Raw genomic sequence first — 60948 nt, 5'->3', positions numbered from 1 at the left:
AAGTTCCATTTGCACAAAAACCTTATTTCTCACAAATGTTTTTTACAAATATTTGTTTACATCCCTGTTAGTGAGCATTTCTTATTTGCCAAGATAATCCATCCACCTGATAGATGTAGCATATCAAGAAGCTGACAGCATAATAATTACGGGACAGCAGGTAGCCTAGTATTTAGAGCGTTGGGCCAGTAACCAAAAGGTTGCTAGATCGAATCCCCAAGCAAAAAAACACTGTTCCCCGGTAGGCATTGTAAATAAGAATTTGTACTTAACTGACTTGCCAAGTTAAATCAAATAAAACAATTACACAGGCACACCTTGTGTTAGGGAGAATACAAGTTATGGGTAGGCATAAGCTGTTTACAGTTAACCCGATGGCAATTTGAATGCATACCAAATCCTGGAGGCCCATTGTCGTGCCATTCATCTGTCGCAATAAGCATGATAATACACAGCCTCATGTTGCAAGGATCTGTATACAATTCCTGGAAGCTGAAAATGTCCCAGTTTGTCCATGGGCATGTTTGTCCATTGAGCATGTTTGGGATCGACCTGCAAGACAGCGTGTTCCAGTATCCAGCAACTTCGCACAACCCTTGAAGAGTAGTGGGACAACATTCCACAGGCCACAATCAACAGCCTGATCAACTCTATGCGAAGGAGATGTGTCGCGCTGCATGAGGCAAATGGTGGTCACACCAGGTACTAACTGGTACTGGTACTAAAGGTATGTATAACCAACAAATGCATATTTGTATTCCCAATCATGTGAAATCCATAGATTAGGGCTTAATGAATTCATTTCAAGTGTCGGAATTCTTTATATGAACTGTAACTCAGTAAAATCTGAAATTATTGCATGTTGAGTTTATATTTGTTCAGTATATTACCACTGATCTTTACCAAGTTTTAGCGAAAGGGGCCATGAATCCACACATTAATATGTTGCCAAAAGAAGATTTGTCAATTAACCATTTAGGACTTTGACAGTTTGTGATATTGGCAAACTTACATAGAAATGTTACGACATACGTCATCAGCACAATACCCAAGGGTTAAAAAGCCTATGGCTAAAAGGTGCAGAATGGTGATCCCTGAATGTCACCTCATCGAGAGGGGGAAAACGGTTCGACCTAAGACGTTAAGCAAGTGATTTTGTGATTGTTGTCTTAAGCTCTTTCTTTCCCAAATAGGGTTGCACAATTCCGGAACCTTTCCCCAATTTCCTAGGTTTTTCAGAAAATCCGCTTGAAAGAAGTCTAGTAAAACTTGAGGGAATAATTTAGGATGGAATTCTCCATCCGGGTTTACTGAAAAACCTGGGAACGTTTTGCAAGCCTAGTTTCAAACCACTATAGACTTGAATAGCTGCTGTTGTTGATTTCTGTGGAAATCTGGGTGTCTTGAAGTAGTCTGGCCAAAACAGCCATGGGGGAAAGGGAGGATTAAACTTGTGAAGCTGAGACATGGCCCAAGTTAAAAAGAGCAACCATTTTCCTTTGAGCCCCACACAGTGCAGGTATCAACCAAACTCCCCCCCGCGTCAGGTTAAAAAACAAAGGGATCACAAAACAGCACTATGGGCTCAAGGTGCTATCCCAGATAGCTGGGTTAAGTAGCATGCTAAAATTACTCAGACATGTTACAAGCTAGGTTTTCAATTTCCCAAAACAAAACTCCCATTGACCCTGCTCCATTCTACGGAGGCTCATAGGGGCTCGACATCACTTTCCTTCATTAGGAAAAAACAAAACACTGTCTGAGACATATTAAAACGCGGTTGTTCTCAGCCAGTATCGGTGAAGCCTTCCTGTTAACACACATGTATAAGTGTGAGAGCAATTATCCACGAGAAGGTTATCACAATGCGCAGTATCACGATACTCACAATTATCGCATTACCGTGATGGGTATTGTAGTATCACGATTTTACAATACCTCTGAGTATTGTGGTACTGGTATAGTAACTGAAATAAAGCTTATCAGTGTAGAGGTAGGTGATATTCCTGTGGTAGTTAAAATAAGCCTCTATCAAAAGTACAATATCTTGTGACCTCAGAGCACGCACTACTGTAGTGACAGCCCTGGATTCAATGCAATGCTTACAACATATCTAAATGCCTAAGCAAACTGAAATGTTGATTTGTTTCTAAACATGATCAAGCAACCAACTATCAAACTATTGCTTAGAGAAGTGTCTCCCAGTCCTGGACGTGAGGGGACCCATATTTTTTTTCTAGCCCAGCAGTTACTCAACTCATTAATTTGTTAAATGTGTTAGTGCTTGGCTGGGATAAAAGCCCCCCGGGAGAAACACTGGCTTTGAGGCTGTGTAGATCATAGAGAAAGTAAGCAAGGCGTGCCTGGAACAGCTGTGGCAATTTAACAGACTCAGCAACGACCGTCATATGTGATAAACTCTGGCACTGAATAAGAAACAACATTTTCTCATTCCTGGAACGTGATCAAATCAACTACAGACGAGCAGCTCTGAACAAGAGTGATGTCGCCATCTTCGTGACCTCTGAGGAAAAGGTTACAAACAACAAAAAGTGAATATGGCAAGTTTTAGAGGAAAAGTAATTAAGATCAAATATTTGACAAACCCCCAAAAAAGAACATGGTTAGTAACAAGACAAAAATGGTTACCACGGGTCCATTTTATATGGAAATGGTCAGAGGCAAGGTGTTGGGAGTAGATTGAAGTTGTCTCTAACCACTGACACAGGGTCAGATATTTTTCTCCATACCCTTAATAGTAAAGATTAGGCTTGGGGTTGGGGTCTTCTGATCCCAGATCTGTTGTTAACTGCAACTTCTACCTCAGGCTCAAGAGTGCAAGGGCGGGGTTGGGTGGGTTACACGTTGGTGGAGATCTTGTACTTGGGCGACATGTTGTTGTGGAACCAGATGAAGCTGAAGATGACACCCATGGTCTTGGGGATGCTCTCGTCATAGGCAAAGGTCATGGCCTCATGGAGGGGCACTTTGACCACTTCGATCAGCTCCCCCTCCTGAGGCACGCCTCCGCCCTCGCCCACGCGGTTCTCGTCCGACACCTCGGCGTAGAACATGGTCTGCTTGGCTCCTGTCACACCTACGCCGGAGCTGCGGAGAGAGGTGACACACACAAGGTCAAAATGTTATCCAGCTAAATTTGGAGGGGTTTAGCAGTCAGTTCAAAATCAAAGATTTTCCCAAACCAATGCCAAAGATTGAGAGATCGCCATGACAATCCCAGGTGAAACACCACCAGCATGGAGTTGGTGGAGAGGAGGTGGGGAGTGTAGTGTAGTGTGTCTATAGGGCGATGATGATGATCCTCTTTGGGGCTAGAGGATCCCCATGACAGGCTTCCCCTCTACACTTAGATTCCTCAATTCTCCCCACATGACAGCCATATCAAAACACCATCCACAGGCAGCTAAAATTAACCCACAGCTAGAGGCCAAGTAAGGTCCCTTAATCCTGATTAAGGAATCCAGGAAATCATCCTGTAAAAGGTTTGGTGGGAGGTGTAGGGTGATGTTGCCCCTAGACGCTGATCTGAATTGGGGAGGGAAAGCTGATCCTAGACCTGCACCTATGGGAACACTCACACCAGACACTGGCTGGGATCCAAGTGTTCCAACAGCCATTGCTTCTTCTACCGAAGACAGCACATCAATTGAACACCATCCACAGGCAGCTAAAACAAACAAGAGATCAAGTCCTTTTGTTCACCTGATTTATAATTCCTCACTCTCCTCAGTTATCGTCACAGAGGTGTATATCCCCCCGCAAGCAGATACCAATGGCCATCAAGGAACTTCACTGGAGTTTTACAAAAACTGGAAACCATATATCCTGAGGATGCATTTATTGTAGCTGGGGATTTTAACAAAGCTAATCTGAGAACAAGGCTACCTAAATTCTAATCTGCATATCAATTGCAGTACACGAGCGAGAAACAAAAAACTTTCCCCCTTCTGATGACTAGGTGGTGAATCGCATCTCTGCATGTCTGGCAGACATATCAGTGTGGATGACTGATCACCACCTCAAGCTGAACTTCGGCAAGACGGAGCTGCTCTTCTTCCCGGGGAAGGACTGCCCGTTCCATGATCTCGCCATCACGGTTGACAACTCCATTGTGTCCTCCTCCCAGAGCGCTAAGAACCTTGGCGTGATCCTGGACAACACCCTGTCGTTCTCAACTAACATCAAGGCGGTGGCCCGTTCCTGTAGGTTCATGCTCTACAACATCCGCAGAGTACGACCCTGCCTCACACAGGAAACGGCGCAGGTCCTAATCCAGGCACTTGTCATCTCCCGTCTGGATTACTGCAACTCGCTGTTGGCTGGGATTACTGCAACTCGCTGTTGGCTGGGCTCCCTGCCTGTGCCATTAAACCCCTACAACTCATCCAGAACGCCGCAGCCCGTCTAGTGTTCAACCTTCCCAAGTTCTCTCACGTCACCCCGCTCCTCCGCTCTCTCCACTGGCTTCCAGTTGAAGCTCGCATCCACTACAAGACCATGGTGCTTGCCTACGGAGCTGTGAGGGGAACGGCACCTCAGTACCTCCAGGCTCTGATCAGGCCCTACACCCAAATAAGGGCACTGCGTTCATCCACCTCTGGCCTGCTCGCCTCCCTACCACTGAGGAAGTACAGTTCCCGCTCAGCCCAGTCAAAACTGTTCGCTGCTCTGGCTCCCCAATGGTGGAACAAACTCCCTCACGACGCCAGGACAGCGGAGTCAATCACCACCTTCCGGAGACACCACCTTTCCACTCTGTCAATTAGGTTAGTATTGTGGGGTAACTATAATGTTGATCCATCCTCAATTTTCTCCCATCACAGCCTTCAAAAACTCTTACTGTTACTGACCAGTTTCATTCCTCTACGGCAACTGAGTTAGGAAGGACGCCTGAATCTTTGTAGTGACCAGGTGTATTGATACACCATCCAAAGTATAATTAACATCACCACGCTCAAACGGATATTCAATGTCTGCTTTAAAATCACACACCTATCCACCCACCCACAAATTAGTAGATTTGGTTATTTCAGCCACAACCATTGCCAACAGGTGTATAAAATTGAGCACACAGCCATGCAATCTCTTTAGAAAAACACTGGCAGTAGAATGGCCTAGCTGAACAGCTAAGTGACTTTCAATGTGACACCGTTATAGGACGACACCTTTCCAGCAAGTAAGTTCATCAAATTTATGCCCTGCTGGAGCTGTCCCGGTCAACTGTGAGTGCCGTTATTGTGAAGTGGAAACGTCTAGGAGCAACAACGGCTCAGTCGCAAAGTGGTAGGCCACACAAGCTCACAGAACAGGACTGGCGAGTGCTGAAGGGCGTAGCGCAGAAAAAACATCTGTCCTTGGTTGCAACACTCATTGCAGAGTTCCAAACGGTCTCTGGAAGCAATGTCAATACAAGAACTGTTGGCCGGGAGCGTCATGAATTGAGTTTCCATAGCCGAGCAGTCGCATACAAGCCTAAGATCACAATGTGCAATGACAAGCATCGGCCGGATTGCTGTAAATGCTGGCCGGCATTGGACTCTGGAGCAATGGAAACATGTTCTCTGGAGTGATGAATCACGCTTTCACCATCTGGCAGTCCGACGGGCAAATCTGGGTTTGGAGAATACCAGGAGAACGCTACCTGCCCGAATGAATACTGCCAACTGTAAAGTTTGGTGGAGGAGGAATAATGGTCTAGGGGTGTTTTTCATGGTTCGGGCTAGGCCCCTTAGATCCAGTGAAGTGAAATCTTAATGAAACAGCATAAAAAATACATTAGACAATTCTGTGATCCAACTTTGTGGCAACAGTTTGGGGAAGGCCCTTTTCTTTTTCAGCATGACAATGCCCCCGTGCACAAAGTGAGGTCCATACATAACTGGCTTATTGAGGTAGATGTGGAAGAACTTAACTAGCCTGCACAGAGCACTGACCTCAACCCCATCTAACACGTTTGGAATTAATTGGAACGCCGACTGCGAGCCAGGCCTAATCGCCCAACATCAGTGCCTGACCTCACTAATGCTTGTGGTTGTATGGAATAAAGTCCCTGCAACAATGTTTCAACATCTAGTGGAAAGCCTTCCCAGAAGAGTGGAGGCTGTTGCAGCAGTAAATTAATGCCCATGATTTTGGAATGAGATGCTCAACAAGCAGGTGTCCACATTCTTTTGGTCATGTAGTGTGATTGTATGTTTGGGCTAGTCATTAAAAAATATGTTAAACACCATTGTTGCACACAGAGGGAGTCCATTCAACTTATGTGACTTGTTAAGCACATTAACTTATTTAGGCTTGCCATAACAAAGGAGTTTAATACTTGACAAGACATTTCAGCTTTTCATTCTTATTTCATGTCAAAATTACATAATAAAAACAATTCCCCTTTGACATTATGGTGTTGTGTGTAGGCCAGTGACAAACAAATCTGAATTTAATCCATTTTAAATTATGTCTGTAAAACAACCAAATGTGGAAAGTCAAGGGGTGTGAACACTTTCTAAAAGGAACTTTATAAGTGAGTAGAAAATATGTTTCTGAACACTTCTAAAATAACCCTGATAATGCGATAAAAAAACAAAAACATGAATGAATCATGAATAATGAGTGAGAAAAAAACTAACTTGATATCCCGGCCATTACCTGTAATCCAGCCATGGTTACTCACAAGCAATTGAGATGTTCAAATGTATAACCTACTTTTGACTTAAATGGTCTCAGCTCTGATTTAATGTTCAACCAGGGTACCGGAACACTTGGAGAACGAACAGATAAGCAAGAGTATTTTATGCCTGCCTGCCCTGGAGGTTGGCAGATAAGACACATTCCTCTGAGAGGTTCATAGCAATCTCCCCATATACATATGGGTCTATTGTTCGTCTATTAAACCTTTAAATATAAAAATCATTCGCCTCATCTTTGGGTTCAGCATTTTACACACCTTGAGCAAATCAATTATACACGACAGTGTGTGTGCGCGCATGTGTGTGTGCCTGTGTGAAGTTATGGGTGGGTGTGTGTTTGTGAAGCTAGACGCTAATCTTGGGTCAGTTTTGCATTTTCCCAGCTAATGAATACGGTTAGGATTGCAGGAGGGGAAGCTACTCCTAGATTTGTACCTAGGGGAAACTTCAGCCCGGAGTCATACGTGCACACACACACACACCTGTACGAGGTGATCCTCCGCAGCTTGGCGACTGGCACGTCGTAGCCACACTCCTCCAGCACCTCCTGCCTGGCAATCTCCTCCAGCGACAGGTCGGCCTTGTCCACCAGGCCTGCACACAGCTCGTAGGTCATACCCGCCGAGCCCGGGGGCTGGTGGGTCTTGACGTCCCCAGCATTTGCAACAGCCTCCTCCTGGGGAGTCTCGCCGATGGGAGTCTCCGGGATAGCAGTGGCTGCAGCCCCTTCCTCCTCCCCCGCCGCTGCCTGCACAGCTGGCTCCTTGGTCCTCTCCCACTCACACATGTACACGGCTGCAGGATGCGACAGGGTGGAGGGAGAGTGAATGGGGAAGAGCGAGATCGCAACATGTGTTACACTATAGTGACCTGGGGACCCAGATAGCTTTTTCTCGTTGATGTATCATTCCTTTCAATTCTCAACAAAAGGGATTGCGCAGTTCAAAACAAAGTCTGTTTTTATTCTTCAAATATGCCACAATTGAAATTATATAATAAGTGTCTGACAAACTTTGTATAGTAAAGTCGTACCCCTATAAAAAAAATCATTACACGTATACCTCTACACACCCCTGAACTTGTAAAAACATTGCTGGTGGAAGTCAACACCGTAATAAGAGACTGGTTTAAAAAAAAAAATGAAATTATTATTTTATTGAAAAAAATAAAATACATACAATTGAGGACACAGATACATTCATGTATCATGTTTTACTGCTCTGAAATTAAAGCACTTTATATATCTAGTCCCAAATTTGAAAACGTCACTATTTGGACAAAAATCACTTAGTGTATTAAAGTAGTCCAGAGTTTAGTATTTGGTCCCATATTCCTAACACGCAATGACTACATTAAGCTTGTGACTATACGCACTTGCTGGATGTATTTGCAGCTTGTTTTGGTTGGGTTTCAGGTTACGCCCAATAATAACTGAATGGTGAAAAATGACTCGAGTAACTTTCTGTATAAGTTAGTAGAGAAGATGTTTCTGAACACCAGTCTAAAATAACCCTGAATGCGATAAAAATCATGAATAATGAGTGAGACAGTTGAGGCTACAACAAAACATAATAAACCTCTGACATATTATCAACAGCAGAGATGAGCATTTTATTTTAGGGGGGGATATGATCTTGGTCCCTCTAACTTTCTCAGTTATCATTCACAATTCATTCATGATTATCCATAATCACTGTTGCATCCACATTAATGTAGACATGTTCAGAAACATCATCTATTCTTACTTACAATAAAAGTGACTCCAAAATTACAATACATCGTTCACCGTTCCCTTCCTATTGGGCTAAACATAATACAAAACACAACCAAAAAAAACCGAAATACATCCAACAAGTTTGTTAAGTCACAAGCTTGATGTAGCCATGGAATATAGTAGCTAAGATGGTGTGCACGGCTGGCCCTTAAAAGTACATGGAGAGCTAACATTAATGATATGCAAGTCAATCTCTCATGGCTCAAAGTGGAAGAGAGACTGACGTCAAGTGTTGACAAGCTGAATGTACCGAGCTGTCTGTTTAAACTACTAGCACACAGCTTGGACACCCATGCACACCCAACATCACTTCACAATCCCCAAATCCTGAACAGACTACGGGAGGCACACAGTACTACATAGAGCCATGACTAAATGGAACTCTACTATATTAAGTAACTGATGCAAGCAGTAGAATCAGATTTTAAAAGCAGGTAAAAATACACCTTTTGGACCAGCGGGACTGTGAAGCAAGACACATGCATACACACACACACAATAACATAAACACTATACACTAGATTGTGTTGTAGATTTGTGGTAGTAGAGTAAGGGCCTGAGGGTACACACTTAAAGGATTGTGAAATCTGTTGTCAATGTATAGTAATGTTTTTAAATTTGTATAGCTGCCTTAATTTTGCTGGACCCCAGGAAGAATAGCTGCTGCTTTGGCAGATACAAAATTGACCCGAACCCTAGTGAACACCACAGGGGTAAAGGTGGCTGGAGGCCGGGAGGAGAGAGCATGTGCCAGACAGATCCCAGGCCACGAGTTAAGGGTGATATTGTTCCACTTTACAGGCTCAAGTGGCAGTTCAGCAAAATCCGATTTAATACACAGGTGCTGGCTAAGAAACTTTCAATGTGACAGGGATGAAGAAAGGTTGTGGTGGGTTCGATTCTGACCCACGCCCTTCTAACACACTTTCTCCGCCTTACTTTAATTTCCTGTCCCTCTTCATTGTCTAATAACTATGAAAAATATGAAAAGGAATGTGAATTCCCAGTCCTTAGAAAAAAGGTTGTTCTTACGGAGGAAACCTGATTTGATTGGTCGAGGAGAAATGGGGAGTAGGGAGTTTTACCTGGGCGGAACTGCTTGACCAAGATGAAGCAGTGTGAGGTGGTGTTGAAGATCAGCACCGAAACACTGGAAATAAAAGGGGGAGTAGAGAAAAATAATTAATTCAGTTTGTTTCATTCAGAATTTTTCAGTGGACAAGCAACAGTGAAGTAATAATACTGTTAATAAACTAAATTAACTACATTACATGACATCACGCAGTGCACCAATTTCCTGCTTACAGAAATCCACTACAAAATACATACCTGCCCAGACTGCCATCATTCCTTCTTCCTAATGTAGCTACAGAATGTCACAAACTTGAAAATATGCTAAATTGAATTACATTGTTCAAGTTTAAGCAGGAAGTCGCCCTGTTGTGTTGATGAGAGTTGAGCGTTTACCCCACAAAATGAGAAAGTGATTTCATACCAAAATCAAAATACAAAATCAAAATACAAACACAAGCCATACATTTTGGCAGTGTAATATGTCCATGGATAGTCCTCAAATCTAAACAAAAATATAAAACACATCAGGTAAAGTATTGGTCCCATTTTCTTAAATAAAAAAATAATTTAAAAAAAGTATATTTCTCATATTTTGTGCTCAAATTTGTTACCATCCCTGTTAGTGAGCATTTCTCCTTTGCCAAGATAACCCATCCACCCGACAGGTGTGAAATATCAAGAAGCTGATTTTAACAGCGTTACAGGTGAACTTTGTTATTGGGAAAATAAAAAGGCCACTAAAATATGCAGTTGTCACAACACATTGACACAGATGTCTCAAGTTAAGGGATCGTACAATTGGCATGCGGACTGCAGAAATGTCCAGAGCTGTTGCATGTTCATTTCTCTACCATAGCCGCATCCAACGTTGTTTTATAGAATTTGGCAGTACGTCCAACCGGCCTTTCAACCCCAGACCACATGTAATCCAGGATCTCTGGCTTCTTCACCTGCGGGGTGACTGAGACCAGCCACCTGATGTAACAGGGGAGTATTTCTGTCTGTAATACTAATTTATGGAGATAAACTCATTCTAATTGGTTGGACCTGGCTACCCAGTGGGATACCCAGGCCCAACCAGGACTGTGTCTCTCTGCCCAGTCATGTGAAATCCATAGACTAGAGCATAATTTCTTTCAATAGACTGATTTTCTTATATGAACTGTAACAGAGTAAAATCCCTGAAAATGTTGCGTTTATATTTTTGTTCAGTATAGTTACAACAACAACTTTCCTATCTACAAGGGGTACCAGTACCGAGTTGATGTTCAGGGGTACGAGGTAATTGAGGAAGATGTGTACAGTTGAAGTCGGAAGTTAACATACACCTTAGTCCAATACATTTAAACTCAGTTTAACAATTCCTGACATTTAATCCTAGTAAAAATTCCCTGCCTTAGGTCAGTTAGAATCACCACTTTATTTTAAGAATGTGAAACGTCAGAATAATAGTAGGGAGAATTATTTATTTCAGCTTTTATTTATTTCATCACATTCCCAGTGGGTCAGAAGTTTATACACTCAATTAGTATTTGGTAGCATTGCCTTTTAAATTGTTTAACTTGGGTCAAATGGTTTGGGTAGCCTTCCACAAGCTTCCCACAATAGGTTAGGTGAATTTTGTCCCATTCTTCCTGACAGAGCTGGTGTAACTGAGTCAGGTTTGTAGGCCTCCTTGCTCGCACACGCTTTTTCCGTTCTGCCCACAAGTTTTCTATAGGATTGAGGTCAGGGCTTTGTGATGGCCACTCCAATACCTTGACTTTGTTGTCCTTAAGCCATTTTTACACAACTTTGGAAGTATGCTTGGGGTCATTGTCCATTTGGAAAACCCATTTGTGACCAAACTTTAACTTCCTGACTGATGTCTTGGTGTTGCTTCAATATATCCACATAATTGTCATTCCTCATGATGCCATCTATTTTGTGAAGTGCACCAGTCCCTCCTGCAGCAAAGCACCCCCACAACATGATGCTGCCACCCCCGTGCTTCACGGTTGGGATGGTGTTCTTTGGCTTGCAAGCCTCCCCCTTTAACCTCCAAACTAAACGATGGTCATTATGGCCAAACAGTTCCATTATGTTTCATCAGACCAGAGGACATTTCTCCAAAAAGAATGATCTTTGTCCCCATGTGCAATTGCAAACCGCAGTCTGGCTTTTTTATGGTGGTTTTTGCGCAGTGGCTTCTTCCTTGCCGAGTGGCCTTTCAGGTTATGTCGATATAGGACTAGTTTGACTGTGGATATAGATACTTTTGTCCCCGTTTCCTCCAGCATCTTCACAAGGTCCTTTGCTGTGGTTCTGGGATTGAATTGCACTTTTCGCACCAAAGTACGTTCATCTCTAGGAGACAGAAGGCGTCTCCTTCCTGAGCAGTATGATGGCTGCGTGGGCACATGGTGTTTATACTTGCGTACTATTGTTTGTACAGATGAATGTGGTACATTCGGGCGTTTGGAAATTGCTCCCAAGGATGAACCAAACTTGTGGAGGTCTACAATGTTTTTTCTGAGGTCTTGGCTGATTTCGTCTGATATTCCCATGATGTCAGCAAAGAGGCACTGAGTTTGAAGGTAGGCCTTGAAATACATCCACAGGTACACCTCCAACTGACTTAAATGATGTCAGTTAGCCTATCAGAAGCTTTTAAAGTCATGACAAACTTAAAACGGAGTTTAAATGTATTTGGCTAAGGTGTATGTCAACTTCCAAATTCAACTGTAACTAGGAAAAAAGTGACAGATAGTAATTAAACAGTAGCAGCAGAGTATGTGATGAGTCAAAAAAGTAAATAGTTAACCAAATGGCTACCCAGACTAACTATTTAGCAGTCTTATGTCTTGGGGGGTAGAAGCTGTTTTAGGGTTTGGTACCGTTTTCTGTGCAGTAGCAGACAGAACAGTCTGACTTGGGTGGCTGGAGTCTCACAATTTTTAGGGTCTTCCTCTGACACTGCATGGTACAGAGCTCATTGATGGCAGGTAGCTCAGCCCCAGTGATGCAGTGGGCCGTCTGGACTACCTTCTGTAGCACCTTGCGGTCGGATGCCAAGCAGTTGCCATACCAAGCGGTGATGCAGCCAGTCAAGATGCTCTCAATGGTGCAGGTGCAGAATTTTTAGGACCTGAGGGCCAATAGCAAATAATTTCAGCCTTCTGGAGGAGGAAGAGGCGTTGTCGTGCCTGCTAGTGTTTGGACCATCATAGATCCTTAGTGATGTGGACAACGAGGAACTTAACCCACTTCACTACAGCCCTGTAGAATGGTGGCGTGCTTGGCCCTCAGTTTCCTGTAGTCCATAATTAGCTAGTCTTGCCTACTTTTTTTTTTTTCACTACACTGCCAGGTCACTGACCTCCTCCCTATAGGCTGTCTCATCTTCGACCGGTGATCAGTGGAGGTCGACCGATTATGATTTTTCAAAGCCGATACCGATTATTGGAGGACCCAAAAAAGCCGATACCGATTAAATCTGCAGATTTTATTTACATGTATTTATTTATAATAATTACAACATTGAATGAACACTTATTTTAACTTAATATAATACATCAAATCAATTTAGCCTCAAATAATGAAACACGTTCAATTTGGTTTAAATAATGCAAAAACAAAGTGTTGGAGAAGAAAGTAAAAGTGCAGTATGTGCCATGTAAAAAAGCAGAAGTTTTAGGTTGAGGTTATTATAGGACTATTTCTCTATACCATTTGTATTTCATATACCTTTGACTATTGGATGTTCTTATAGGCACTTTAGTATTGCCAGTGTAACAGTATAGCTTACATCCCTCTCCTCACCCCTCGAACCAGGAACACATCGACGACATCCACCCTCGAAGCATCGTTACCCATCGCTCCACAAAAGCCGCGGCCCTTGCAGAGCAAGGGGAACAACTATTAGCGCGCAACCCGCAGGCTTGAAGTCATAAACAGCTCAATGCTTTAAGCATTGCGAAGAGCTTCTGGCAAAACGCACAAAAGTGCTGTTTGAATGAATGCGTACGAGCCTGCTGCTGCCTACCGTCGCTCAGTCAGACGGCTCTATCATAGACTTAATAACACAGAAATAAGAGCCTTTGGTTATTAATATGGTCAAATCCAGAAACTATCATTTCAAAAACAAAACTTTTATTCTTTCAGTGAAATACAGAACCTTTCCATATTTTATCAAACGGATGGCATCCAAGTCTAAATACTGCTGTTACATTGTACTACCTTCAATGTTATGTCATAATTATGTACAATTCTGGCAAATGAATTAGTCTTCGTTAGGAATAAATGGCCCAAACTGCTGCATATACCCTGACTGCTTGTACGGAACGCAAGTGACACAATTTCCCTACTTATAAGGAATTCATGTTAGTAGGCAATATTAACTAAATATGCAGGATTAAAAATATATACTTGTGTATTGATTTTAAAGAAAGGCATGGATGTTTAGGTACACATTGGTGCAACGACAGTGCCTTTTTCGCGAATGCGCTTGTTAAATCATCACCCGTTAGGCGAAGTAGGCTGTGATTCAATGAGAAATGAACAGGCACCGCATCGATTATACGCAACGCAGGACACGCTAGATAAACTAGTAATATCAACCATGAGTAGTTAACTAGTGATTATGTTAAGACTGATTGTTTCCTTTATAAGATATGTTTAATGCAAGCTAGCAACTTACATTGGCTTCTTGCTGCCCTCGCATAACAGGTAGTCAAGCCTGCCACGCAGGTTCCTCGTGGAGTGCAATGTAAGGCAGGTGGTTAGAGCGTTGGACTAGTAACCGGAAGGTTGCAGAAACAAATCCCAGAGCTGACCAGGTAAAAATCTGTCGCTCTGCCCCTGAACAAGGAAGTTAACATTTACATTTACATCTAAGTCATTTAGCAGACGCTCTTATCCAGAGCGACTTAACCCACCATGAAAATAAGAATGTGTTCTTAACTGACTTGCCTAGTTAGATAAAAGGTGGAGAAAAAAAAAATAATCATCCACAATCGATGTCCAAAAATACAGAGTATTATGAAAAGTTGAAATCGGCCAATTAAAATCGCCCATTCTGATAAATAATTGGTCGACCTCTAGTGATCAGGCCTACCACTGTGGTGTCTTCTGCAAACGTAATGGTGTTGGAGACATGCACGGTCATGGGTGAACAGGGAGTACAGGAGGGGACTAAGCACGCACCACCGGGGCCCCGTGTTGATGGTCAGCGTAGCAGATGTGTTGTTGCATGCCCTCCCCACCTGTGGGTGGCCCGTCAGGAAGTCCATTATCCAGTTGCAGAGGGAGGTGTTCAGTGCTAGGATATTTAGCTTAGTGATGAGCTTGGAGGGCACTATGGTATTGAACACTGAGTCAACAGCATTCTCACGTAGGTGTTCCTTTTGCAAAAGTGGGAAAGGGCAGTGTGGAGTGCAATAGAGATTGTCTCATCTGTGGACCTGTTGGGGCAGTAAGCAAATTAGTGGGTCCAGGGATCTGTGGACCTGTTGGGGCAGTAAGCAAATTAGTGGGTCCAGGGTGTCTGGGATAATGTTGATGTGAGCCATGACCAGCCATTCAAAGGATTTCCTGGCTACAGATGTGAGTACTACGGGGCGATAAAAATTCCCTTAACACATGTCTAAATGACTATCTATAATGACTAAATATGTATACATTTCAATCAGGATGTACTAATCAGAATACTATGTTACTGTATATGTACTAATCAGAATACTAAATGTTACTGTATATGTATGAATTTTCTTATCAGATCCCAGTACTGAAAATAATGTGTGTGAATGTGGTCAAGAGTTTAGTAACAATGACTGTCTGTTCCTTGGTACAAATGAATCAGACTGGCTAAAATGCTTATCTACACAAGAAAACCTTGACTGGTAAATTATATTAAATTGGTAGGGAGACAGATGTGGGAAGGCTTGAGACACAGCCTTGGTACTGGAACGGAGATGGCACGGGTAGTGTTAGAACTAATGATGTCATTTTCAGTTTATAACCTGTGGTTACCTGTATTGTGGCAGTACTCGCTTGAATAAAGGCTGTTACTTGACTTTTAAGACCGGGCTCTGTCCATTCCTATAAAATAAGGGTCTTACAAATTCTTATGAATTAACAGAGTGTTTAATTTTAATTGGGAATTAAAACAGAGGAATTAAATTCCTTCAACAACAGGTTACATTGGTGTTCTTGGGCACAGGAACTATGGTGGTCTGCTTACAACGATGAAAATGTGTTATTAGCAGTTCTGAGGAGGACATTTTAGCACCGTAAAGTGACTTTTTCAAATCTTCCTACAGTCACATGCAGGTAAGGAATTTTGATTTCTATACAGTATCAGAAAGAACAGATTGAGGTTTCCAAAACACTTACCTTCGGGCTTATTTTTTTACAGGGACAGTGCAAATTAAATCAACATTTCAGTAAAAGTTCCTGTTTTAGCCAACTGGCTAATTTTCAACCACAGTCCCTGGGCAGGTTATTAAAAACTATTACAATACAGACAATCAATGAGCAGTGAGCACATGCAAAGCAACATAGGACAAAAAAGCAACAAGACAAAATAAATAAAAATCACCAAAGTGTTTCCACAAGCTACAGACAACATGGAAAGTGGCCATACACAACTAGGGATTATGTTGGCCTTTAGCCTTTAGCCATGTCTTCATGTTTTTGTGAAATTGTGATAGGTGGTGCAAGATGTGTCGGATGTTCCAAACATGGGAAGCACTCAGAGAAAACAGATTGACTAAAGTTGCTTATATATACAGTCACCTCTCATGGCAGACCTTGTGGATCTGCTGCCATATGTTTGGGATTTCTGTTTAACAAAAATACTGAGTGGGGGGGGAAGCCAGGCCATTTAGGATCTTGAATACAAGACACGCGTTGGTGTATTGCACATGATTATTCCAACTCAGGAGCTCATGCTTTCTGAGGATGTAACAGTGATGGCTATTGGGCTTTCTATTAAGCACTTTGAGAGCCTGTTTGCAGACTGACTGAATGGGTTTTATTGTTGTACAACAATCTTGGTCCCAACTAGTCAAGTAATATGTTAAGTGGGGGAGTGTCATAGATTTTAAGTACAGTTTAGCTACTTCTGTAGTCAAACAATTTCGTGTACATCGGAAATTAGCTAAGTTGAATTTGGTTAGAGTTAACTTTTCCACCTGCTTTTACAGAGAGAGGTTGGAATCAAGTATGATATCAGATACCACCTGGAGTTTCTCCCCTGACACAGACATCTGGCTCAGTAGCATCAGTTGCCCGCTTTGTGAACAACATGCAGACAGTTTTTTTCACATTGAGATGCTAACATGAGTCACTGAGCCACCTTGTAACCTGGACCATTACATTAGTGAGTTAGTGTGCAGCTTGTTGTTTGTATGCACATATATCACCGCATCATCTGCATACATTTGAACTTCAGACCAAGTACAGACAGAAGGCAGGTCATTAACGTACAAGCTGAACAGGAGGGGCCCCAGTATTGACCCTTGGGGCACGCCCACATCATAGCTAAGAGTGGGCGACAGCTTATTGCTCACTCTGACACACAGTTCTGCCTTCAAGGTATGATTTCATCCATCTCAAGGCATCAGGGGAAAAGTTGAACTTGGACAATTTTGTGATGAGATTCTCATGGTTAACAGTATCAAAAGCCTTCCTTAGGTCCAGAAACACAGCCCCAACAACGCCCCCTTTGTCCATCTTGGACTTGTTTTTCAGAAGAAAGCAGTTGGGCTGTTTCTGTGGAGTGTTTCGCTCTGAAGCCAAACTGCATGGAGTGTAATGTGAAGGGGCTGTTGTTGAGGTGGGCAATCAGTTACTCTGCTACACACTAACAACCTTCAACACCAGAGGTAGAATATTAACTGGCCTGAAGTTACTATTATCTTTGCAAAAGAGATTAGTGTGACGCACACTAAATGTACAGTTAGTTGTGTTTCTGTTCATTGGGGAAGAATGCTTTTACCGAAATGTCAGTCCAAGTTCTCGCCATTGCAATGAATTTATACTACCGTTGGCCAGTAGGAGGCAGTGAGACGTGTTTGCTTGGCACTATATGCGATCTGGGACTACGGTTCTCTCATTTCATAAATTCCTGTAACACAGGATAAATTATCTGCTGCAGCAGTCCCAAATCTGGGAGGTCAGTAAAGTGCAAAAAGACATAGAATATTAACTTTTTATTTTTACATTTAACCTTTAACTAGCCAAGTCAGTTAAGAAAAATTCTTATTTATTTATTTTGAACATATACAATTACTAACTTCTTACAGGACAGAAAACACACGTTGAGCGTAAAATGAAATTGAGATGCAGTCCTTCCATTTAGAAAAAAATTAACTTCTAAACATCTTTATTTTTGAAAAAGACACACCTAACAATATCCTAAGGGTTTAGAGAATTTAATGTTGTAACGGCGATGTTTAAGAACATTCTAATTGTTATACTGTAAATGTTAGAAAAGCTGCTAGCTGTTGGCTAGCTCCAGTCAGCTGTTGGCTAGCTCCGGTTAGTGCTACGCTAGCTTGTTCAGTCATTTTCCAATAATTAACATTAATGTCAGTTGCAATAGTCTTGTCTTTCTATTAGCTCTTCTTACACTGGCGAATGTATTTTGAGCATGGGTATGAAGTAACGTAAACTCACCCCATTCCGTACAAATGTGCGCAACATTCAAACGAGGTTACAAAGAAAATTAATGGGACTCTAGCGACTGTGTTGACTTCAAAATCGGGGGTGTGAACTAGGTTTCTATTCAAGTGTTGATCAACATGGTAATGGCTCTATAATATTGGAGAAAAGCTGAAAAAAAACAGACCCTCCGTTACATCGTGACGTGTCATGTCGTAACGTAGAGCATGCATAAAGCAACTATTTCTGTCTTACAATCTCTCACCTGGTGGAGATCTTTTTAAAACAAGAAATGGACAGTGACGGGGGTAAGGGGGGGATACCTAGTAATTTTTTGCATCATCATTGCATGCGATCATCATTCTCAAAGCCGCCGTTTACTTCTAAGATCACTTTAGCACAACCCTAAAAACCCGATTCAAATTCGACACAAACCTTCAAATAGGTATGTAATTACACATTATATAAACTCATTAGTGTTTTATTTACATTTGAGGCGATAAGGTGATAAGTTGGACAGATCGAGTGGGAAAAATGCTTTTTTTCACAACATCTCTCCTTCTCACTATCACGCATTAGTTTCGCTTCCCCACGTGCCATTTTTAAAAAGACCCGACAGGGCTCTGCTTGAATTATGCAGAAATGGGCAGCGTTTAGGTCATGTAATTGATTTTGTTGGAAAGGGGAGACATTGTGCTTTACAATGGTATTGACATTGCAGTTGATCTGGAAGTATTACGTTTTTGGGGCGCTAAAATAAGGTCAATTGTACAAAAGTGAGTTATTTGAAGTTAACGTAAACTGAGTTATTCCAGTCTTTAAAGGCTTTCATGTTTTACAGTCTCCTATGGGGCTATAGTGGGCAACAATCAACTTCATAATTATAGCCTAAACAGGCAAATTCAGATTAAGTGTTTGGGGTACAAATGTAAAGAATTAGAGGATGTGAATTGGATTTTAATATTTTTTTATGTGTAAATTGATGCATGTTTGATATGTGTATGAAGTAATGTCAGGTATGTGAGATTCAAGACAAAAAAACATTGAAATACAATGAAAAGACAGAAAGACAGTTTGCACTAGAGAATGTTGAATAAAATAATTGAGAACCTTTGAAAGAGAAGCCCGTTTCATCATCTATCCTGTTACAGGAACTATTATCTGCCACACCAGTCCCAAAACTGGGACCTATAACATTGTTATATTTCAAAATATACCTTTTTCCCAGAATAACTGCTGTTCCATGCACACAGTAGCAGATTGTTACTGTAGACTAACTCAGGATAATGCTAGTGTTCATTGAAAAACATTAAAAATAAATCAGTTACCCAATACCTTTAGAAACATAACCAAATAAATTGTTCCGAAAGTATATACAGTGCCTTCAGAAAGTGTTTACACCACATTTTGTTACAGCCAACTCAAAATGTAATAAATGCAATATTTTTCTCCCCTCAACCATCTACACCCCCCCCAATGTATTGAAAATGAAATACAGAAATCTAATTTACTTAAGTATTCACACCCCTGAGTCTTTCCGGGTAAGTCTAAGAGCTTTGCACAACTGGATTGTACAAATATTTGCACATTATTCTTTAAAAAAAACAATATTTAACAGTTTCACGTTGGTTGTTGATCATTGCTAGAGTCATTTAAGTCTTGCCATCGATTTTTCAAGCCAATTTAAGTAAAAACTGTAAATATGCCACTCAGGAACATTGTGGTAAGCAACTCAGTGCATATTTGGCCTTATATTTCAGGTTATTGGCATACTGAAAGGTAACTTTCTCTCAGTGTCTGTTAGAAAATAACCTGGTTCAGTCTGCTTTCCAAGAGTTTCTGTGCTTAGCTCTAAATCGGTTTCTTTTTGCAAAAATAAAAAACTCCCTAGTCCTCGTCAATGACAAGCATACCCATAGCATGATGCAACCACCACCATGCTTGAAAATATGAAGAATGGTACTCGGTGATGTTTGGGGAAAGCGCTACACAACACTTTGTATTCATGGTATTGTGTCACTTTTGTTGCAGTTTTACTGTAGGGACTTACGGCAAAAACAGGATGCATGTTTTGGAATATGTTTTATTTTGTACAGGCTTCATTTTCACTGTCAATTAGGATAGTATTGTGGAGTAACTACAATGTTGATGATCCATCCTCAATTGTTTCCTATCACAGCCATTAAACTCTGTTTTAAAGGAGTCTGCCTAGTTTGAGAAACACTAATGTACTGGTTAGAGCCAGTTTGCACTGTTCTGTGAAGGGAGTAGTATGCAGCGTTGGACGAGATCTTCAGTTTCTTGGCAATTTCTCACATGGAATAGCCTTCATTTTTCAGAACAATAGACTGACGACTTTCAGAATAGAGTTCTTGGTTTCTGGCCATTTTGAGCCTGTAATCAAACCCATAAATGCTGATGCTCCAGATACTCAACTAGTCTAAAAGAAGGCCAGTTTTATTGCTTCTTTAAATCAGGACAACAGTTTTCAGCTGTGCTAACAAAATTATAAACTTTGATAAGCTATTTGAATGGTAGTGTGTGTGTGATATATATATGCCAATGTATTAAAAATAACAGAAATACATTTACATAAGTATTTAGACCCTTTGATGTGAGCTCAACTGTATCCCGTTTCCACTGATCATCCTTGAGAGGTTTCTACAACTTGATTGTAGTCCACCTGTGGTAGATTTAATTCATTGGACATGATTTGGAAAGGCACACAAACCGGTCTATATATGGTCCCACAGTTGACAGTTAGATCAAAAACCAAGCCATGAGGTCAAAGGAATTGTCAGAAGAGCTCCAAGACAGGATTGTATCGAGGCACAGATCTGGGGAAGGGTACCAACATTTGTTTGACAGCATTGAAGGTCCAAGAACACAGTGGCCTCCATTAATTCTTAAAAAGGAAAAAGTTGGGAACCACCAAGACTTCACAGAGCTGTCAAACTGAGCAATCGGGGGGAGAAGGGTCTTGGTCAGGGAGGTGACCAAGAACCCAATGGTCACTCTGACAGAGCTCTAGAGTTACTCTGTGGAGATGGGAGAACCTTCCAGAAGGAAAACCATCTCTGCAGCACTCCACCAATCAGGCCTTTATTGTAGTGTGGCTAGATGGAAGCCACTCCTCAGTAAAAAAAAATGATACAAAATACATTTTAAGAAAGGTACAAGACAGCCCCCTTGGAATTGGCAAAAAATGCACCTAAAGGACTGAACATAAGAAACAGGATTCTCTGGTCTGATGAAAACAAAATTGAACTATTTGGCCTGAATGCCAAGTATCACACCTGGAGGAAATCGGGTACCCTCCCTACAGTGAAGGATGATGGTGGCAGCATCATGCTGTGGGGATGTTCTCCAGTGGCAGGGACTGTGGGAGACTAGCCAGGATCGTGGCAAAGATAAATTAAGCAAAGTACAGGACTCTGAATGTTAAAGTACGGTTTATGGTAGTGACTAATAACATGATGAAATCTTTAAGTTACCAGTTACCGCCATCACCTCCATAACATCAGGAAGATCAAAAGGAAGCAGACAAGGGATTTCCAGAAGTATTCTCAATTTTCTTTAACAGAGGAACCCACATTCACCAAAAAAGTTACAGAAAAGTCACATGAAATAACATCAGGAACACGATAGGTCTTATTTCCAACAATTGAGATGAATAAGATCTACAACTATAACAGTTGATTAATGATTTTCCAAGTTGACTTCATATTATTTAATAATTCTTGGAATTTTGCTTTTTTGGATATCCAAACTATGTGAGAAAATTTGTTCTTAAACTTTTTGTAATTTGCAATGAATTTTAGTGAGACAACTCAAAACGCGAAATTCATTAACGCCAAGATAATGGAATTCATTGCCCTTGACAATCAACCGCTCTCTGTCATGGATGTTGGCTTTTGCCGACTTGTCGAGCACCTCGGGCCCCGGTACACACTACCAAGTAGGCGCTATTGTTCAGATGTAGCCATACCGGAGTTACACGGAGTTGAGCCCTCTCCTGTACTCCCTGTTCACCCATGAGTTACTTGAGCTACTTGCTATGGGTGTCACTGCTATTAGCTTCACGAAATGCCTGCTCAACAAACTGCCGAATGTACTCTAATAGAGGCTGTGAACAAGCGAGTCGGTGGCATTCTCTCTGAGCCGCTTTACTGTGTCGCCACCATGCTCGATGCTAGGTACAAAGACCACTACTTCGATGCAGACAAGAAACAGGGTTTACATGAAATGTTACAGATACAGCTGGACAAGATGGAAACGGACACAGTGACAGTGCGCACCGAAGAGGAGAGTCCACGGACAGACAGAGCTGGACAAGATGGACACAGTGAGTGGAGAGTCCACGGACAGACAGAGCTGGACAAGATGGAAACGGACACAGTGACAGTGCGCACCGAGGAAGAGGCCACGGACAGACAGAGCTGGACAAGATGGAAACGGACACAGTGACAGTGCGCACCGAGGAAGAGGCCACGGACAGAGAGCTGAAACCTCACTGCTTGAAATGTATGATGAAATCTTGGTTGAGAATGAAACGACTTAAATGAACAACGAAACAGCACAGCAAATGAAAGAAATAGGTTTTATGTTTTACTGGTAATGGGGATATACGTAAATGCCAACAAACTAACTTTGTCAGTTTGTGCGTTTCAACTATACTAGAATGCTTAAAAGGCCGCTAAATGTTAAACGCTAAAGGTTTTTTGGCAAGGAAAATATCAGCCAAAAATGTCCCCTCATACCTCAGATTTTAAAATCTCCACAAGAAATGCCAAGAGCTTATACTGACTGAAGAGAGAAATTGTCTGGGCTTTCCCAAGTTCAAGGAAATGGCCTCAATATTATATTTTGTTAGTTTATTAGGTAGCAAGTCAAAGTGAAGGGTATAGGAATGTGTTGGGAAGAGGCGGGGGGGTGGGCATGTGGGGTTTTCACATCTGAAGACTCTTCTCAGCTGACAGCGAGGTAGTTGAAAGAGTGTTTGAGTGTGTTCATGTGAATACACCCCATCTAGAGCACAGAGTTTCTCTTATCAACAACGAAACGGGTCAATGGCAGATAAAAGCTCACCTGTCATGAGTTCGCATGAAGTCCCACGATTTCTTTGTCCCATTCTGTGAACACAAAAACAATACATGAATGACATTCACATTCTGAAAGAACTGTGCTAGGATCTAGTTAATTGTCCTACATGTTGGTGGGCTCGGATGGATATCAAATCATCCATTAACTAGGACGGTATCCAGATTCATATGGTCATGCCGGCCTTTCATCGCGGGATTTACAGTATTGCCGTCTTAGTACACAAGGGGCAAAAAAATAAGCTAATTGGGCATCAGTTACCAGATTGCTAACAACATTTGCACAAACTAATAGCAGATTTCAATATGAAGACCGCTAGCGAGTGCAAATGAAAAACAAATTACAAAGAAATTATAAAAAGTTATACAAGTAGTAGCTACTTAAAGTAATTTTTGGTGAGTTTGGACATTTGCAAGCAAAACGTACTGGAGAAAAGTAGCTATACATCAGTAAGAGCGCCGTCTACTGATGGAATGCCTGTTGGTGAATTCTCATCCGAGTTTAGAAGTGCAACTGAAGCACAAAATTTGCCTGATGCCGAGCAAAACTACAATAAGAAGCATTTATATACAGTACCTGTCAAAAAAAAGTTTGGACACCTACTCATTCAATTTTTTATTTTGACTATTTTCTACATTGTAGAATAATAGTGAAGACAAACTATGATATAACACATACGGAATCATGTGTTAACTAAAAAGTGTTCAATCAAAATATATTTTATATTTGAGGTTCTTCAAAGTAGCCACCCTTTGCCTTGCCTTGATGACAGCTGTGCACACTCTTGGCATTCTCTCAACCAGCTGTATCTGGAATACTTTTTCAACAATCTTGAGGGAGTTCCCACTGAGTTCCCTCTGCTTTTCCTTCACTCCGCAGTCCAACTCATCCCAAAAGATCTCAATTGTTCCTGTTCCCAAGAAAGCTACGGTAACTGAGCTAAACGACTACCGCCCCGTGGCACTCACTTCCGTCATCATGAAGTGCTTTGAGAGACTAGTCAAGGACCATATCACCTCCACCCTACCTGACCACCCTCAGAGTGTGGTGTCAGGTAAATAACCTCACACTCAACGTCAACAAAACAAAGGAGATGATCGTGGACTTCAGGAAACAGCAGAGGGAGCAACCCCCTATCCACATCGACGGGACAGTAGTGGAGAGGGTAGAAAGTTAAGTTCCTCGGTGTACACATCACGGACAAACCGAATTGGTCCACCCACACAGACAGTGTGGTGAAGAAGGCACAGCAGCGCCTATTCAACCTCAGGAGGCTGAAGAAATTCGGCTGGTCACCAAAAGCTGTATGACCGCCTGGTACGGCAACTGCTCCGCCCACATTCCGTAAGGCTCTCCAGAGGGTAGTGAGGTCCGCAGAACGCATCACCTGGGGCAAACTACCTGCCCTCCAGGACACCTACACCACCCGATATCACAGGAAGGCCATAAAGATCATCAAGGACAACAACCACCCGAGCCAGTGCCTGTTCACCCCGCTATCATCCAGAAGATGAGGTCAGTACAGGTGCACCAAAGCAGGGACAGAGACTGAAAAACAGCTTCCATCTCAAGGCCATCAGACTGTTAAACAGCCATCACTAACATTGAGTGGCTGCTGCAATACATGTAAAAAATGTATCACTAGCCACTTTAAACAATGCCACTTAATATAATGTTTACATACTCTACATTACTCATCTCATATGTATATACTGTACTCAATACCATCTACTGCATCTTGCCTATGCCATTCTGCACCATCACTCATTCATATATCTTTATGAACATTTTCTTCATCCCTTTACACTTGTGTGTATAAGGTAGCTGTTGTGAAATTGTTAGGTTAGACTACTCGTTGGTTATTACTGCATTGTCGGAACTAGACACACAAGCATTTCGCTACACTCGCATTAAACATCTGCTAACCAAGTGTATGTGACAAATAACATTTGATTTGAATTGGGTTGAGGTCAGATGATTGTGGAGGCCAGGTCATCTGATGCAGCACTCCAGCTCTCCTTCTTGGTCAAATAGCCCTTACACAGCCTGGAGGTCTGTTCAAATCAAATCCCCATCCAAAAAGGGGTGCTAATAAACACATATTACGCACCTTCAAAGTGCTACAAATGTTGGGTAAATCAAATGGGGGAAGAAAAAAAAACAATTAAAATGTCTAAAAATATATTTTCACATTGTCATTATTGGGTATTATGTGCAGACGAGTGAGATTTACATTTGATTTAATCAGGCTGTAACACCACAAAATGTGGAATAAGTCAAGAGGTATGAATATGTTCTGAGCTTTTGAGATTTCAGTAGGGGTGCATGTCAATTCTAGCTAGGTGGCTGTCAGATACTGTTTGCCGCTAGATATCGTGTATGTGTGTGGTGTACTGATTCAAAGAACCCATCAGATGAAATTTCAAAATAAAATTCATTATAGGGCTAGTAGATTGAAGTTAATAGGCGATCAGCAATTGATACTTTGGGAGCAGGTAGCATTTTCTGTCTAGCTTAGTGTGACAAAGTGAAAATGTAGAGTTTCCATCAACCTCGCACGCAATGTAGATATCAAAGAATGCCGCAACTCGCGAGTAGAGTAGTGGGTGAAACCATTCACTTCAGGAAAAGGGGTGATATAAATAAAGTTACCTTTCATTATGTGTTGCTGAATTCATAAGAATATTTGCTGCCATTGTATTAAGGTTGGTAATAGAAGAGGTCTTCAGACTTACCATTTTTGTATTATTTTCTTTGAAAGAACAACTAGTGGGTTTTGAGTGCTTCTCCCCTATTTGGGAAGTTGGGTCTGCCTGCTCCTCAGTCAGAGAGATATTCTGAGAGCAGGATCATGTCTCCTTCCTCTGTATATAAAAACTGCATAAAAAGTGTTGTTGGAAAACAGGTTCATATATCCTAAATTAAATAGCGAATGTGACTATGTACAGTTGTAGTCAAATTTCTTGTTAAACTATAGTTTTGGCAAGTCTGTTAGGCCATCTACTTTGTGCATGACAAGTTATTTTTCAAACAATTGTTTACAGAAAGATTTGACTTATAATTCACAGTATCATAATTCCAGTGGGTCAGAAATTAAAATACACTAAGTTGACTGTACCTTTAAACAGCTTGGGAAATTCCCAAAAAATATGTCAGGGCTTCAGAATCTTCTGACAGACTAATTGACATAATTTGAGTCAATTGGAGGTGTACCTCTAGATGCATTTCAAGGCCCATCTTCAAACTCAGTGCCTCCTTGCTTGACCTCATGGGAAAATCAAAAGAAATCAGCAAAGACCTCAGAAAAAAAAATTGTGGACCTCCACAAGTCTGGTTCATCCTTGGGAGAAGTTTCCAAACACCTGAAGGTACCACGTTCATCTGTACAAACAATCGTACGCAAGTATAAACACCATGGGACCAAGCAGCTGTCATAACGCTCAGGAGGGAGACGCGTTGTGTTTCCTAGAGATGAACGTACTTTGGTGCAAAAAGTTCAAATCAATCCTAGAACAACAGCAAAGGACCTTGTGAAGATGTTGGGGGAAACCAGTACAAAAGTATCTATATGCACAGTAAAACGAGTCCTATATCGACATAACCTGAAAGGCCACTGAGCAAGGAAGAAGCTACGGTTCGCAACTCCAAATGGAGACAAGATAGTACTTTTTGGAGAAATGTCCTCTGGTCTGATGAAACAAAAACAGAACTGTTTGGCCATAATGACCATCGTTATGTTTGGTGGAAAAAGGGGAGGCCTGCAAGCCAAAGAACACCATCCCAACCGTGAAGCAAGGGGGTGGTAGCATGTTGTGGGGGTGCTTTGCTGCAGGAGGGACTGGTGCACTTCACAAAATAAGTGGCATCATGAGGAATGACTATTTGGAGATATTGAAGCAACATCTCAAGACATCATTCAGGAAGTTAAAGCTTGGTTACAAATGGGTTTTCCAAAATGGACAATGACCCCAAGCATACTTCCAAATTTGTGGCAAAAATGGCTTAAGGACAACAAAGTCAAGGTATTGGAGTGGCCATCACAAAGCCCTGACCTCAATCCTATAGAAAATGTGTGGGCAGAACTGATGAAGCGTGTGCAAGCCTGACTCAGTTACATCAGCCCTGTCAGGAGTAATGGGCCAAAATGCAACCAAGTTATTGTGGGAAGCTTGTGGAAGGCTACCTGAAACATCTGACCCAAGTTAGACAATGCTACTAATTGAGTATATGTAAACTTCTGGCCCACTGGGAATTTGATGAAAGAAATAAGACATTCTTAAAATAAAGTGGTGATGCTATCTGACCTAAGACAGGGAATTATTACTAGTATAAAATGTCAGAAATGGTGAAAAACTGAGTTTAAATGTATTTGGCAACATGCATGTAAACTTCCATCTTCAACTGTATATATTTATTTTGCCGTTAATGTATTTAACACCTAATTCGGCAAGTTAACCAAGTTTTTACTGGCTTAGCTAGCCATGTTAATGACGAGCTAACTTGGCCACTGCACTACAATGTCACGATAGCTATTGCTAGCAGGTGATTTATTGAAATATTAAGTGAATGTTTATTTTCATATAAACATTCACTTAAATATAAGAAGGGTTGTAGTTGTGCTCTGTATTTATAGATTAATATCACTTCACGTTGAGGGCATGTATCATTAATGTCGCTCCTATCTAAAAGATGTCGTGTCCTACCTAACCAGTGAACGTGTGAATGTGACCGTCCTGTCAATGCCTGTCATCACGGTTTGATATATTTTACTGCAGATGAAAACCCGAGTCAACCTGAAGTGTGGGTGTCTGTGTGCCTTTCTTCTGGGGGGGGGGCTGTGTGAAGTTGGTTACAAAATTGGTGCCATGACCCGGATCTACAAGATCACCGGGAATACAGCAGTGCTCCAGAGAAGAGAACTACACCTGCCGTCAACTTTAAGGAGACAGTCAATTTGAATATTCGTCATGAATAACATGTCCACACCTAAGAATCCAGGTACTCTGGTCAAGCACAATGGTGATCCACCACTTTTACTGGTGTTAGGTTCTTATTTTTCAGAGTAAATAACTCAAGGACACTAGAGAAGTTTATCCAAGTTTAATTCTTCCCATAGGGATGGCAGCTGTATTCAGACAACAACAAAAAACATCTCACCATCACAGATAGATATATATCCCACTTTAGACACTCCTCTCATCTTATGGTTCCACAGTAACAGGGTAATAGAGTAAAAAAAAACTTATTACTCCCTTCAGGGGATCTGACCTGACCTCAACTCCTCCTTCACCTAATTATCAGATGCCCATCTGCTTCCCCTATAGCAATCCTGTGACTTCCTCCCGTCCATCCAACACATTCCAAAGCCTTCTGTCTTTCTTCAGAGAACCATTAACTTCAGACATAAAACCCAGTCTCTTTCACTCCTTATATTCTATGCTTCTGATCCATCATTTACTTAATATCACCTACCACTGCGACCTGTATGCTCTAGTCGGCTGGCCCTCGCTACATATTCGTCGCCAGACCCACTGGCTCCAGGTCATCTATAATTCTTTGCTAGGTAAAGCTCCGCCTTCTCAGTTCACTGGTCACGATAACAACACCCATCCGTAGCACATGTTCCAGCAGGTATATCTCACTGACTATCCCCAAAGCAAACACCTAATTTGGCCGCCTTATCTTCCAGTTCTCTGCTGCCAGTGACTGGAACAAATTGTAAAAATCGCTTTAGTTGGAGACTTTCTTTCCCCCCCTCACCAACTATCTGAGCAGCTTACATAGTCCATCTGTAAATAGCCCACCCAATCTACAACTACCTCATCCTCATACTGTTTTTATTTACTTTTCTGCACACTAGTATCTCTATTTGCACATCATTATCAGCTCATTTATCACTCGTGTTAATCTGCTAAATTGTAATTATTCACTCCTATGGCCTATTTATTGCCCATCCCCTCATGCCTTTTGCACACACTGTATATTGACTTTATTTTTTCTACTGTGTCATTGACTTGTTTATTGTGTTATTGGCTTTTTTATCATTTACTCCATGTGTAACTGTTGTCTGTGTCACACTGCTTTGCTTTATCTTGGCCAGGTCGCAGTTGCAAATGAGAACTTGTTCTCAACTAGCGTACATGGTTAAATAAAGGTGAAATAAAAAAATACAAATCTAAATTAGAGGTCGACCGATTAATCGGAATAGCCAAATCGGAAATCTGTATTTTTGGACACCGATTTGGCAGATATTTTATTTTTTGTACCTTTATTTAACTAGACATGTCAGTTAAGAACACATTCTGGTGGGGTTTAACTGCCTTGTTCAGGGCAGAATGACATATTTTTACCTTGTCAGCTCGCGGATTCAATCTTGCAACCTTTTGGTTAACTAGTCCAACGCTCTAACCACCTACCTCTCATTGCACTCCACGAGGAGCCTACCGGTTACGCGAATGCAGTAAGAAGCCAAAGTAAGTTACTAGCTAGCATTAAACCTATCTTATAAAAAAACTTTTAAGAACTATAAATCAATCACTAGTTAACTACACATGGATGATGATATTAAGGTAAACTGTCATGAAATCTGATATGTGTGAGCCATCCACTTTCAGAGGTGATGGAACAGATACATGTAATGTGTATGAGTGGCAGGAAATGATGAAATGATGAAGACTTTCTTGGTAAAGAAAGGTTACAAAACGTTCTTTATTACCCTGAAGTTAGTGTTGCGGAGTACCTACAATGTTGTTGATTCATCCTCAGGTTTTCTATCACAGCCATTAAAACAGTTTTAAAAAGTCACCATTGGCCTTCATTTTCTGCTCAAAGGCTCTCTGTACACTATGCACATCTGATAAATAAAATGCATAAAGAATATACAAACTGGCCAATTTAATTCCACTAAATGATGCAAATGAACCAATAGAACGATAAGCATAACCAGTCAAATGTATTTACATCAACTGGTATTTCCTTCAATGAATAGGCTAAAAAAAGCATTATTTCACAATGGGATTTTCCCTCTCATCCTGGACACTTGGCTGGTGCCAATTTTCTATTTATTTTTACAGTCAAAAGCAGTCTATTACCGGCTTACAGACACCCACGGGCTCCTTGTAAAAAAAGGTGCTTCTAGAGCCCTGACAATTATATGTACACTGCTAGTACCCCTGGTACACACACCACACACACCAATATATGTTAATGATATGACCACCTTACTTTAAATGAATGGGTTTAACATGCTGCATTTCTCTTTTTATTCCATACAGACTAATTAGCATATTACATATATCATTTGCAAAGTTGTATAACAAGTTAATCAAATGTAATGAATTGTAACTCAGTTTTGTATAAAGCATGAACATCTGTTAATATGACCACCCTACTTCACATTATTGGGCTTAAATTACTGTAAATATATATTCTGTCGTGCCTAATTTGCATAATATAGCATTTCTATTTCATAAGTTGCACTTTACTTTTAATCAATTTAATTACAATATGATCCCCCTCTCTTGAGATATTGGACAAAACATGTTAATATAAATAAAAAATCCAGACAGGTGATGGTGAAATTATTAACTAGGATTAACATTGACCTGTCTGCAACCTTGTTGATCTTTTCAGATATCTTGAAAATAAGATCTCAGCAATGGCTAGTCCTATCTTCATGAAATCAAAAAAAAGTATTGTGTTCATGAGAAGTTTCTCTATAACAATACAAAGTATAACACCAGACCCAAAGTTTCATTTTGTCCTTTAACGCCCTACTTAAAGTATCAAGTCTCTGCTATAACACAGCGGATGGGGAAGAAATGCCATACCAATAGGGCTCAACAGTGGTCATTCAGCCTAAGACTCACAAACACCTAAAGAGCAACAATGGGCCAGAGAAGCAGAACACTTCCACACTCAATGACAGGAAGCATTTGGCCAGGACCACAATCCCAGATGGGGAGAACACTTGGGACGGAAATATCTACAGATGCCCTCCTGCCGAAACGGTGCCTAATGCCCTTCATGAAATTCACAGAAGGAGAAATGTCATTATGTCAGGAAAGGTTGAGTGAAGTGATGAAGCGTTGCCCGCCCCAAAGAGTCTCACTACCAAAGAAATCACAGCAGAACATTTCTACATTTCCTGAAGGAAAGTGTCAAAGGAAGCAATGGCACAGCCTTTGACCAGCCTCTAGAAGCCTACATGCATGTTATTGATTGACCTGAGCATAGCTTTCGATCCAGAAAGTATTAACAGCCTAATTCAAGAATGGCAACGACTGTTACGGAGTCTAGTATTCCTTTATCCAACATATCATACTGAAACAACGACCACAAATCCTGGTGTATCCATCTTCCAAACAACTAGCTACTGTACGTACCTAAGAGGATAGTTACTAGTGGAATCAATGTAGCTAACTAGAAAGCTATCCTAACATGCATTTTATCTCCCGAGGGGCCAGCTGCCCTTTAGATTAAAGACTCAGGTAGATGAACATTTTCACAAGATGATTTGTGGGCCATAAAATACTGGTGGGTTCTATACATAAGTGGACTTGTGTGGGTTCCCTAGATATATTCAAATATATCACTGAAAGTAAAATGGGTTTGCAAGCTCAGTACAGCACCAAATGCTCAACATCCGACCTCATAAAATCACTATCAAACTAGCAAGGCCATCTCTAGTTTGACACATCCCAACAAGGCCTGACATTACATGACTAGGCTAGCTAACGCTCAACGTGCAACAACAACCACAGGAGAAATGTAGATATTGTAGCTAAGCATCAGGTTGTACATTTCCAACAAACTAGCCAGTTGCTTAACTAGGTTGCTAGTTAGCTAACGTTAATGTAAAGCATATGCTCATGAGACAGTAACTGATATGTTAGCTACTTGCCTGAAAATCTACATTTCATGCTAAGAGAAAACATTTGGTGGCAGTGGTGAAGCAAAGTTAAGATAGCTAAGTCCATAAGTGTCACTGAAATATGGTGTACTGTATTTTTATGAAGGTTATGCCGTTGAAGCAGCACAATAAAGCAATGGGGGAAAGAATGGGGGTTGGGCTACTAGCAATAGAAATGAATGAGTCGGGGAATTCAGACTAGATTCAGACGCGAGTGAGCTATTTTGACTCACCTGGTTATAGTGCACCCTGAATGGTTTCAGATAATTGGAGTTGGTGCACGGAACGACCTGGATATCATGTATCTGCTCCATAGTTCAGACTGCTAGCTTTCCACCGGTGCTTATCTCACGTCAGATAGCACAAACCACAGGTCGGAGTGGAGAATGAGACAAATTCCTACGGTTCCCTAGTAAGGACAAAATACACTCACTTTTAATTGGAAGTCTTCTTATTCTTCTTCTATGCGATTTAACGGCGGTTGGCATCCAATTTGTTGCATTGCCGCCACCTACTCGACTGGAGTACAACTCCCTTATACTTTGCTTGAAACATTAAAATGTACTAAATAAATACCCTACCATCTAACACTACACTCACTAATTTCTAAATTATATCAAATAAAATTAACACCAGCCTTCTCCACTAATTTAAATGTATTTATTCCTACCTCATGCCATCATCCTGAAAGGATGGGACATCACCACTTAACACACCCTGTAACTCTTCTGATGTCAAGTCTTGTACACCCAAATACCTCTCTGCATCTGCCACCACAACCTCCATTTTCTGCAACTTCCGTTCCATCTCTGCAGCACAGCTGATAACCATTGCTATAAATGCTAAAAATCCAATCTTACTGAAACCTATATCACTTTTTGGCCTGTCCCTCTGTACTGGTATATCTCTACTACTCTCACCACTCCTCCCCCTTAACACAACTTCCTCTACTTTCTTCACTGCCTCAGCATATGACAACGTCTGCACTACTCTAACCCTGGAATCCTCACCTGCCACTCTCGCACGGGACATTTCTGATCCCCAGTGTCTTGTTTTGCACACTTTGTACAAAATAATAAAATGCAGTACTACAGGATATTTCTTAACGTAGCTCTTTATTAGCTACCTATAACTGGCATGTTCACGTATCGCTAACCAGGATCAAACTGCCCATGACCTAACCATTTGGGTGGTCTTAACCAATCATAGCACAGTAACCAGGTGAGTCATGGCGGTAAAATGCATCCAATTACAATTCAGTATGTTTACACATATGAATATTACACCCAGCTCCATGGACACCTCTGCAATTAACACATTTCACTACTTTCCCCAATACTACACATTCCCTTTTATCATTCCTTTCTGCACATTTCTCACACCCCCCTCCTACACACTGCTGCCACATGCCCGTAAGCTTGACACCTGTAACATCGTAACGTATTCGGCATATACGCTTGTACAGGTTAACTTAAATATCCTAACTTCACTTTGTCAGGCAAAGACTCAACTTCAAAACTCAGAAGAACAGACAATGACTCTTCTGTTTCCTCACTCTTGCCACCCTGTTTGCGTCGCATCAAACGACAAGCATCACATACACAGGGAATATTTCCCCTCAGCTGGTCAACATTTCTATTTACTGCTACCCCAGTTATCACTCCTTTCATTGGTGCTCTTTACTTGAGAACGAAACCATTCACTTTTCTTGCCCAAATTCATTTTACTTCGAGCTCCCTCTGACCAACAGAAACACAAACAATTATCACTGGACCATTTCTGGTTACCCTCACTGATTCCACATTACCCAACTCTTTTTTCACCGACCGTGAAACCACAAATGGATCAGCCAAAAGGAAAGAGTCCACTTTTTCCATAAACGTCACTCCTACTTTCACAGACTCATCTTTTTCCTGATCCACGGTTCATACCTCGGTCTCCGATATCTATACCACACCTACCTCCTGATCCTTGGTTCATACCTCGGCCTCCGATATCTATACCACACCTACCTCCTGATCCTTGGTTCATACCTCGGCCTCCGATATCTATACCACACCTACCTCCTGATCCTTGGTTCATACCTCGGTCTCCGATATCTATACCACACCTACCTCCTGATCCTTGGTTCATACCTAGATCTCCGATATCTATACCACACCTACCTCCTGATCCTTGGTTCATACCTAGATCTCCGATATCTATACCACACCTACCTCCTGATCCTTGGTTCATACCTCGGCCTCCGATATCTATACCACACCTACCTCCTGATCCTTGGTTCATACCTAGATCTCCGATATCTATACCACACCTACCTCCTGATCCTTGGTTCATACCTCGGTCTCCGATATCTATACCACACCTACCTCCTGATCCTTGGTTCATACCTAGATCTCCGATATCTATACCACACCTACCTCCTGATCCTTGGTTCATACCTCGGCCTCCGATATCTATACCACACCTACCTCCTGATCCTTGGTTCATACCTAGATCTCCGATATCTATACCACACCTACCTCCTGATCCTTGGTTCATACCTCGGTCTCCGATATCTATACCACACCTACCTCCTGATCCTTGGTTCATACCTAGATCTCCGATATCTATACCACACCTACCTCCTGATCCTTGGTTCATACCTCGGCCTCCGATATCTATACCACACCTACCTCCTGATCCTTGGTTCATACCTAGATCTCCGATATCTATACCACACCTACCTCCTGATCCTTGGTTCATACCTCGGTCTCCGATATCTATACCACACCTACCTCCTGATCCTTGGTTCATACCTAGATCTCCGATATCTATACCACACCTACCTCCTGATCCTTGGTTCATACCTCGGTCTCCGATATCTATACCACACCTACCTCCTGATCCTTGGTTCATACCTAGATCTCCGATATCTATACCACACCTACCTCCTGATCCTTGGTTCATACCTAGATCTCTGATATCTATACTACACCTACCTCCTGATCCTTGGTTCATACCTCGGTCTCCGATATCTATACCACACCTACCACCTCCGATAATTCACACTCATTCACTTCCATTTCTCCTCCTGTCTTCAGCTCAGAAATAAAAACAACAGTAAAAAGACAGTTAAAAATTACAGTAGCGAGGCTATAACAGTAGCGAGGCTACATACAGGCAGTGGTTAGTCTGGCTGATTGAGGAAGTATGTACATATAGATATGGTTAAAGTGACTATGCATATATGATAAACAGAGAGTTGCAGTAGCGTAAAAGAGGGGTTGGCGGGTGGTAGGTGTCGGGACACAATGCAGATAGCCCGGTTAGACAATGTGCTGGGGCACTGGTTGGTCGGGCCAATTGAGGTAGTATGTACATGAATGTATAGTTAGAGTGACTATGCATTTATGATAAACAGAGTGTAGCAGCAGCGAAAAAGATGGGTTGGGGGGAACACACTGCAAATAGTCCGGGTAGCCATTTGATTACCTGTTCAGGAGTCTTATGGCTTGGGGGTAAAAACTTTTGAGAAGCCTTTTTGTCCTAGATTTGGTACTCCGGACCACTTGCCATGCGGTAGTAGAGAGAACAGTCTATGATTGGGGTGACTGGGGTCTTTGACAATTTTTAGGGCCTTCCTCTGACACCGCCTGGTGTAGAGGTCCTGAATGGCAGGCAGCTTAGCCCCAGTGATGTACGCATTACCCTTTGTAGTGCCTTGCGGTCGGAGGCCGAGCAATTGCCGTACCAGGCAAAGTGAAACATTAAAATCCAAAAACAAGAAGCTGGAAAAGCAAAAAGCTGAACCGATAGTGGGTTGTAAAAAACAGCTCAAACTGATTGATACACAGGGATAAACTTTTGTTATTGACCAAATACTTATTTTCCACCATAATTTGCAAATAAATTCATTAAAAATCATACAATGGGATTTTCTGGATTTTTCTTCTCATTTTGTCTGTCGTAGTTGAAGTGTACCTATGATGAAGATTACAGGCCTCTCTCATCTTTTTAAGTGTGAGAACTTGCAAAATTGATGGCTGACTAAATACTTTTTTGCCCCGCTTTATATTTCATAATATTTTTTTAATTTAACCTTTAACTTGGCAAGTCAGTTAAGAACAAATTCTTATTTACAATGACGGCCTACCAAGGAACAGATGGTTAACTGCCTTGTTCAGGGGCAGAACAACAGATGGGGATTTGATCCAGCAACCTTTCGGTTACTGCCCCAACGCTCTAACCACTAGGCTACTTGCCACCACACAAATAAACCAAAGTAATCTAAAAAAAAATACAAAAATGTTCAGGATAAATTAGGATGTGTCCGTAAATTCGCCAGAACACAAAATAACTGATGCACTTACGAACACACAACACACGTTGAATATGACCATGTCAGTATGTCAGCAAAAATATATATATAATATATATATAATTAAATTGTTGCAGTCACCAATGCTCTAGATAACGTGCAAACGGCTTATCCAGCTCTGCTAGGGTGAGTAAAATGATCAGTGAGGCGTTCTCTCATTTGTATCTGGAAGAAACTATCAAGCTAGCTAACTTTAGCCAGTTAGCTGGGGTGCTTAACTGCCATTGTGATGTCAGAACACTCGGATCTAATCTACTCCTTGGCCAGAGCGTCCAGTGTGCAACTCTGAACAGTCCAAAAGTGAACCGTTCTGAATTTACAAACTGACAATTTGACAACCCTCTGAATTTATGAAGCGCACTCTGGCACTCCAGAGTGAATTTAGGAACACACCCATAAGGACAAGCAAGTGCTATTAATGTAAATGTGGATCTTGAAAGGAAATTGTATGCATTTTAACACTTTGTGTTGTTGTAGTCGTTTTTGCCATGTCCCCAGGTGAAGCAAAATATAAGCCTTAAAATAAAAACAACTTTTAAATCTTTCTTCATTATTTTATAGCCCTAGTTAAATTCTCTCTCATTAATTACCATTATTTAACTTAAGATTGTCTGTGTCACTTATTTCACTTCCCACCCTGTGAGTTTGTTTCTAATTCTCAATTTAAGAAAACAACCCCTTTCTAAAATAACACCACATCCAGGAAGTGTCATAATTTCTTTTGTGGGAAAATAATGGTGCAAACGTACATACATACAGTATAAACACAAAGTTTGATCTATTTTTTCATGTTTCATGTTGTTCGTCTATATGTCCCACTCAGACATTTCCACCATGTTAGGCTAAAAAATGGCTCTGATGAAGGCCGTGTGGCCGATACGTACGCTTATGCGCCTGCAAATACGATTGCTGTCATGTACTTCTAGAAGTAGTGGGTGGAGGAGTCAGGCGCAGAGAGCAGGGTAGTTGATATGTGGAATGTTTTATTCCCAAAACAACAGTGTCGGTCAACGCCACACACAGGGGCGCAATAAGACCCAGTCCAAAACAACAGGACGAAACGGTTCGAGAACAAAATACTTCCACAGAAATCACACACATCAAATAACAGATAACAAGCCCGCACAAAAGCCGGCGGGCCTACCGGGTTTAAATAGCCCAAAACCAAAACCTAAACAAGAAACAGGTGCAACTAATCAGACAAAACTAATCGGCGGGATTCGTGACAATTGCTCAGATGTGCGAGTGCCTTTTGAATTTTGTTAGGCAAAATTATAGAGAAAATTTACATTTCAAAATGTTAAAATATATTTTTTTATTTTTTATTTTATTTAACCTTTATTTAACTAGGCAAGTCAGGTAAGAACAAATTCTTATTTACAATGACGGCCTGCCAAAAGGCAAAAGGCCTCCTGCGGGGAAGAGGGCCTGGGATTTAAATAAATAAATAAATACAGGACAAAACACACATCACAACAAGAGAGACAACACAACACTACATAAAGAGAGACCAAAGACAACAACATAGCAAGGCAGCAAATAATACATCACAAAAAGCAGCCACAACTGTCAATAAGAGTGTCCATGATTGAGTCTTTGAATGAAGAGATTGAGATAAAACTGTCCAGTCTGAGTGTTTGTTGCAGCTCGTCCCAGTTGCTAGTTGCAGTGAATTCAAAAGACAAGCGACCCAAGGATGTGTGTGCTTTAGGGACCTTTAACAGAATGTGACTGGCAGAACGGGTGTTGTATGTGGAGGATGAGGGCTGCAGTAGACATCACAGATAGGGGGGAGTGAGGCTAAGAGGGTTTTATAAATAAGGATCAACCAGTGTCCTTGCGACGGGTATACAGAGATGACCGGTTTACAGAGGAGTATAGAGTGCAGTGATGCGTCCTATAAGGAGCATTGGTGGCAAATCTGATGGCCTAATGGTAAAGAACATCTAGCCGCTCGAGAGCACCATTACCTGGCGATCTATAAATTATGTCTCCATAATCTAGCATGGGTAGGATGGTCATCTTGTTTGGCAGCTGGAGTGAAAGATGAGCGATTACGATAGAGGAAACCATGTCTAGAATAAACTTAGCCTGCAGCTTTGATATGTGCTGAGAGAAGAACAGTGCACTGTCTAGCCATAATCTCAAGTACTTGTATGAGGTGACTACCTCAAGCTCTAAACCCTCAGAGGTAGTAATAAGAGGGGCATTCTTCTTACCAAACCACATGACGTTTGTTTTGGAGGTGTTCCGAACAAAGTTAAGGGTAGAGAAAGCTTGTTGGACACTAAGAAAGCTTTGTTGTAGAGCATTTAACACAAAAACCAGGGAAGGGCCAGCTGAGTATGAGACTGTATCATCTGCATATAAATGGCGGAGAGAGCTTCCTACTGCCTGAAATATGTTGTCGATGTACATTGAGAAGAGCGTGGGGCCTAGGATCGAGCCTTGGGGTACTCCCTTGGTGACAGGCAGTGGCTGAGACAGCAGATTTTCTGACTTTATACACTGCACTCTTTGAGAGAGGTAGATAGCAAACCAGGCCAAAGACGCCTCAGAGACTCCTTGGCCAGCCCACAAGAATGGAATGGTCTACCATATCAAAAGCTTTGGCCAAGTCAATAAAAATATCGGGCACAACATTGCTTAGAATCAAGGGCAATGGTGACATCATTGAAGACCTCTAAGGTTACAGTGACACATCAATAACCTGAGCGGAAACCAGATTGCGTACCAGGGAGAAAACTATAGACATCAAGACAGCCAGTCAGTAGATTATTGACAAGTTTTCCAACACTTTTGATAAACAGGGCAAAATAGAAATGGGTCTATAACAGTTAGGATCAGCTTGATCTCCCCTTTAATTAAAGGATGAACCGTGGCTGCCTTCCAATCAATGGGAACCTCCCCAGAAATGAGAGACAGGTTAAAAGGGTTGGAGATAGGATTGGCAATGATACGGGAAGCAACCTTAAAGAAGAAAGGGTCTAAACCATCTGACCCAGATGTTTTTTTGGGGTCAAGTTTAAGATGCTCCTTTAGCACCTCTACCTGTTTGATAGAGAAGTTAAAATCATGTTCAAGTGTTCATTATCATGCTAGCTAAATCTTGCGCACTCACAGAGCTATGGCTAATTCGGTCTCAGAATTGCCACTCTGTTAGGATTATGCACCTAACAGGTTGAAAAATGCACCTAAAAAAACAATAGTGCCTGAGTTTGACCAATATGTTTGTCTGAAAGTCAAACATGTCCTTTTTCTGATAGAATAATAAAAAATATATATACTTTTCCCATCAAACGTTATGAGGTCCAAATGGCACGGCAAACTAGGAATGACCCGTCTAGAACAGGGTGTCCCAAACTCGATCTTGGGGCACATTTTGATGATTTGGATATTTGAATCAGCTGTGTATTGCTAGGGGGAACACAACAAAAGATTGGAGGTTGGAAATGGCGGCTGGCAGTGCGGACGAAATGGAAGAAATGGATAAAAAGTTGGTGAAGCAACAGCTGTGCTGGAATGCGAACAATATGGGTGTCAGTTCTGATGATATGGAGCGGGAGGTCGGTAGTGGTAGACATAGGAAGAAGAGAGATCATGATACAGAAAGCAGTGGAGTATCTAGTAAAGAAAGTATAAAGAGGGCCAAGGTAGGAAGCAAGAGAAACGATGTGTTCGATTGGAAAGTGGTGATAGTTTTGATGAGACCACAGGGCCTCACTTTCACCCTATCCGACTAACTAATGCCATAGAGAAAGAGGTAGGTGAAGTGAAATTAACTTTGTTCATTGGAAATGGTAGATTGTTAATATGGTGTGGTTGCCAAGCTCAACAAGAGATGATTCTGAAAATGGAAAAGCTTAATGGGAAGAAGATTAAAAGTCATGTCCCTGGTGCTTATGTTGGATTGAAGGTAGCCATCACTGAGGTCCCAATAGCTACAGTGCCTTGCGAAAGTATTCGGCCCCCTTGAAATTTGCGACCTTTTGCCACATTTCAGGCTTCAAACATAAAGATATAAAACTGTATTTTTTGTGTAGAATCAACAAGTGGGACACAATCATGAAGTGGAACGACATTTATTGGATATTTCAAACTTTTTTAACAAATCAAAAACTGAAAAATTGGGCGTGCAAAATTATTCAGCCCCTTTACTTTCATTGCAGCAAACTTTCTCCAGAAGTTCAGTGAGGATCTCTGAATGATCCAATGTTGACCTAAATGACTAATGATGATAAATACAATCCACCTGTGTGTAATCAAGTCTCCGTATAAATGCACCTGCACTGTGATAGTCTCAGAGGTCCGTTAAAAGCGCAGAGAGCATCATGAAGAACAAGGAACACACCAGGCAGATCCAAGATACTGTTGTGAAGAAGTTTAAAGCCGGATTTGGATACAAAAAGATTTCCCAAGCTTTAAACATCCCAAGGAGCACTGTGCAAGCGATAATATAGAAATGTAAGGAGTATCAGACTACTGCAAATCTACCAAGACCTGGCCGTCCCTCTAAACTTTCAGCTCATACAAGGAGAAGACTGATCAGAGATGCAGCCAAGAGGCCCATGATCACTCTGGATGAACTGCAGAGATCTACAGCTGAGGTGGGAGACTCTGTCCATAGGACAACAATCAGTCGTATATTGCACAAATCTGGCCTTTATGGATGAGTGGCAAGAAGAAAGCCATTTCTTAAAGATATCCATAAAAAGTGTTGTTTAAAGTTTGCCACAAGCCACCTGGGAGACACACCAAACATGTGGAAGAAGGTTCTCTGGTCAGATGAAACCAAAATTGATCTTTTTGGCAACAATGCAAAACGTTATGTTTGGCGTAAAAGCAACACAGCTCATCACCCTGAACACACCATCCCCACTGTCAAACATGGTGGTGGCAGCATCATGGCTTGGGCCTGCTTTTCTTCAGCAGGGACAGGGAAGATGGTTAAAATTGATGGGAAGATGGATGGAGCCAAATACAGGACCATTCTGGAAGAAAACCTGATGGAGTCTGCAAAAGACCTGAGACTGGGACAGAGATTTGTCTTCCAACAAGACAATGATCCAAAACATAAAGCAAAATCTACAATGGAATGGTTCAAAAATAAACATATCCAGGTGTTAGAATGGCCAAGTCAAAGTCCAGACCTGAATCCAATCGAGAATCTGTGGAAAGAACTGAAAACTGCTGTTCACAAATGCTCTCCATCCAACCTCACTGAGCTCGAGCTGTTTTGCAAGGAGGTTGGGGAACAAATGTCAGTCTCTCGATGTGCAAAACTGATAGAGACATACCCCAAGCAACTTACAGCTGTAATCGCAGCAAAAGGTGACGCTACAAAGTATTAACTTAAGGGGGCTGAATAATTTTGCACGCCCAATTTTTCAGTTTTTGATTTGTTAAAAAAGTTTGAAATATCCAATAAATGTCGTTCCTCTTCATGATTGTGTCCCACTTGTTGTTGATTCTTCACAAAAAAATACAGTTTTATATCTTTATGTTTGAAGCCTGAAATGTGGCAAAAGGTCGCAAAATTCAAGGGGGCCGAGTACTTTCGCAAGGCACTGTATGTCCACTGATGACATTAAAGAAAATGTCAAGGGAGACAGAGTGACAAAAGGTTTATCATTAGGAAAGAGGGTCAAATAAGTGAAAGCGTATCAGTGATGCTGAAGTTCGACACAGTCTTGCTGGGAAAAGTACAGATAGGATTCCTTAGTTTCAATGTTTAAGTATTTGTCCCATATGTACTGCAGTGTTTTAAATGACAAAGAATGGGGCATGTAACTGCTCAGTGTAAAGGAAATAAAAGATGTGCGAAGTGTGGAGGGGCACATGATTACGGGTGAATGTGGAAGCAATGTGAAGTGCTGTAATTGTGGTGGAGAACCCAGTGCAGCTTTTGGTGGATGGCAGGTAAAGAGAGAGGCTAGAGAAGCTCAGAGATATAGGATCAGTCATGATGTATCATATGCAAAGGCCGTGAAACATTGGTAGAACTACATACATATGGTTAGCAGATGTTAATGTGAGTGTAGCGAAATGCTTGTGCTTCTAATTCCGACAATGCAGTAACAACCAACTAACCTAACAATTTCACAACAGCTACCATATACACACAAGTGTAAAGGGATGAAGAATATGTTCATAAAGATCTATTAATGAGTGATGGTACAGAACGGCATAGGAAAGATACAGTAGATGGTATTGTGTACAGTATATACATATGAGATGTGTAATGTAGGGTGTGTAAACATATTAAGTGGCATGGTTTAAAGTGGCTAGTGATACATTTTTTTTAAATCAATTTTTCCATTATTAAAGTGGCTGGAGTTGAGTCAGTATGTTGGCAGCAGCCACTGTTTAACCGTCTGATGGCCTTGAGATAGAAGCTGTTTTTCAGTCTCTTGGTCCCTGCTTTGATGCACCTGTACTGACCTCGCCTTCTGGATGATAACGGGGTGAACAGGCAGTGGCTCGGGTGGTTGTTGTCCTTGATGATCTGTATGGCCTTCCTGTGACATCGGGGGGTGTAGGTGTCCTGGAGGGCAGGTAGTTTGCTCCCGGTGATGCGTTGTGCAGTCCTCACTACCGTCTGGAGAGCCTTACGGTTGTGGGCGGAGCAGTTGCCATACCAGGCGGTGATACAGCCTGACAGGATGCTCTCGATTGTGCATCTGTAAAAGTTTGTGAGTGCTTTTGGTGACAAGCCAAATTTCTTCAGCCTCCTGAGGTTGAAGAAGCGCTGCTGTGCCTTCTTCACCACGTTGTCTGTGTGGGTGGCCCAATTCAGTTTGTCCATGATGTGTAGGCCGAGGAACTTAAAACTTTCTACCCTCTCCACTGCTGTTCCCCCGTCGATGTGGATAGGTGGGTGCTCCCTCTGCTGTTTCCTGAAGTCCACGATCATCTCCTTAGTTTTGTTGACGTTGAGTGTGAGGTTATTTTCCTGACACCACACTCCGAGGTCGCTCACCTCCTCCTTATAGGCCACCTCATCGTTGTTGGTAATCAAGCCTACCACTATAGTGTGGGTGAACAGTGTGGGTGAACAGGGAGTACAGGAGAGGGCTCAGAACGCACCCATGTGGGGCCCCAGTGTTGAGGATAAACGGGGTGGAGATGTTGTTACATACACTCACCACCTGGGTGCGGCCCGTCGGGAGGTCCAGTACCCAGTTGCACAGGGCAGGGTCGAGACCCAGTGTCTCGAGCTTGATGACGAGTTTGGAGGGTACTATGGTGTTAAATGCTGAGCTGTAGTTGATGAACAGCATTCTCACATAGGTATTCCTCTTGTCCAGATGGGTTAGGGCAGTGTGCAGTGTGGTTGCGATTGCGTTGTCTGAGGACCTATTGGGGCGGCAATTTGGTGGAGGCGATATGGTCCTTGATTTAACACAATTAAATGTTTTACTCACGTCGGCTGCAGTGAAGGAGAGTCCGCAGGTTTTGGCAGCGGACCGTGTCAGTTGCACTGTATTGTCCTCAAAGCGAGCAAAGAAGTTGTTTAGTCTGTCCGGGAGCAAGACATCCTGGTCCGCGACTGGGCTGGTTTTCTTATTGTAATCCGTGGTTGACTGTAGACCCTGCCACATACCTCGTGTCTGAGCCGTTGAATTGCGACACTACTTTGTCTCTATACTGACGCTTAGCTTGTTTGATTTTCTTGCAGAGGGAATAGCTACACTGTTTGTATTCGGTCATGTTTCCGGTCACCTTGCGCTGGTTAAAAGCAGTGGTTCGCTCTTTCAGTTTCGCTCAAATACTGCGGGGGAGGGCCTTATATGCGTCGTGGAAGTTAGAATAACATGATCCAGGGTTTTACAAGCCCTGGTAGCACAATCGATATGCTGATAGAATTTAGGGAGTCTTGTCTACGGAGCCTGACCAGAAGACCGCTTCGTCTGCCCCTTTTACGGCGCCTTTGTTTTGGTTTGCCGGCTGGGAACCGATCAATTGTCCCGGCTGGTGGGCAAAACACAGGATCCGATTCGGGAAAGTCGTATTCCTGTTCGTAATGATGGTGAGTTGACGTTGCTTTTATATCCAGTAGTTCCTCCCGACTGTATGTAATAAAACCTAAGATTACCTGGAGTGCCAATGTAATAAATAACACGTAAAAAAATAAAATACTGCATAGTTTCCTAGGAATGCGAAGCGAGGCGGCCATCTCTGTCGGCGCCAGAAGTTGAATAGGGGGTGCACCGAGCAAGTCCCTATTCCATCTCCCTGTTCCAAAAATCTATTTAATATATGGTCCCCAGATAGGGGACCTATCAGATATTAAACTGACAAGAACAGATTATTCAAAGCCTGTATTCTAACTTTTCATACATTTACACGGTGAACATTTCACAATTGTTTTAACATGCCCATATCCAAACAAAACTTGTAACAAAAAACAACCCATCGGTTTTCAAAAAACGCTGAACACCTTTCTCGCTGGTAAGAGATAGGCAACCAACCCAATCTTTTCCAGGGGGCTGCTGCAAACTAACAAAAATCACAAGCCATTAATAAACATAAGCATTCCAAATCCCACAAAACCTACCAACCTACCTTCTAAACCTTACCTACCTGACAAGCCCCAATCCCACTTTCCACCACTCTAAGGCGGCATGGTGGCCCCACTTCCTCCTTATCCTCACCCTCAAATCTCCCTCCACTCTCCTCACTATTCCCTCCACCACCATGTCTGCCAACGACTTAACCAGCCCATAGCTGGCATCCCAGAGCCCTTTCTTAAAAAGACTGATAAGCAGCCACAACAGAAAATGGTCCCTACCTACCCACCCTGCTCTCCCTACCCCTCTCCACCCTTGCCCATGTTAAAACAAAACCTCCCTTCACTCTCCCTAGCAAACCCTGAGCCCTGGCCCACACTACTCCTGCGAAAGGACAGTCCCTGGGGGGACCATGCCAAGCTATGCCGGTACATGATGGATCGTACCGGCAGGCACTTGTGGAGGCTTAACCAATTAAGATCCTTAAGACAAATGTCTAGGCCCAGCACCTGTATGGTCTCCCAGACCACCATAGGAGTACCCACGACAGGGGGTGCACAAACGGTCCGTCTGATCTCCTCGTACAGGCGTCTGTGGTCCAAACCTACTCGGGCGACTTCAACCTTGGGATGCGCGCGCAGCCACTTCGCCGCATGGCTGAAGTGCCACGGCAGCTGTTCAGCCCGAGGACCCGTGTTGGACCACACCATCATGCTTCTTAGCAGGCACGAGTCCTTGCACAAAAGCAAGGTGGTGTCATCGGCGTGTTATGCAGGTGAGTGAGGACCCAAAAGCGACTTAACAGAAACTGAGTTTATTAAAGTCCAAACAGAGAAAACATAATCCTCAATCCTTTACAGGAAATGTCCAAACAGGGAAAACATAAATCCTCTTTAGTTGTTGAGGAGAATTGCAGGATAAGCGGCAACAGACTGCAGGTCCCTTCGGGTAGGCGCGGGCCATAGCGGACAGAGACACCTGCTCACACGCAGCATCTGATGAAAAGGCAAAACACGACAGGACGGAACAAGGACACAGCAAACAAGAATCCGACAAGGACAGAGGCAGAAACCGAGAGAGAAATAGAGACCTAATCAGAGGGCAAAATAGGGGACAGGTGTGAGAGAGTAAACGAGGTCGTTAGGAGAATGAGGAACAGCTGGGAGCAGGAACGGAACGATATAGAGAGAGAGGGATAGAGAGAGAGAAAGAAACCTAATAAGACCAGCAGGGGGAAACGAAGAGAAGAGAAAGCACAGGGACAAGACATGACAATACATGACAATACATGACAGTACCCCCCCACTCACCGAGCGCCTCCTGGCGCACTCGAGGAGGAAACCTGGCGGCAACGGAGCAAATCATCGATCAGCGAACGGTCCAGCACGTCCCGAGATGGAACCCAACTCCTCTCCTCAGGACCGTACCCCTCCCAATCCACTAAGTACTGGTGACCACGTCCCCGAGAACGCATGTCCATAATCTTCCGGACCCTGTAGATAGGTGCGCCCTCGACAAAGACGGGGGGGTGGGAAGACGAACGGGGGCGCGAAGAAAAGGCTTGACACAGGAGACATGGAAGACTGGGTGGACGCGACGAAGATGTCGCGGAAGAAGAAGTCGCACTGCGACAGGATTAACAACCTGAGAAATACGGAACGGACCAATGAACCGCGGGGTCAATTTGCGAGAAGCTGTCGTAAGGGGAAGGTTACGAGTGGAGAGCCATACTCTCTGACCGCGACAATACCTAGGACTCTTAGTCCTACGCTTATTAGCGGCTCTCACAGTCTGCGCCCTATAACAGCAAAGTGCAGACCTGACCCTTTTCCAGGTGCGCTCACAACGTTGGACAAAAGCCTGAGCGGAGGGAACGCTGGACTCGGCGAGCTGCGATGAGAACAGAGGGGGCTGGTACCCAAGGCTACTCTGAAAAGGAGATAGCCCGGTCGCAGACGAAGGAAGCGAGTGGTGAGCGTATTCTGCCCAGGGGAGCTGTTCTGCCCAAGACGCAGGGTTTCTGAAAGAAAGGCTGCGTAGTATGCGACCAATCGTCTGATTGGCCCTCTCTGCTTGACCGTTAGACTGGGGATGAAACCCGGAAGAGAGACTGACGGACGCACCAATCAAACGACAGAACTCCCTCCAAAACTGTGACGTGAATTGCGGACCTCTGTCTGAAACGGCGTCTAACGGGAGGCCATGAATTCTGAACACATTCTCGATGATGATTTGTGCCGTCTCTTTAGCGGAAGGAAGCTTAGCGAGGGGAATAAAATGAGCCGCCTTAGAGAACCTATCGACAAGCGTTAGAATAACAGTCTTCCCCGCTGACGAAGGCAGACCGGTAATAAAGTCTAAGGCGATGTGAGACCATGGTCGAGAGGGAATGGAAAGCGGTCTGAGACCACCGGCAGGAGGAGAGTTACCTGACTTAGTCTGCGCGCAGTCCGAACAAGCAGCCACGAAACGGCGCGTGTCACGCTCCTGAGTAGGCCACCAAAAACGCTGGCGAATAGAAGCAAGCGTACCCCGAATGCCGGGATGGCCAGCTAACTTGGCAGAGTGAGCCCACTGAAGAACGGCCAGACGAGTAGAAACGGGAACGAATAGAAGGTTACTAGGACAAGCGCGCGGCGACGGAGTGTGAGTGAGTGCTTGCTTTACCTGTCTCTCAATTCCCCAGACAGTCAACCCAACAACACGCCCCTCAGGGAGAATCCCCTCGGGGTCGGTAGAGGCTACAGAAGAACTGAAGAGACGGGATAAAGCATCAGGCTTGGTGTTCTTAGTGCCTGGACGATAAGAAATCACGAACTCGAAACGAGCGAAAAACAACGCCCAACGAGCCTGACGCGCATTGAGTCGTTTGGCAGAACGGATGTACTCAAGGTTCTTATGGTCAGTCCAAACGACAAAAGGAACGGTCGCCCCCTCCAACCACTGTCGCCATTCGCCTAGGGCTAAGCGGATGGCGACCAGTTCGCGGTTTACCACATCATAGTTACGTTCCGACGGCGACAGGCGATGAGAAAAATACGCGCAAGGGTGGACCTTATCGTCAGACTGGGAGCGCTGGGACAGAATGGCTCCCACGCCCACCTCTGACGCGTCAACCTCGACAATGAATTGTTTAGTGACGTCAGGAGTAACAAGGATAGGAGCGGATGTAAAACGCTTCTTGAAGAGATCAAAAGCTCCCTGGGCGGAAACGGACCACTTAAAGCACGTCTTGACAGAAGTAAGGGCTGTGAGAGGAGCTGCCACTTGACCGAAATTACGAATGAAACGCCGATAGAAATTCGCGAAACCGAGAAAGCGCTGTAGCTCGACACGTGACTTAGGGACGGGCCAATCGCTGACAGCATGGACCTTAGCGGGATCCATCTGAATGCCTTCAGCGGAAATAACAGAACCGAGAAATGTGACGGAGGAGACATGAAAAGCGCACTTCTCAGCCTTCACATAAAGACAATTCTCTAAAAGGCGCTGGAGAACACGTCGAACGTGCTGAACATGAATCTGGAGTGACGGTGAAAAAATCAGGATATCGTCAAGGTAAACGAAAACAAAGATGTTCAGCATGTCTCTCAGTACATCATTCACTAATGCCTGAAAGACAGCTGGAGCATTAGCGAGACCGAACGGCAGAACCCGGTATTCAAAATGCCCTAACGGAGTGTTAAACGCCGTTTTCCACTCGTCCCCCTCCCTGATGCGCACGAGATGGTACGAGTTATGAAGGTCCAACTTAGTAAAGAACCTGGCTCCCTGCAGAATCTCGAAGGCTGACGACATAAGGGGAAGCGGATAACGATTCTTAACCGTTATGTCATTCAGCCCTCGATAATCCACGCAGGGGCGCAGGGTACCGTCCTTTTTCTTAACAAAAAAAAACCCCGCTCCGGGGGGGAGAGGAAGAAGGGACTACGGTACCAGCGTCGAGAGCAACAGACAGATAATCTTCGAGAGCCTTACGTTCGGGAGCCGACAGAGAGTATAGTCTACCCCGGGGGGAGTGGTCCCCGGAAGGAGATCAATACTACAATCATACGACCGGTGAGGAGGAAGGGAGGTGGCCCTGGACCGACTGAAGACCGTGCGTAGATCATGATATTCCTCCGGCACCCCTGTCAAATCACCAGGCTCCTCCTGTGAAGAGGGGCCAGAAGAAACAGGAGGGATAGCAGACATTAAACATTTCACATGACAAGAAACGTTCCAGGATAGGATAGAATTACTAGACCAATTAATAGAAGGATTATGACACACTAGCCAGGGATGACCCAAAACAACAGGTGTAAAAGGTGAACGAAAAATCAAAAAAGAAATGGTTTCACTATGGTTACCAGAAACTGTGAGGGTTAAAGGTAGTGTTTCACATAATATACTGGGGAGAGGACTACCATCCAAGGCGAACATGGCCGTGGGCTCCCCTAACTGTCTGAGAGGAATGTCATGTTCCCGAGCCCAGGCTTCGTCCATAAAACAGCCCTCAGCCCCAGAGTCTATCAAGGCACTGCAGGAAGCTGCCGAACCGGTCCAGCGTAGATGGACCGACAAGGTAGTACAGGATCTTGACGGAGAGACCTGAGTAGTAGCGCTCACCAGTAGCCCTCCGCTTACTGATGAGCTCTGGCTTTTACTGGACATGAAATGACAAAATGTCCAGTGGAACCGCAATTCTCCGTTCCCTCTCCTTAGTCGAGATGCGAATACCCCCCAGCTGCATGGGCTCAACACCTGAGGCAGTGGGGGGAGATGGTAGTGATGCGGAGAGGGGAGACACTGTTAACGCGAGCTCTCTTCCACGAGCTCGGTGACGAAGATCTACCCGTCGTTCTATGCGGATGGCGAGTTCAATCAAAGAATCCACGCTGAAAGGAACCTCCCGGGAGAGAATCTCATCCTTAACCTCAGCGTGGAGACCCTCCAGAAAACGAGCGAGCAACGCCGGCTCGTTCCAGTCACTGGAGGCAGCAAGAGTGCGAAACTCTATAGAGTAATCCGTTATGGATCGATTACCTTGACATAGGGAAGCCAGGGCCCTGGAAGCTTCTTTCCCAAAAACTGAACGATCAAAAACCCGTATCATCTCCTCTTTAAAGTTCTGATACTCGTTAGTACACTCAGCCCTTGCCTCCCAGATTGCCGTGCCCCACTCACGAGCCCGTCCAGTAAGGAGAGATATGACGTAGGCGATACGAGCTCTACCCCTTGAGTATGTGTTGGGCTGGAGAGAGAACACAATATCACACTGGGTGAGAAACGAGCGGCATTCAGTGGGCTGCCCAGAGTAACACGGTGGGTTATTAATTCTGGGCTCCGGAGACTCGGAAGCCCAGGAAGTAGCTGGTGGATCGAGACGGAGATTGTGAAACTGTTTTGAGAGGTCGGAGACCTGAGCGGCCAGGGTCTCAACGGCATGCCGCGCAGCAGACAATTCCTGCTCGTGTCTGCCGAGCATCGCTCCCTGGATCTCGACGGCTGAGTAGCGAGGATCCGTAGTCGCTGGGTCCATTCTTGGTCGGATTCTTCTGTTATGCAGGTGAGTGAGGACCCAAAAGCGACTTAACAGAAACTGAGTTTATTAAAGTCCAAACAGAGAAAACATAATCCTCAATCCTTTACAGGAAATGTCCAAACAGGGAAAACATAAATCCTCTTTAGTTGTTGAGGAGAATTGCAGGATAAGCGGCAACAGACTGCAGGTCCCTTCGGGTAGGCGCGGGCCGTAGCGGACAGAGACATCTGCTCACACGCAGCATCTGATGAAAAGGCAGAACACGACAGGACGGAACAAGGACACAGCAAACAAGAATCTGACAAGGACAGAGGCAGAAACCGAGAGAGAAATAGAGACCTAATCAGAGGGCAAAATAGGGGACAGGTGTGAGAGAGTAAACGAGGTCGTTAGGAGAATGAGGAACAGCTGGGAGCAGGAACGGAACGATAGAGAGAGAGAGGGATAGAGAGAGAGAAAGAAACCTAATAAGACCAGCAGTGGGAAACGAAGAGAAGAGAAAGCACAGGGACAAGACATGACAATACATGACAATACATGACACGGCGTACTGTGTCACTTTAACTTCTTGCGTCGAGCCAACCCGGATCCGGGATCATGACTACAGCCTCAAGCCCATTACTATAACGCAACGTTAACTATTCATGAAAATCGCAAATGAAATGAAATCAATATGCTAGCTCTCATGCTTAGCCTTTTGTTAACAACACTGTCATCTCAGATTTTCCAACCATAGCAAACTAGCATTTAGCATTTAGGGTTAGCATTAGCATTTAGTGTTAGCATTAGCACGCAACATTTTCACAAAAACCAGCAAAAACATTCAATAAATAATTTACCTTTGAAGAACTTCGGATGTTTTCAATGAGGAGACTCTCAGTTAGATAGCAAATGTTCAGTTTTCCTGAAAGATTATTTGTGCAGGAGAAATCGGTCCGTTTTCTGCGTCATGTTTGGCTACCAAAAAAGAAACGCCAAACTTTCTTCCACATTAACTCCATAATATCGACTGAAACATGGTAAACGTTGTTTAGAATCAATCCTCAAGGTGTTTTTCACATATCTCTTCATGATATATCATTCCTGGAAGTCTCCTCTCTGTCTCAATCACATGGATGAATGCGAGCAGCTTGGAGATTACGCAACAATTTCAACAAAGGACACTGGGTGGACCCCTGGTAAATGTAGTCTCTTATGGCCAATCTTCCAATGATATGCCTACAAATACGTCACAATGCTGCAGACAACTTGGAGAAACGATAGAAAGGGCAGGCTAATTCGTGGCGCTTTCACAGCCATATAAGGAGACAATGAAAAACAGAGTGTCAAAAATCCTGCTCATTTCCTGTTTGAAGTTTCATCTTGGTTTCGCCTGTTGCATCAGTTCTGGGGCACTCACAGATAATATCTTTGCAGTTTTGGAAACGTCAGAGTGTTTTCTTTCCAAAGCTGCCAATTTTATGCATAGTCGAGCATCTTTTAATGACAAAATATTGCGCTTAAAACGGGCACGTTTTTTTTATCCAATAATGACATAGCGCCCCCATAGGTTGAAGAGGTTAACATGCAAACCGCCGCTACCAGGGACCAGCAAGCCCTCCACCCCTGCGTCAGCCCTAATGGCAGCTGCCAGGGACTCCATATAGAGCATGAAAAGGAGTGCCGAGAGCGGGCATCCCTGCCTGACCCCTGAGGAGAGGCTAAAAACGTCGCCCAGATGGCTGTTTATGCTCACCCGGCACCCCGCTCCCACATACAAAATCTACCCATCACTCTGAAAAGAAAAACCCTACTGACGCGATCAAAAGCCTTGGCCTGATAAAGCACCGCTACCATCAGAGGTAGACTTCTATCCTCAACCCAGGCGAGGGAGTCCCTGATCAGTTGGAGGTTCAACCTAATGGAGCAGCCTTCCACCCCACACGTTTGATCCTCATGGACAACGTAGGGAAGGGCTGTGCGCACACGGTCTGCCATGACCTTAGCTAGTATCTTATAATCTACGCACAGCATGGTCAGCGGCCGCCAGTTGCTAAGGTCGGCAGTGTCTCCCTTCTTGTAGAGGGACAGCCCGCCTACAGCCATTGACCTGCCCGACCACCGATCTCCTTCACCTGGACCACTCCTCCTCGAGGTAGACGACCGTCAGGACTTTGAGGACCACCGGTCCAAGCATACCCCCAAAACTTGAGATAAAACTCAGCTGGCAGCCCATCCATCCCAGGCACCTTCCCTTTCCCCATCCTCTTGAGGGCGCTCTCCACCTCCTCTAGTGTCATCGGGGCATCCATCTAATGTCCTCCGGCACACGCCGGGACAAGTGTTCTAAGAACACGGTACCCTGTTCTTCTTCTACTACCCTCTCCTGGAAACCCCCCCGTAAATGGTCAGTTGCCACCCTGACCAGCTGCTCCGGCTCCCTAACTACCCTACCCTGTCCATCCCTCACCCCATAAAAAAAACCTGTCTTACCTGCTTTTCCCTAACTTATTTGAAGAACACTGCAGAGCAGGTCTCATTCTGCTCTATAAACTCAGTGTGCACGCTGCAGGAAGGCACGGGCCTTCCGCTCATGCACCTCCCTGAGTTGAGCCTTGAGGCTAGTAGCACGCTCAACGTCCATCGAAGTACTGAGGTTGCCTGCCTCATACTCGAGATCGAGTAAACGTTGGAGCTGCTCCACCTCCCTTCTCTCCTCTCTCCCCTTCCTCTTACAAAAATAAATAATAAATACCTTAATTCTTACTTTAACTACCTCCCACTATTCCAAAACCCCTCCGCACATAGGCCGGAGACCCTCAAGCCCCCGAAAAAAAACAGAGAAAGCATTGACAAAAGCCCGCTCCTCCAGGATGTCCCGGTCGAGCTTCCAGTACCCCCTACCGAAAAGGCAGACAGGCGCCTTGAGCCGAAGGAGGACCCCGTCGTGATCTGAGAAAAACACAGGCAGCAGATGCCCAGACAAAAGCTCCAAGGATTTGGGTAGAAATCCATAGTCCAGCCTCCGCATGACCCCCCGGGAGTTACGCCACGTGGGACCCGCCAGCGCCGGAGTAGTGTTAAGGCCTCCATCCACCAAACCATGGCTTGCCATAAGTCCGGTGATGGCCCCCACGCTACTATCTCCCACCCCTCCTAAATCTACATTAAAATCCCCTCCCACTACCAAAACTCTGTTTGTGGCACACAGAGGTGCCAGACTCTCCACCATCTCCCTTCTCTCTGGCACGGTCTGTGGCCCGCATACCCCTATAATCCTAAGTCTAAAAGCCCCTAACGCTATGTCCACCCCCAAAACCCTCCCCTGCATCGCAACGTACGTGCCTTCCACCCTCACCTCCCGTGTCCCAAACAAAATCCCAACCCCTGATGAGTGGACACCCTGCACACTCCACAAAGACTTCCATTTTACCCACTCTTTTTTAAACTGCTCTACATCCCCCCCATCCCTTAAATGTACCTCCTGCAAGAAACAAAAGGTAAAACATGTTTGATAAACAACTAAAGACAGCAGTTCTTTTTACAGTGTCCCTTAGACCCCGAACATTCATAGTCATTATTTGAATCTCTGCCATGGTTGCACGCTTAAAGTCAACCAGGTGCAGGGATCAAGTACTCACTCTGTCTGGTGTATAAAGGTCCTCATTGAACTTGGACGCTTGACCAGCAGACTCCGAGGCCCCCCCAACCTTCCCACCCCCCATACTGCCCTCCTGGGAACCCCAAGATGCGGGGAAGGGGTTGGGGATGGGGGTGTCCCCTCGGTCTTGGAGACACCTCGGTTGTACTGACCATCTCCCCAACGCCTCGTACATCCACGGACAAGGGCTCTTGACCCCCAACCTCTAAGGCCTCCCCATCCACTGCATCCCCCTTCTGAGAAGCCCAAGATGCAGAGAAGGGGTTGGGGTTGTGGATGGGGGGTCCCGGCGTCCCAGAAAAAGCCTGAGACACCCCATCTCCATCGGGCATACACAGCGCAGGGGCCACCAGATCTATGTCCATTGGGATTAGTGGGAGAGATGATACCCGCGGTGACTGGGGGGCCACCTCTGTGGCACTGTTCCCAATCTTTGTGGTCGGTTGTTGTAAAACTCTTTGTAGTGGGGTCTTTGGAACTGCACCTAATGCAGTAAACTCAACAGGTGATGGTTCAGGTTCCTTATAGACCTCGGGTTCCTGGTTCTCAAAATAAGAGTTCATTCCATCTTCTTGGCTTAGAAAATGGGCTGCCAACAGCATGGGATTGAGAAGTTGACTCAACACTCTCCAGAACCTTCAGTTTGGCATTATATGCTGCCATGTCTGTTTCCAGTGCCATTTTTTTCCATCCTAACATTCAGTTGAGCTTTCTGTTGTTCCAGTTGAGCTTTCTCCAGTTCCAATGCATGCTTGTCCTGTAATGATGCTTGGCGAGCTAGTAGAGCTGCTCGTTCTGCCTCAGCTTTTAGGAGTGCAGAGGACACTGAGGAAGCAGTCTTAGAATACTTTGTTTTACTTGATGTTTTTGACACATTGGAAATGCTGTCGTGTGGTTCAATGAGCGTTTGTGGCTCGATTTCAGCTTTTCTCCATATTTCGACCTCTTTCAGGAAATGTTCATAAGTTCTCATTCTTGGTTGATAATAGTTAATGCTCTCCTGTTCGTGTTCCTCCTCTGTGACCAGCTCTGGCACATAATCATGAGCATTCTTAAAGTCATCGAGAACAGCATGAAATGCTTCAAGAGTCTCATCCACAGTTTCAATGTTTCCTCCATCAACAAGAAGGGCTTTTATTTCATTCATTTTGCGTGTACACACTCCCAGTTTGCCTCTCCGGGCTGCATAGAGTGAATTTAGATGCTCCTCTGCCCCCTCCAGTGGAGTCTTATTTGGGATCTCATCCTCCATCATTCACTTTTAGTTCACTCAATTTACAATGATACAGTTGTTGGTTTTTGATTGTTAAACGTAATGCCCCTTTAGACCTCCTTTCATGCTTTAAAACACAGTCCTCCATTTCAGCATATTGACCCATTTTGAATTGCACATGTGCAAGTTCAGCATTTTAGATGCGTTTTAAACATTTCATCCCATTATAAGTTGTCCCTTTAATGAAGTTTAAACACCCAGTATATTTAGATCCTTAGATTGCATTCGTTGCGTTGATGCATTGCATTTCCACGTTAGGCCAAATATTAGACATAAGATTAGGCTACATTGTGCGTAGGATCTCAGTGTTTACCAAACTTAAACTTCTTAATTGTTTTCACAACGCTGTGTTTTGAATTCCATTCCCAAGTTTATCAAACATTCCAATTAAAAGCACATTTGCGCTTCCATAATATGCATGATCAAACGATCGCATTGAACAGGGCAACTCATTCATTCGCAGTAGTTACTCACGGCTGGCGAACTGAGTTACACTAACAACAAATTAATATATCTCAATCAGGTACATATAAATCATAAAGGTACGTACCTAATATTTCACCATTTACATTCATATTTAATATATTTAAACAAATATACACGGAGCTCCGTATGTTCAGTCTTTTATACAAATATGTCCAAATCGGCTCTAACAACAGTTTTTGATTGATTTAATTAAAATGATATGTTTGATTAGACATGTAATAATGTTAATGGAATACATAGAAAAGAAAGAGATGGATACCTGTCTAATTTTTGGCTTCAGAGGGGTTGATGCAGTAAGGAATGGGAGGTCTCTAGAGATGGAGGAGGGGATGGGATGAGTGGGCAGATTGTTGTGCAATCAGACGTCAGTAGATGCAGAATTTCGTCTGGAGGGAGAGAAAGAGTTCAAGGATGAAGAGAATGGGAAGAAGAAGAATCAAGAGACAGGAGGTGCTGCGACTAGTTCTTCCTGTCACGTATCCTCGACAGGCAGCCAGTCTCAGAAGGGGGGATTGAATTTAGCTCAAGCTGCCGTTGTCTTGTCTCCTCGCCTCCGTTTTGGAACATGGCAGAACCCCTAGAGTTCAAAAGCAGAGTAAAGGGAAGAGAGGAGGCAGGGGGGGGATGAAAAAGCAAACGCAAAGATTACTTACATTTCAATAATATGTGCCTGGTTTAGTTGAAACCCTCTCACCATGTGAATGTACAGGCTGAGAGAAGTTTTAAAAATATATGTTTTACCCAGTTTAATTAACCCTTAACCCCTCTTTTCCATGTTCTTCCTGGTGGGGCTCAGATAGGTGTAGCAATATGGTGATGACCCCACCCTGCAGTGTAATGGTCTCCAAAACACTTCTGCTATATTAATTACACAAATCTCGAACCTCCAGATATGCAAACATTAACTACTGTAGAAACCAATGTCCAATATCAAAACAACCCTGGTCTAAAGTTAATCTGTATTCACTTTCTCTAACTGTCTGCCATATTGTGTGTTCCCAGACATCATGGCTAGTGGATCCTCACCCATCTCCAAAACTCACAATGGTGAGAGAGGAAACACAGTTTCTAACAGTGTGTGTTTGGTTTAAGCATGATGATCAGAATATGAGGAGTAGAGATTGAGAGTAGGAGGGATGATTAGAAGTTGTAAGGAGGTGGTTGAATGAATCTGTATTACGTCTCTTTAAACAGTACTGCAAAAAATTGTACTTACAGAGTGCATCAAACATGATTTAGACCTTGTTTATGGAAAAGTGTTTATTTATGTTTTTCATAATGTAGTCTTGCTGAAAATTGTCCACAGTATTCTTATCATCAACTTTAAACAGTACTGCAAAAATGTTTACTTACAGAGTGCTTCAAACATGATTTAGACCTTGTTTTTGGAAAAGTGTTTATTTCAGTATTTCAATGTTGCAACTTGCTGAAAATAGTCCACAGTGTTCCTATCATACAGTTTAAACAGTACTGCAAAATGTTATCCCATTTTCTAAGAGATTCTCCAAAATGTAAATGTTCCAGGCATTTATATATCAACTCCAGTCGTACTTTATCAAAAGCCTTTTTAAAGTCAGCTATGAATAGCAGGCCTGGTTTCCCAGATGTTTAATGGTGTTCTATTGTTTCCAGTACGTGTCTTATATTATCTCTAATGTATTGTCCATGTCAGAAATCTGTCTGATTAGAATTAATAATATCCAATAATACCTTTTTTTAATTCTATGAGCTATATGTAAGGGTATAAGTGTAAGGGGCCTACAATTTTTTAAATGGACTGGATCTTTATATTTCCCACTTGTATCCTGTTTCAGTAATAATGAAATCAGACCTTCATGTTGAGTGTCTGGTTATCTACCATTTACATAGGAGTGGTTAAAACAAGCTAATAACGGTCCTCTGAGTATATCAAACAAGGTTTGGTATACCTCCACTGAGATTGTCCGTGTCAGAGAATGTATAACTGCAAGCGTGTAAGGGGCCTACAATTTTTTAAATGGACTGGATCTTTATATTTCCCACTTGTATCCTGTTTCAGTAATAATGAAATCAGACCTTATTATTGAGTGTCTGGTTATCTACCATTTACATAGGAGTGGTTAAAACAAGCTAATAACGGTCCTCTGAGTATATCAAACAAGGTTTGGTATACCTCCACTGGCATGCCATCCAGCCATGGAGTTTTCCAGGACTTAAAGGCTTTATATACATCAATAAGTTCCTCCTCTATAGTATCGCCTTCAAATTAGTATTTCTATATGGTTGTTAATTTTACATTATTATTAAAGGGCTAGGCCCCTTTTTTTCTCAATTTCCGCCTGAAGGATGTGCCCAAAGAAAACTGCCTGTTTGCTCAGCCAGGATATGCATATAATTGGTACCATTGGAAAGAAAACACTTTGAAGTTTGTAGAAATGTTAAAATAATGTAGGAGAAAACCCAAAGAAAAACAACCAGATTATAACACAATAGATAGGGTAGGAGAACATTTAAAGAAAAACCAACTAGAATTTTGTTTTTTGAGAGACCATGCTCTTACAATGGAAAGTATAGGGGCATGCTGGACATTAGCTCCCTGGATGCAATTCCTATGGCTTCCATAGGGTGTCAGCAGACTATGTTCAACGTTTCAGGCTTATAACTTCAAAAACAAAGAAGAAATATCAGTTTTAGTACAGGGACATAGTCTTGGAAATTTGTGTTTGCGCGCACCATGAAGAAAGGACGCACCTGCTAAAATCGGTTTCCAATTGAACATACTTCTTTCCGTAAGAAATATTATAGTTTGATTACATTTTAGGGTATCTGAGGAGTAAATAGAAACATATTTTGACTTGTTGAAACAAAGTTTAGGGGTAGATTTTCAGATTCCTTTCTCTGCACTTTGAACGAGTGGATTACTCACATTGATGGTGCCATCTAAACTGACTTTTTGGGATATAAAAAAGGATTTTATCTAACAAAACAACACTACATGTTATAGCTGGGACCCTTTGGATGACAAATCAGAGGAAGATTTTCAAAAAGTAAGTGAATATTTAATCGCTAATGGTGAATTTATGAAACCTGTGCCAGTGGAAATTGCGGCACCGTCCTCAAACAATCGCATGGCATGCTTTCGCTGTAACAGCTACTGTAAAACGGACAGAGCAGTTCGATTAAGAAGAATTTAAGCTTTCAACCGATATAAGACACTTATATTTATCTTACTGTTTAATATCCGTAATTCTTATGATTTTTTACTTGAATTGCGCACCTTCCAGTTTCACCGGAAGTTGTCCCTCTATCGGGATGACTAGCTCTAAGAAGTTTTAATAGAAAAAAAATTGATACATTTAGCTTCGGTTAGAGGAGATGGGGGAGACTGAAATGAAAACATATGCTTTAAGTTCTTTGCTTCCTCTTTCAAAATATAATTTGGTGAATCATGGATGACTCCGTCAAGTTTCAATTCATTTTGGTAGCATTCATATGTTGAAGATTCAAAAATAATTTAGTGCATTTTTCCCCATATTCCAATTGCTTTATTATTATAATATATTACACTTGATCTATTTTGAATAAGTTCCACCATTTATTTTGGTTTTTCCCCTGACTTATTCTGAGCCTCTATGGTACAGTTTTTATTGCTATTTTTCTGTTCTGTTAGACCTTCTATTTCCTTTGTTAGTATGGACTCCTTTGTTAGTATGAACTAAATTGCTTTTGTTTGTTTTAGAGCTGAGTACCGAATTACATGGCTTCTAAAGGCACATTTAAAAGAGTTCCATACAATAAGCGGATTTGCTATACCTATGATATGTTAGAACAATTCAGTTATAAATTCCTCTGTCTTAGTTAAAAACAAGTTATCATCCATTAGGCTTTGATTAGATTTCCAATAACCTTTCCCACGTGGAAATTCAGTAAGAGTAATGTATATGCCAATTATCTGTCAGTCTGACCTCAATACAGGATTAGGATTGAATCCTACTACACCGGCTACGCTCGTCTGATGAGGCAGGGCTTGAAAACTATTACAGACCACAAAGGAAAACCCAGCCGCGAGCTGCCCAATGACTTGAGCCGATGTTGCTTCCAGAGGGAGCTTGGAACTCGGTAGTGAGTGTTGCTACGTGCTTCAGCACTCGGCGGTCCTGTTCTGTGAGCTTGTGTGTCCTACCACTTTGCGGCTGAGCCTTTGTTACTAGATGATTCCACTTCAAAATAACAGCACTCACAGTTTACCAGGGCAGCTCTAGTAGGGCAGACATTTGATGAACTTACTTGCTGGAAAGGTAACATCCTACGATGGTGCCATGTTGAAAGTCAGTGAGCTCTTCAGTTAGGCCATTCTACTGCCAATGTTTGTCTATGGAGATTCCATGGCTATGTGCTCGATTTTATCCACCTGTCAGCAACGGGTGTGGTTGAAATAGCCAAATCCAGTCATTTGAAGTGATGTCCACATACTGTACTTTTGTATGGAATGCCTTCAGAAAAATACTTAGACCCATTGACTTTGTTAGTTTACAGCCTTATTCTGAAATTGATTTTTTTAAAGTTCCTCATCAACATACACACAACACCCCCAAGGGTTTTTTCAAAATTTTAGCAACTTAAAAAAAAAAAAAACTGAAATATCACATTAACATAAGTATTCAGACCCTTAACTCTGTACTTTGTTGAATCACCTTCGGCGGCGATTACAGCCTTGATTCTTATTGGGTATGACAGTACAAGCTTGGCACGCCTGTATTTGGGGAGTTTCTCCAATTCTTCTCTGCAGATCCTCTCAAGCTCTGTCAGGTTAGATGGGGAGCGTCACTGCATAGCTATTTTCAGGTCTCTCCAGAGATGTTTGATCGGGTTCAAGTCAAGGCTCTGTCTGGGCCACTCAATGATATTCAGATACTTATGCCGAAGCCACTCCTGTGTTGCGTTGGCTGCGTGCTTAGCGTTGTTGTCCT

At 43.0% G+C, this 60948-nt stretch overlaps 1 protein-coding gene and 1 pseudogene across 1 annotated transcript; both read right to left on the bottom strand.

Annotated features, from left to right (window-relative positions):
- Positions 1–2777: 2777 nt before the first annotated feature.
- Positions 2778–32624, bottom strand: LOC123995644 (uridine diphosphate glucose pyrophosphatase NUDT14-like). Its single transcript, XM_046299293.1, has 5 exons — positions 32440–32624; positions 23284–23327; positions 9564–9628; positions 7187–7499; positions 2778–3108 (listed from the first exon to the last, which is right to left on the bottom strand). Exons 1-5 carry the CDS (start codon positions 32518–32520, stop codon positions 2859–2861), a joined length of 753 nt encoding a protein of 250 aa, XP_046155249.1. The 5' UTR covers positions 32521–32624; the 3' UTR covers positions 2778–2858.
- A 12131-nt stretch (positions 32625–44755) lies between these two features.
- Positions 44756–44900, bottom strand: LOC123995988 (annotated as a pseudogene).
- Positions 44901–60948: the final 16048 nt, after the last annotated feature.

Source organism: Oncorhynchus gorbuscha, linkage group LG14 (genome assembly GCF_021184085.1).
Source record: "Oncorhynchus gorbuscha isolate QuinsamMale2020 ecotype Even-year linkage group LG14, OgorEven_v1.0, whole genome shotgun sequence".
Taxonomy (NCBI): Eukaryota; Metazoa; Chordata; class Actinopteri; order Salmoniformes; family Salmonidae; genus Oncorhynchus; species Oncorhynchus gorbuscha.
This window is presented reverse-complemented; position numbering and strand designations above follow the sequence as displayed.

Coding starts and splice junctions, on each gene's coding strand:
- LOC123995644 (XM_046299293.1), bottom strand. CDS start 32,520: ATGGAGCAGATACATGATATCCAGGTCGTTCCGTGCACCAACTCCAAT. Junction 9,629..23,283: donor TTCATGCGAACTCATGACAG/GTGAGCTTTTAT, acceptor TTTTATTTCCAG/TGTTTCGGTGCTGATCTTCA. Junction 7,500..9,563: donor GGTCAAGCAGTTCCGCCCAG/GTAAAACTCCCT, acceptor CGCATCCTGCAG/CCGTGTACATGTGTGAGTGG.